General features: G+C 47.7%; 1 protein-coding gene across 1 annotated transcript; it reads left to right on the top strand.

The window, feature by feature from the left end:
- The first annotated feature begins 12579 nt into the window (after positions 1–12579).
- On the top strand, positions 12580–31125 carry MAS1 (MAS1 proto-oncogene, G protein-coupled receptor). Its single transcript, XM_025294315.2, has 2 exons — positions 12580–13011; positions 29202–31125. The coding sequence occupies exon 2, from the start codon at positions 29237–29239 to the stop codon at positions 30212–30214; it is 978 nt and encodes a 325-aa protein (XP_025150100.1). The 5' UTR covers positions 12580–13011; positions 29202–29236; the 3' UTR covers positions 30215–31125.
- Positions 31126–60948: the final 29823 nt, after the last annotated feature.

The raw sequence follows: 60948 nt of genomic DNA, 5'->3' as shown, positions 1-60948 counted from the left end.
GCTGCTTCCTCCCTGGCTGGGGGGTGGGGGGGCGGCCGCGGTGGGGCGGGTGTCACGTGGCGGCCTGGGGATGACCTCCTGCTTCCCTGTGCAAGGCGAGAACCAGCGCTGGGGGTGGAGGTGGGGTGCCGCAGGGAGACGTCCCAGAGCCAGGCCAGGAGGGGGCCCTGCGGAGCCTGCACTCGGGACGGCCATGGGGAGGGCACTGTCCAGGGCCCGGGTTCCGCCTCCATGTGCGCCCCAGGCCCGCCTCCCTGGGGCTGCTCCCACCTGAAGCTGAGCGGCTCCCCTGTCGGGGGCTCCCCTGGCAGCCAGCTGGGGCTGCAGGATGCCCCGTCCGCCCCGCCCGGTCTTCTGCCGGCGGATCGGACGCATCCGCCAGCCGTCCTCCCGCCCCTTCGCTCAGGGTGAGACTCGCCTGGGGTCTGGCGCCTCCCAGCGGCTGCTCAGTATTCCTGTATGCCCATCCTGCCTCGTTTGCCTCTCAGAGGCCAGGGAGGGGGAGCGCTCACACTCCCTCCTGACACCCCGAGGTCCCAGAGCCGCCCTTACAGGCAGCGCTGTATCCACTCTGCAGAGCGGGAGGGAGGGAAGGACTGGGTGGGCATTGAAATGGCTGAGCTGAGCATCTTAACTGCCTCTGAACGAAGCTATTTAAACCTGAAGCGATGAGTACCGTGGAGGCGCCAAAATTAAGGATGTTTCCAGAACAAAGCGGTTCCGGGAGTTCTCGCTTGGCTCTGGAAAATTCAAAAGGGATGTAGTTCTCCATATCTGAGTCAGAGGGAATCAAGCTACACCTGGTTCGTTGCTCACGGGACCCTGTCCAGGTTGCTCTTTACTTGTGAATCCGAGGCACCCCAGTGACCACTCACCTCAGTGGCTCCTTTGTGATGGGCTGGCTCTGTGTTGCTAGTGGGATGGAGCTTTGGGAGGGGAATTCCTTCTTAGAGTGTGTTGAACAGTGTCCCTCCCAAAGTCACGTCCACACAGAGCCTCGGGATGTGAACTTATTTGGAAATAAGGTCTTTGCAGATGTCACTGAGGGTCAAGCTGAGGTTACCCTGGATGAAAGTACAGCCCTGAATCCCTGAGGGTCTCCCCTAAGAGACAGACACAGAGGGGGAGGCCACGAAGACAGGGGCAGGGAACGGAGGGTGCTGGGAGCCCAGAAGCTGGAGGAGGCCTTTTCTCCTAGAGACTCCATGGGCCGCAGGCCCTGTGTACGCCTTGATCTCAAGCTTCTGGCCTCCAGGACTGTGGTGTTCTGTCGCTCTGTCCTATCCGACTCTCTGCGACCCCATGGATTGCAGCACGCCAGGCTTCCCTGTTCTTCGCTATTTCCTGGAGCTTGCTCAAACTCATCCACCCAGGAACAACTGCCAAATGGTTAAACAGCATGAGAGCTATCCATAGAATATGATTCAGCCTCGAAAAGGACCTTCTAGGGGGCAAAAGAAAAAGAAAAGGACATATAACCCGGATGGACCTGGAAAACATCAAGCTGGGACATCCGTGGTGGCCGAGTGGTTAAGAATCTGTGCTTCCACTGCAGGGGGAGCGGGTTCCATCCCTAGTCAGAGAACTCGGGTTCCACGTGCCACACAGAGTGGAAAAGCAAACAAGAACCAAGACATCATGCTAAGTGACACAAGCCAGCTCCAGACCAGTGCTGTGTGACTCGCTTATATGAGGTATCCAGAGCAGTGAAACTCAGCTGACTAGAGGTTACAGGGCCCGGAGGAGGGAGCAGCGGGGACTTGGTGTTCAGTGGGTACACAGGGTCAGTTTGGGAAGATGAAAAAGCACTGGGAATAGTGAAGTTTGCACAGTATTGTTGGTTGCAGTTAGTGCTGCCGAACTGTACGCTTAAATTCAAGTGTATGTTTTCTGTCATGCATATTTAACCACATCAAAAAAACACAAGGTACCAAACTGTTCAATATAACGTGTTCTATTGTTCGACCTTGACAAATATGGTTCAGTAACAACTGGAAGGCCGGCTGGGTTCAAGCTGAGACTTCGTGGACTCCTTGGAGTTCTGGGCTGAAACACAGCCACACTGGGGAGCTGGGCCCTGACCTGTGGTCAGCCTTCTCCTCTCTCCCTGCGTTGGGCCCCGTCCCTAACCCCGAGGGGCCTCATGCACGGCCAGCTGTGTAGATGCCCTTCGCCGCACATGAGGGCTCCTGGCAGCACGGTTGACCCTCGTGGAGGTGGGACCAGGCCCTGGAGGCAGGCTCAGAGCTGTTTGGCCCGGAGCACCAGGGTCCTGGGTGCTCAGAGTAGGCCTATGGCTTCAGGCCGGCCCAGAGCCTGTGGCTGTGAACTTTGGTGGGTGGGACTTGATGGGGCAGGTCACTGGGGCCTTTAAAATGTGGGGCTTGGGATAGGGGGCCCACTTCTCAGGCCTAGGGCAGTATAGGACAGTTGGGGACCACTGTTATCTGTGTTGAGATAGGGCGAAGGCTAGAGAAGCCATCAGCCTGACCTGGATCCCTGTTTCTTTTTGGCCCTGCAGAATCCGGGTCCCTGCCCAACCCCCCGCCCCGACCACGGGAGGGTTCCCAGCCTCCCTTCCAATGGGCTGAGGCATTTGACCTTGGAGAGCAGTCAGCCAGATTCAGCCTGCTTGGGCTTTGCCTCGGCTGCTGGTGACAAGAAGGAGGTGGGACACTGAGAGTGCCCCCTGGTGGGGGCAGGTGCCGAGGGGAGGACCCAGAGCCCAGGGCAGCAGCAGCAGGGCTGTGAGGGCAAGGGAAGAACGGAATCGACAGGGCTTGGCGGAGGCAGCGGCGCGTCTTGATGGAGCTAATTCTGCCGCACGATTTTAGCATCACGCAGTTGTTTTTGGCATCTTTAACTTAGACTGGATTTTTCTGTCCTCTCCTGGAGATTCTGTGAGTTGGCGAATGTGCTTTTAATAAATCACCGTTCTACTCAAATTAGCCAGAGTCTGTTTCTGTTGTTTGCCAGTTAAGAGCCCAGACTGATAACAGCTCCCTGGGCACACATGGAGTTTAGGAGCTAGAAGTACCTGCAGAGTAGCTTCTGTGTGGTTTTCTTTTTTGTTAAATTTATCTTTGTTTTTGGCCGTGGTGGGTCTTCGTTACTGAACGTGGGCTTTCTCTAGTTGTGGCGAGCAGGGGCTACTCGCCAGTTGTGGCCCACGGGCTTCTCTTTGTGGTGGCTTCTCCTGTTGTGGAACACGGGCCCTAGGGCTCACGGGCTCAGGAGTTGCAGCACCTGGGCTTGGTAGTTGCGGCTCCCAGGCTCTGGAGGGCTGGCTCAGTAGTTGGGGTGCATGGGCTTAGTTGTTCCACGGCATGTGGCATCTTCCCAGACCAGGGATTGAACCAGTGTCTCTTGCATTGCAAGATGGATTCTCAACCAATAGACCACCAGGGAAGGCCCCTTTCTGTGTAGTTTTAAGTGAAGCCTCCTGGGTTATTGATTGCAGAATGTGCCTGAGAACTGGGTGGGAAAAAGGGTATTTGGATTTTGATTTATAATGCAGCATTCTTAAAAAGGACATCCTCCAAAAACCCAAGTGTCCATCATTGGACGGACGGAGAAATCAAACGTGCTGCACACACCTTCCCCTCCACACACAGAACACTATGCAGCCTTTGGAAGGAGCGGAGTTCTGACACACGCGACAACATGGATGCCCCCTGAAGACCTCATGCCAGGATGGGCATTGTGCAGACCCAGAAGGACACGTATGAAAAGTAGAAGGATGGTAGCTGGGGCCTGGGGAAAAGGGCTAATGGGGAACCTTTGTGGAAGGGGCAGGGTTTCAGTTTGGGAAGATGAAGAACATTCTGGAGATGGATGGTGGCGATGGTTGCACAACAAGGTGAATGTACTTAACGCCAATGACCTGTACACTCACACATGGTTAAAATGGTACATTTCATGTTATGTATATTTTAGCATAAAAATTACCAAAAACAGAGGTCTTCCAGAGAGAAGGTTTTGTGTATCAGAGTCTGTCTGATCGTGAGACGTGAACCCACATTAGATTTCCTAAGTCTTCAAGTGGGCCCCTAGAAACTGCTTGCAAGAGGATTTTGATAGGGCTGTCTCTGTGGTAAGGACTGGCCGTGGTCCCCTCACGTGACTGCTCATTGAAACCAAAGCAGATGCTGACGGTCTGAGGTGGGGCTGTCTGTGCGCATGCTCAGTCGCGTCCGACTCTGGCCCCAGGGACTGTAGCCCACCACGCTCCTCTGTCCATGGAGTTCTCCAGGCAAGAATACTGGAGTGGGTTGCCATTTTCTTCTCCAGGGGGTCTTACCAACCCAGGGATTGATCCCAGGTCTCCTGTGTTGCCCTGGAGAAGTGAATGGCAACCCACTCTAGTATTCTTGCCTGGAGAATCCCATGGACAGGGGAGCCTGGTGGGCTACAGTCCCTGGGGCCGAAAAGAGTCGAACATGACTGAGCGACTAACACTGATGCTCCTGCATTGCAGGCAGATTCTTAACTGTCTGAGCCACCGAGGAGAGAGCCCCACTGCAAAACTGAGCCCTCCTCGGCACCAGGCAGCTCTGGCCTGCTTCAGCTGGGGCAGGAGACGGAGGAGGATGTAGGTGGGATGGTCCAGAGCTGAGGGCCTTAGGAAAGCTTGTGTCTTGGAGGAGCCTCAACATTTCACTGCAAACTAGAGTAGAATAGAAGGCGGTGTTGACCTAAGTGCTGCACAGCCCTGTTCCAGGGTGGTCTTTCTCTTGATAAATGTTCATTGTTCTGGATGCATCAGTGATGATTGCAGACTTCTGAGAAGGCACATTCTTCCAAGAAGGCAGGATGTGGTCACTCTGAACGCCTCGAGACTGCTGTATCCAGAGGGTGATATTGACTTTAGGGACACTTAGGAGTCGACTCTTCGAGACAGCAAGGCACAGGTATTGTATGTCCACGCTGGTTGTGGGAGGGACTTGGGAGCATGAGCCTGGGTATGCACTGATGTGTCTGCCCAGGCCATGTGTCCTGTGCGGGTTGGCTCCCCCTGGGCCAGAATCCTTACATTTCAGGGTATGGGCCTCCTGCTAGAAGAATCCTCTCACACAGGGGTGATGCACGCAGCGTGGTCCTCAGCCAGGGAAGGGTGGAGATCTAGAATCATCCACCAACTGCTCCCAAGGCGGCCTCGACTGGGGAGATTTAATGAAACTTCCCAAAGATGCTGGACGGTTGTGTGTCCTTAATGCCCCTGGGAAACATCTCAAGTGGGGGCAACCTCGGTTTTTCATCTCCATCTGGAAGGAGTGGAGATGCAGAATCCTAACCCAGCGGCAACTACTTTCAGGGATAAACACAAGAACTGTGTGAGGAGCTGCTGATGCGTCCTGGGGCTGCTCAGAGGTGAACAGGTGAAGGCTGGGGGCCAGAGGAAGGGCTTGGGGGCTGTTGGGACACAGGGTGTTGCTGGGGAGCCAGGGCCTGCAGGACAGGAGCAAGGTGGTCAGCTGCTGAAGCCCCCTTCCTAGAGGCCTCTCCTGCGACAGTTTACGGCCTTACCTAACTGGTCACTGTTGCGAGCTGAGTTACGTCCCCCAGATTGATGTGTCAAAGCCCCAGCACCCCAAGATGTGGCTGTATGTGAAGACAAGACCCTTTAAAGAGGTGGTTAAGTTACAGTGAGGTTCTCAGGGTGGGCCCTGATCCAGATGACTGGGGTCCTTATGGGAAGAGATTAGGACACAGACACACACAGAGTGACGTAAGGAGGCAGAGAGACGACGGCTGTCTGCATGCCAAGGAGAGAGGTCTCAGGAGGACCCGACCCTGCCAGCACCGTGACCTCAGACCTTCGGTGTAAGTTAGGCAAAATAATAAAGCCTTAATTTGTCCCAGCGTTAAGCTGGACACTTGTGTTTTTGTCTGATACAATTTTTATAACCAAGCACAGGGCAGCTGAGTAGGTCTAATGTAGCTGTGGTTGCAGGAGACATTTAACTATTGTTTTCTTTTGGGTGCAGACACCGCAGAGTGTCCTACTTGGGGGCAACATACACATATTGACTTACCAATATTGAGCTTGTCGTATAGGTTGTTTTCAAACAATGGGAGCAAGGCTAGTTGGATCCATTTTCACCTTTGTGACCTGCCACTTAGATTGCCTGGCAGTTACACAGTAGGCCATGATAAGGCACTCAGGTTTTGCAAAAGAGAGTCACAAGCCCTTACCCTCTAAAATACTGCATGCCTAACGCCCAAGGACTCCCTCAAAACCCTGAGCAAACAGAAGTCAGCAGCATGGCATCATGTTATATTCAGAAGCATTTGCTAGGTGCTAATTGTAATCAGTGGAGACAGATTAGTTCAGCAAACCATCACCCGAGGGCTTCGGAGTTTCTCTCTCGGTGACGTGAAGCCAGGTATTTGTCAAACCACCTGTCCGTGCTCAGCCCTGGTGTTCTCAGGGAATGTAGATGTGGTTCCTTCTCCAAGTGGTGTACAGTGCAGCTGGGGAAATTAAACTAACATTCAACAAAGAATTAGAAAACAAGCAGTATTTAAAATTGTGGTACCAGGCTTCCTTGGTGTGCTCAGTGGTAAAGAATCTGCCTTCAGTGCAGGACACCCGGGTTCAATCCCTGGGTCAGGAAGATCCCCTAGAGAAGGAAATGGCAACCCACTCCAGTATTCCTGCCCTGGAGAATCCCCATGGACAGAGGAGCCTGGCGGGCTACAGTCCATGGGGTCACAAAGAGTCAGACACGACTGAGTGACTTCACTATAAACTACCCGGATAACAATGAGTCTACTTAATATCTGATCATGATGCATGATCTTTTAAGAGACAATTAAGAATGACTGCCAAAACAATGGGTGTATTTGAGGAAGAGATATTTAAAGCTTCCTGATAACTTGGTAGGAACACTTATAAACATTTTATTTACAGAAAAAAAAAAAATCTGCCTCCCAGTGCAGGACACACGGGTTCGATCCCTGGTCTGGGGAGGTCTCCCATGCCTGGGAACAACAAAGCCCGTGCACCACAACTATTGAACCTGTGCTCTAGAGCCTGAGAGCTGTGACTACTGAGCCCACGTGCCCTAGAGCCCAGGCTTCACAACGAGATAAGCCACCTCAATGAGAAGCCCACACACAGCACCTAGAGAGTAGTCTCCAAGACTAGATAAAAGCCCAAGCGGCAATGAAGACCCCCCACAACCCCCAACAAGGAAATGCATACAATTATTAAAAGGTAAGTAAAAATAAAATCGTGGTACTAAGTTTATACATAATTGATTTAACTTACTCTTTCACTCAGCCTATGCCAGATGAGTAAGACTTTATCTCTGCCTTCAGGGGCTAAGTGTCTGGAGGTAAACAGACATATAAACAAGTAACTCTAGTAAAATAATAGGTGCAATCACTGAGCACCAAAGAATGGATGCTTGAACTGTGGGGTTGGAGAAGACTGTTGAGAGTCCCTGGACTTCAAGGAGATCTAACCAGTCCATCCTAAAGGAAGTCAGTCGTGAATATTCATTGGAAGGAGTGATGCTGAAGCTGAAGCTCCAGTATTTTAGCCACCTGATGCGAAGGGCCAACACATTGGAAAAGACCCTGATGCTGGGAAAGATTGAAGGTAGGCGGAGAAGGGGCCGACAGAGGATGAGATGGTTCAGTAGCATCACTGACTCAATGGACATGAGTTTGAGCAAGCTCCAGGAGAAGGTGAAGGACAGGGAAGCCTGGTGTGCTGCAGTCCATGGGGTCTCAAAGAGTTGGACATGACTTAGCGACTGAACAACAGCAACAACAAATCACAAAAGTTAGAGAACTCTTCTGCAAGGGTCCAAAGTCCCAGCTATTCACTTTAGCTACTCGTGGTACTCTCAATATGTGAATTTTTGTCATTTGAAGATGACTGATATTTTCAGTCTCCTTGAAAAAATTGTAGGTGGAAAAACATTGTTTGCCCAAACCCACAGTCATTGGCAGAAAAAGGACAATGGGTAGAAGTTTAATGTGTCCAAATTTGACCTTGGACTAAATTTGTAATTTCAGACATTCTTTTAAGTAGCCCTGTGGGACATTTGGAAAGGCAGGTCAAAAATGTGTCTTCAAGCTTCCTAGAAGGAAAAGAAAACCCCTAATTGCACACTTTATGGTGTTCTATTGACATAAACAAATTGGCTGCTGCAGTCCATCCGGATGCAGAAATCTCTGACAGGAGACTCTGGAGTTACGGTGGGAAGCCTGCTAGCCGGTTCCAACATGAACACAGTCTTCATCTTTTTATGTCTCTCTCTCTTTTTTTTAATAGAGCCTCTAAATGTTAGCTGATGAATATCTCCAAAGGATAATTGAGAAAGTACAGTTTTATGAAGGGCCGAGACAATGCTGGCCAAGAATGCAGGGCTGAACCCAGGGTAATATTTAGAACATCCAGAGGGATGGACAAACTCCATGACCCCAGGCAGTGCTCCAAAAATACTCTTTCTCACAAGTGGAGTTTTCATGATGTTTGGACAAGGGAGAGCACACGATTACAATCTAGGTAAGGAATCTAGAGGGCAAGTGTCTATGTTGCCGATACGGTGCTGACACAGAGCAGAAGGAAACAGTCCATCTGTTATCATTAAGGAAGATGCCTGATGCTTCAGCTGTGTCTACATGAGTGACCGCCACACCACGAGTGTCCCCACTGCCCCTCGGGGTCGAGAGCCATCTTGCTTGAGGACCACTGGCCTCAGTGTGGGTCACTTCACACTCTCCCTGCAAAGGCGCTTCGTGCTGGGCTGGAAGAATCTTTCTGGCAGATTCTAAATACCGAGGGGAGACCGGGGGGGAGGCTCAGGGCAGGGGACCTAGTCCCCCACAGCAGGGCCTAATCTGAGCTCCGGCTCCTCCCAGAGTCCACCTGGGAGGGCTGCTTCCACAGCCTCCGGTGGGTCTGCTTTCCCCAGCGTGGCTCCTGCCATGGGCTCCGCTCCACCATATTCTCATGGTCCCCGCCACGCCAGCCTGCCTGGTCAGAGGAAAACATAGGGCAGGGTGTCAAACGTGCATTTCTCTTTAAGATTTGATGTTTAAGAAACGTGCGCTGAAAGTAAAGATCCTTACTTGGGAGAGACCCAACTGATGCCGGGCCAGGGCAGGCGAGGAGAAGCAGGGCAAAGATTCCCCGAGCCTGATGGGATTCGGAGCAGAGTTCTGTTCTCAGGGTTTTATCTTGGGCTTTTATCTGGCCAATGGCATCTGAGGTCCCTTTTGCAGGACTGGAGGGCAGAGGGCGGGGCCAGGCCCATTCTGAGATCCTGTCAATCAAACAGATGGGATAAAACTCCACTCATCACTCCAATCAAGCTTGCGAGTCCCAATTTCTAGCAGACCTGAAGTTGCTTAGCTGACAAATGGTGAACCGAGACAACTGGGGTTAAAGGACTCACCTGCCCTCTTGAGGGGCTGCTGCTTCAGCACTGACTGGGGCCATCTCTCCCCGTGGATATGAGGGCTCACACCTGCCCCACCCGGGGCCTTTCTCTTTCTGAGCGGCCCGCCCTCTTCCTCTGCTAGCTCTCACATCTTTCTAACTCTAAAGGGGAGGGCTGGCCTTTGGGAAGTTCTAAGTTCTCTAACTTCTGTGGTTCGTTGTTGCTGTTACTCGATCGCTAAGTCATGTCCCACTCTTCATCTCCTGGAGTTTGCTCAAACTCTTGTCCATTGAGTCGGTGAGCCAACCCAACCGTCTCATCCTCTGTTGCCCCCTTATCCTCCTGCCCTTAATCTTTCCCAGCACTGTTTGGGAAGGGCTTTGGGAAGCACTGGATAGCTGTCTCCCCGTAACCCAGGGCTTGATAGCCAAGGTATGTAGAGGTCCGTCCAGATGGAGAGAACATCCTAGGATGTGACTGGAGTTCATTGGGCATCCATGGGGTTAGCACAGAGCAAAGTCCACATGGCATTCAGAGGGTTTGGAACTTAAGACTAAACTCTTGAGGCAACAGGGGTCTTCCGTGGTGGCTCAGCAGGAAAGAATCTGCCTGCAGTACCGGAGCTGCAGGAGACTCAGGTTCGGTCCCTGGGTCGGGAAGTTCCCCTGGAACAAGAAATGGCAAACTACTCCAGTGTTCTTGTCTGGAGAATCCCATGGACAGAGAAACCTGGTGGGCTACTGTCCATAGGGTTGCAAAGAGTCGGACACGACTGAAGTGACTGAGCACGCATGCACACTTGATGAAGGAAAGGGTTTCTACTGTGTGTGGCTCTATTTCTGGCTTCCACCACCTGATGGATCTACCATTCATGTGTTGCTCTACTTCTGGGTCCACTCTGTGGCCTCCTTGGTTACCAAGCTTCCTCCTCACTTGATCCCATAAAGCCCTTCCCTGGCCATGTCCGCCATGTTTCCCTGTTGTTTGATGGGATAAAGAGGGATGTTGTTTCTGTAGGCAACTTGTGGAGGTGAAAGCTAGAACTTCGTCCCACCCTGGATGTTTGGGACAATGGGTTCCTCATTTTGGGCCTCTGTTGTCTCTGTTGCCCCTTCTCTCTACACTTCCCCCACCCCAGACTCTCCCTGCCTCTCAAGAGGAGGATGATTACTCACAAAGACCAGCCGGGCACAGAAATAGCCAACCTATTTGTGGTTTAAATGCAAGCAGTTTTATTTTTACAGAGAGTTGCTGCGTTTTCTGTAAGTATAAAGCATCATCTACCACGAGTGAAACGCCTGCTCCATCTGCAAGAGTCCCTGCTTTTGTTAGTGGTGCCAATTAGTCACAAAACAATCAGCGCCTTCCCCTGCCCGCTTGATCAGGGGAGGAGAGTGCCATCTCCTCCAGGCTTCCCCCGGGGCGTCTCCTCCTACCTGGACCCCATCTGGCCACTTCAGGAACCGCTTCCTGCTGCCTTGTTTTTTTGTTTACCTGGTGACTGTTACCAGTTTCCAAATGTGGCATCTTGTTTCCTGCAGGATGGACAGATGCCTCTGCTCTGTTAGGAGCTGGGAGAAGCAAATTGGGGAGGCCCTCTGTTCTGTTGACTTAAATCATGACGTTGGAGACTTTCTTCCCGTGGGTCCCTCAGCTCAGAGTTTCACAGCCCCCGAAAGGACAGGGTGAAAGGTTCATAGATCCGGACAGTCCCTGAGCTTCTGAGGAGTGGCTGCCTTGGAGCCGAGGAGTGGAGCGCTCCCCGTCCTTCACTCCTCTTTCCCTTCTGGTTTCTTCCTTCCCGCCTGTGACCTTGGCACCTTCTCAGCCAGACTGATCCTTCTCTCCCAATCATACTTGCTTCTGTGTGTCTGGTCTCCTCTCCTCCGACCGCTCCTTTCTCTCGGCCTGGCTGGTGGCCTCAGGCAGTCCCGGTTTCCCTGCAGTTTCTGATGATCCTCGGGGGAAAGGAAAGGTCTTCAGAAGGCTGACTCTCCTTCTTTGGAGCATTGCATCCAGGTAATGAAATCGCACTGAGTCTCCCCCATCTTCTGCTCTGCTGCTCAGCACTGCCTGCCCAGTAGGTGCCCGGACCTCACCTTGTTCTGCCTGCCATTTGGAGATCTTCAGGGAGGTGCCCTGGTACCCCCCTCCTTCCACTGGAGGGCAGAGCCGTGGGTCAGGTTTCCCACCAGGCCAATTTGGCTGGCCTCTCATCTTCCTGCTTATGAAAACAGTCTGAAGAAAGCTCCATCTGTGGGCTCCTAAGGCTGCTTTCCCATAGAATCCCAATTTGCTTTCCTGCCCTTTGTTGATCGAGTCAGTCCCAGGAGTCCACAGCTACTTTGCCACAGTAACCATGAAGGAATACTTTGGGGGAAAAAAAAAGGAATAAATGCTGCCACAAATGGGTGGTGGGGGTCTTCACCACAGGGCTTGGCTACTCAGACCTTCCAGAAGCCTCTTGCTTGGTCTTGGCGCCTTCACATGGGTTCTGTTGACCAAGAAGAGGGTCTCGGGAGAAAGTAACTTGACTGCCTGGGTGAGGATCTGCATCTCACAGAAACAGCTGCTCCCAGGAATCGTCTTTGAGCCAGGCTGAGATGCAAGCTGGGCACTGGTGCTTGTCCACCCCTGGGACCCAGTTCTGGGCTCTCTCTCTCTTTCTCCCTCCTGCATTGCATCACGCTTGCACACTCACATGGGCATGAGACTCTCTGAACGTGGGTTGTAGGAAAGGAAAGTGTCAGTCACTTAGTTGTGTCCAACTCTTTGCGACCCCATGGGTTGTATCCCGCCAGGCTCCTCTGTCCTTGGGGATTCTCCAGGCAAGAACACTGGAGTGGTTTGCCATGCCCTTCTCCAGGGGATCTTCCCCACCTAGGATCAAACCCAGGTCTCCCTCATTGCAGGCAGATTCTTTACCGTCTGAGCCACCAGGGAAGCCCTGCAGGAAGGGAGGGGATGTTTAATTGTTTAACCACGTGTCCCTCACTGTGCAGGTGCGTTCCTACACCTCATGTAACCATTGCAGCTTTGGGTCATGATGAGTTCCATTCTACAGGGGACAAGACTGAGTCTTCCAGAGCTTGGCAGAGATCACTTGGCCAGTCACAGGCTGAGTCAGGAATCTGAGCTGCGGCTGTCTTTCTGCTACACACGCGATTTTGCCTTTCTGTGCAGTGTTTCTCTGGGCCGTCTTCTTCCTCAGCCCTGGCTGGCCCTGGTGGTTCGGGGTGAGGGGGTGGTCAGTCACCTCATGTGATCACCAGCCTAGTCCCACTCTGGATCGGAGTGAAGATTTTCACTTGAGTGTGTCACTGAGCGATGCCATTTGAAGCACAGCTTCTGCTGATAAGCGTGGGACCATCTGCTTGGCACATCTCGAATTTTTTCAGCAGTGGGAGAGCAGCTCTGATTTCCTCAGAGAAGGCAGGCTGCAGCCTGCCTGGAGGGGATGTAGGCACAGGGGACCCTGCAGGTCGGCAGGACAGCAGCGCCCAGGACGCGAAGGTCCAGCCTCCTGGCCGCCACCTCTGACTCTCTCTGAGCGAATGGACCGTGTGAGCCTGCACCGTGGTTTCTAATTGTTCAGCTGACCTTGACAACCAAAGTAAGATTTTTCCATCTTCCAAAAGCTATTGCCCGGGCCACTCTTTCTGTGCTGGTGGTTTTAATGGTGTCTTAGATGTCTGCTCTGTGTTGCCAAAAACCTCTCTCTCCTGCTTTTGTTTTGGAAAATTTGCTTCTATTGCTGCATTAACTGTCCCCGGACATCGGTTTTCAACTTTTGGGGTCGAAACTTCCACACTAACTTTTCCTTTCTGACTCGTGACAGGGGGCGAGAATCTTGGGGGCAAGAATCTTGGCAAGAATCTCAGTTCACAGAGTCAGTGGTGGACTTAGAGGTGGTCAAGGTTGTTTAAGGGGATATTATCAAGGATAAAGGAGTTGGGGTTTGAAAGGGTTGTTACCGTGTGTTTGATTCCTCTGGGGACATCACTTGGCTGGAGTCAGCTGGGTTGAGTCTCCTCTGCCTTCCTCAGGGGGCACGGTGTGTTAGTCGTGTTTTCTGTCGCTTCTCAAGTCAGGTGTGCAGGTTCTGCTGAAAGGATTCCCCTGTTCTTTGATATGAGCATCTTGGCAGCATTTCCCAGGCAGGGTGGGTAAGGGGAACTGGAGAGAGAACATGCAGGATTTCGTCCGATCGCTATGCAGAGAGCAGGGAGAAGGTGGTAAGAAGCCCACCGCTAGGTATCTTGACCTTGGCATCATGACATTTGGGGCTAGAAATTCTTCCCTGTGGGAAGCTCTTTCCTGTGGGAAGCTCCTAGGATGTTGAACAGCATCCCTGGTCTCAGCCCACTGGGTGCCAGTTCCCTCCTCCTCAGTGTGACCATCAAAACGCCGAATGTCCTCTCAGATATAAAATCACTCAACTCCCCCCACGTTCGAGATGAGTGGTCTAAGGTGACCTTGCTGTACCCTTGGAAAGGGAGTGAGGAGTTTCTGCTTCTCTGTGCAGACGGCTCGAGGGAACGAGGCATTTAATACAAGGACAGATGTCCCTGCCGGCACATTCCCATCAGATCCGGTGCCTGCCATGGATATTCCATCTCACGAATGGGTCTCTGTTTGTCCAGGTTACCGCACACACACACAGAGGCAGGCACGTGCCCGTCTCTCCAGAGCTGCACACCTGCACAGTCCAGCCTGGGGGCCGGTCCCTCCTTTCGGTTGCCTAGGAGCGTACGAAGTTTCAGGTGGCCTACCCTGGACACTAGTTGGCTTTTCACTCTTGTTCTTTTTCCTTTCCTTTCCTTTCTCCCTCCTTCCCTCCCTCCATCCCTCTCTTCCTTCCTTCCTAAGACGGCTATGATAGCCTGAGAATTCAGGACCGGGGCGGACCTTGGGCACCTGAGTGGAGAGGGAGCTATGGAAGAGGATGCTTTTCTTCCTAGATTTTAAGAGAAAACTTCAGCAAGCACCTGAACAGAGCCTTTAAAACTCTGCCTTCTACCTCCTTGCAGCTGGAATGCCCCCACGACTCTGCCTTCTCTCATCGCTCTTGCTTTTCTGTCACCCTCACGGCCCATCTGTTCACTGAGAAGTGAATGCAGGTAGCAGTTTCAAGTAGACCTGCCAGCCCGCTTCCTTAAACATCTATGGAAACCACCACACTTGTTTTCTCTGCTTGTTGATTTATGATCTCAGTTCGGCGTTTCCATGAGACTTGTACTGGCAAAGTGCTTTTCAGTCTCTAGCTTTTCTGACACCCCAGGCTTCCAGAAATACAGTAAACTATGTGCCAATGCTGCGAAGAACCTGGGGTTCAGAGGGGCTAAGTTGCTTTGTTCAGGACTCACACCTGTGGTCAGTTGGAGTTAAAGTGTAGCTCTCAGGCAAAGTAGGATAAGCAGACAGAATACAGTCACCCCTGCAACATAATTTGAACAATGTCCAACTTTTTTTTTCTGAACATTTATTTTGCATTCAAATGCTTTACTGACTATGATTCTTTTATGTTTGCGGGAGGGAGGTGGGTGTTATGTTCTATCATAGCCTGGTTCATCATCAGTTCAGTTCAGTTCAGTCACTCAGTCCTGTTTGACTCTTTGCGACCCCATGGACTGCAGCATGCCAGGCTTCCCTGTCCATCACCAACTCCCAGAGCTTGATCAAACTCAAGTCTATCTAGTCAGTGACACCATCCAGCCACCTCATCCTCTGTCATCCCCTTCTCCTCCTGCCTTCAATCTTTCCCAATCAGGGTCTTTTCCAATGAGTCAGGTCGCCAAAGTATTGGAGCTTCAGCTTTAGCATCAGTCCTTTCAATGAATATTCAGGACTGATTTCCTTTAGGACTGACCGGTTTGATCTCCTTGCAGTCCAAGGGACTCTCAAGAGTCTCCTTCAACACCACAGTTCAAGAGCATCAGTTCTTCAGCACTCAGCTTTCTTTTTGGTTCAACTCTCACACCATACATGACTATTGGAAAAGCCATAGCTTTGACTAGATGGACCTTTGTCAGTAAAGTAATGTCTCTGCCTTTTAATATGGTGTTAGGATTATCCTAGCTTTTCTTCCAAGGAACAAGCACCTTTTAATTTCATGGCTGCAGTCACCATCTGCAGTGATTTGGGATCCCAAGAAAATAAAGTCTCTCACTGTTTCCATTGTTTCCCCATCTATTTGCCATGAAGTGATGGGACCAGATGCCATGATCTGAATTTTTTGAATGTTGAGTTTTAAGCCAGTTTTTTTTTTTTTTTTTTTTTTTTTTTTTTTTTTTTTTTACTCTCCTCTTTAACTTTCATCAAGAGGCTCTTTCTGCCATAAGGGTGGTGTCATCTGCCTATCTGAAGTTATTGATATTTCTCACTGCAATCTTGATTCCAGCTTGTGCTTCTTCCAGCCCAGCGTTTCTCATGATGTACTCTGCATATCAGTTAAATAAGCAGGGTGACAATATACAGCCTTGATGTACTCCTTTTCCAATTTGGAATCAGTCTGTTGTTGCATGTCCAGTTCTAACTGTTGCTTCCTGACCTGCATACAGATTTCGCAGGAGGCATGTAAGGTGGTCTGGTATTCCCATCTCTTAAGAATTTTCCACAGTTTATTGTGGTCCACACAGTTAAAGGCTTTAGCATAATCAGTGAAGCAGAAGTAGATGGTTTTTTTTCTGGAATTCTCTTGCTTTTTCGATGATCCAATGGATGTTGGCAATTTGACCTCTGGTTCATCTGCCTTTTCTAAATCCAGCTTGAACATCTGGAAGTTCTCAGTTTACATACTGTTAAAGCCTGGCTTGGAGAATTTTGAGCATTACTTTGCTAGCGTGTGAGATGAGTACAATTGTGTGGTAGTTGGAACATTCTTTGGCATTGCCTTTATTTGGGATTGGAATGAAAATAGACCTTTTCCAGTCCTATGGTCACTGCTGAGTTTTCCAAATTTGCTGGCATTTTAAGTGCAGCACTTTCACAGCATCATCTTTTAGAACTTGAAATAGCTCACCTGGAATTCCATCACATCCACTAGCTTTGTTCTTAGTGATGCTTCCTAAGGCCCACTTGACTTTGCATTCCAGGATGTCTGGCTCTAGGTGAGTGATCACACCATTGTGATGATCTGTGTCATGAAGATCTTTTTTGTATAGCTCTTCTGTGTATTCTTGCCACCTCTTCTTAATATCTTCTGCTTCTGTTAGGTCCATACCATTTCTGTCCTTATCGAGCCCATCTTTGCATGAAATGTTCCCTTGGTATCTCTAATTTTCTTGAAGAGATCTCTAGTCTTTCCCGTTCTATTGTTTTCCTCTATTTTTTTTGCATTGATCACTGAGGAAGTCTTTCTTATCTCTCCTTGCTATTCTTTGGAACTCTGCATTCAGATGGATATATCTTTCCTTTTCCCCTTTGCCTTTTGCTTCTCTTCTTTTCTCAGCTATTTGTAAGGCCTCCTCAGACAATGATTTTGCCTTTTTGCATTTCTTCTTCTTGAGGATGATTTTGATCACCGCCTCCTGTACAGTGTTAGGAACCTCCATTCATAAGTTCGTCAGGCACTCTATCTATCAAATCTAACCCCTTGAATCTATTTTTCATTTCTACTGTATAATCGTAAGGGATTTGATTTAGGTCATACATGGATTGTCTAGTGGCTTTCCCCCACTCTCTTCAAGTCTGAATTTTGCAATAAGGAGTTCATGAACTGAGCCACAGTCATTTTCTGGCCTTGTTTTTGCTGACTGTATAGAGCTTCTCCATCTTCAGCTGCAAGGAATACAATCAATCTGATTTCGGTATTGACCATCTGGTGATGTCCACATGTTGAGTTGTCTCCTGTGTTGTTGGAAGAGAGTGTTTGCTATGACCAGGGCGATCTCTTGGCAAAACTCTGTTAGCCTTTTCCCTGCTTCCTTTTGTAGTCCAAGGACAAACTTGCCTGATGAGCCAAACAATATGAAAAATGACGCATCATGGCTTGTATGAAGTTGGGGAATCTGAGCAGGGGAGGAACAGCCATCGGGGAGCAGCCCAGCTAGGTGAAGAGGGTGGTGGTGATATGGCAGGGCAAGAAAGCCATCTTCACAGCAGGGGAGGAAACCTGGGGCCAGGTTCAGATCTTCTGCTGAGGGGAGAAGTGTGTCCCAGGGCAGGAGACAGTGGCAGTGTTAGACATAGGAGAGTGTTTACCAGTGGCTGGGTTGATTGAATAGGTAAATGCTTGAGGGCAATGGGAGCCAGGTTTCTTACCACCAGAGACAGGAATTACAAACGAGAGGGGGAAGAAAACTAAACTGAACTCAGTGATGCTGGATCCAAATTGGAGATACTGATGTGAATTCATTGGTATTCAATGCATATGTAGAAACTTACAAAAATATGGATGTCAGTCTCTATATGTATGTATATATGTATTCATATACATATATTCCTTGCTCTGTGCCTGGGAGCAGTGACACCTCAATAGCACTGGGTATTCACAGTATCCAGATCTTGGCTTCTATAGCCCCTTCTCTGCTAGGAGGAACCAGGGCTCCTTGAGAAAAGCCTACTTCCAGGGACTGTGCAGGGAACATACAAGGTGAGTAGTGCCTGGTAAAACATCCAGTTTTTGGTTTTTTTTTTGGCTTGGAAGGCTAAAAACACCAGAGGAGGTATGGAACAGCCTTTTCATACTGTTCATGGGGTTTTCAAGGCAAGAACACTGATATGGTTTGCCATTCCCTTCTTCAGTGGACCAATACTTTGGCCACCTGATACAAAGAACTGACTCATTGGAGAAGACCCTGACACTGGGAAAGACTGAGGGCAGGAGGAGAAGGGGACAACAGAAGATGAGATGGTTGGATGGCATCACTGACCCAATGGACATGAGTTTGAGCAAGCTCCAGGAGCTGGTGATGGACAGGACAAGCCTGGCGTGCTGCAGTCCATGGGGTCGCAAAGAGTCGGACATGACTGAGCGACTGAACTGAACTGATGGAACAGCAGGGAAGCTCTGATTTCTGTTGTGGATCAGCTGAGGTTTGTGTGCTGCTATGTGAGGCCCAGTTAAAATCTCCAGGGCTATTATTAATAGCGTCTGATAGTCTGGAGAGATGTCTGAGTTAGAACTGTCAACTTGGACTCCATCGGGATATGATAATAGTTGAAATGAGGGAATTGAATGAAACCACCCAGTGCATGTTTATAGAGTAAGAAGAGAGGAGGGCCAGGGATGGAGCCTGGTGACCCAAAGAGAGGGTGAGGACAGATCCAGGAAGCGAGACAGAGAAGAAACTACAGAGAGACGGGGGAGAGCCAGAGGGAAGAAAGCACGTCCAGCAGCAGTGCCATCTCGAGAGCACAGCGTGGAGATGCAACAGCATCTCGTAACACACGCTGTCTCGTGTCTGGGTGCGGTGGGTGTGAGAACTATATCATTCCCAATCTGTTTCGGGGGACTTGTCTAAAAGCTGTTGAATGGATCACCTTGCTTTAATTGTTTTCTAATAGAGCTGTTGATAGTGGTGATGACTGCGGTCACTCCATTTTGCAGAAGAAAGTAGTGGATGAGCAGAAACTGAAACTATTTTTATTGTTGTTCTGTGTTTGGCATTGGATAGATGGTGCTTTAATAAATAAAAATCTACCCACTGATGAGTAATAACATTTTTTGAGAAACAAAAAGTCCATTCCTTGGAACTTTAAATAAAAGTCTTTGTTACTAATCATTTTGATTGCGGTAATCACTCTGGTGACATCAAGGCCATTGTTAAATGTCCCCAGAGTTCTATTTGCCTCTTAACGTGGGTGAGTGAATTTCACACACACATGAACTATTGACAGAAGCCTGGGGTGGGGAGGAGAAATAGTGCCCACTTGAACCTGGGCAATGTAGGGTCCATTGCTGGCATGGCTGCTAACTCAGTGTGTAATCTTGCTAGTCATGAGCTAGATTCCTCACCTGTAAGATAAAGAGTGGTTTACAGTATATATAGAATCCTTTCAACTTCCAAACCTCAATTATCAGCAGAGTACAGGCAGACTTTTAACAGTTGTTATTATCCAGTTGCTCAGTCGTCTTCAATTCTTTGCAGCCCCATGGACTGCAGCACATCAGGCTTCCCTGTCCTTCACTATCTCCAGGAGTTTTCTCAAATTCATGTCCATTGAGTCAGTGATGCCATCCAACCATCTCGTCCTCTGTCATCCCCTCCTTCTCCTGCCTTCAATCTTTCCCAGCATCAGGGTCTTTGTAACAGTAAGGAAATGTTTTTAAGAAAACTTCAAGCTGTATCTTACATCTTCTACCCCAGTTTCAGAGGAAAGAATTTCTAACATATATGGCAAAGTATTATATTTACAAAGAATTATTGCAGCTCTGTAAAAGAACATGAAAAAAGAATCTGTCAAAGAAGAAATTCAAGTGACTGTTAACATGAAAAATATTCAAACTCATGAGAGACCAAATAAATGCAAATTAAAGCAAAATGCCTTTTTAATCAGCTACCAAGGTTGGGAATTTTAAAAAGTGGAGATGTTGTGGGGACAAAAAATGTATATATGCTGTGAAAAAAAAAAAATCTTATACTGTTGATATCAGTATAATTGGTACAGTTTTGGGAAGACAACTTGTTAAAATGTTTTAAAATCTTGAAAAATATTTATACTGTTTAATTCAGCAATTCCACTTTTAGAAATATGTCCTAAGGAGATGATGAAAGACGTGCACAAAATTTGTATCCAAGAAAGTTCGTTATAGTCATTTGTTATTTTGAAAAATAATGGTGGAAAGTCAGAAGCAACTGGTATGTCCACAGTTAAAGGATTATTAAAAATAAATTATGGCGCATCCACACAGTGACAATTAAAGTCATGTTCTTCTATAATATATGCTGACAGAGAAAATGTTTCCAATATGATACTGAGTGAAAAAAAAAAAAGAAAGCAGGCAACCACACAGACTATAAAATGCAGTCTCAATTTTAAAAGACAGTGTATGTGAGATGGGGGGAAAAAAGACTAAAAAGAAACATCCCCAAATGTTCAATCAGGTTAATTTTGAATAATGGTTTAATGTGTGATTTTTTTTTTCCTTACTGAATTTTCCAAATTTTTTTCAGTGAACAAAAATATTGCTTTATAATTAGAGAAAAAAGCAATGAAAAAAAGTTAAATGCCCCCCATTTTGCGTTAAGATTAAACTGGCTACAAAAATGAGCCTGTCGGGGGAGCCCTCGGGTCCTTTGGGGCTGTGTAAGCCGCAACGGCGGCTCCTTGACTTCACGTGGACTTGGAATATGGAGACCATCCCGTGGCCTCAGTCCAGCATTAGCAGAGTCATAATCAGGAATTAAATGAGAAAAAAATCCTATAACATTAGAGAATGTGATGCCTTCTGTTCCTTAAGTAGGAAGGATTAGAAGCAGGCTAGATTAGAAAATTTATAACAGAGAGGCTATAAAAGGTAAGGTCTTAAAAATAGGATTCCGCCCCAGGGCAGAGTGGGATGAGCTCAAAAAAAGAATCAGGAGCTCCCAGCTGCTGGGCCTACAGAACTGAGTTGGGATTTTATGTCTCCAGCTTCTCGTTAGTGGTCAGCAAAATGTGGGTGGCTGGTTAGAACAATGGTTTCCAGACTTTTTTTTTTTAAGTAGGAGACCGGAACTCGGGGGACCTGGATTCCTGCCCTGGCCATCAGGGGTCAGGATCCACGTGAGCTTTCAGGCCTCGATGCTCTGCAGGGCCCAGGGAGCAGCGGACTTGGAGCGGATGAGTGGTGGAGCCCCCTGGAGCTGTGTGATGCAGTAACTCTGAACCCTACCCCTGCTGAGTTTTTCCCTGTAAAATGAGGGCAATGTCTCCTTCCTTATGTTGACTGAAAAAAAAAGAAACAACCCCCCCTCAAAACCATACAACCTAAAAATGGATGGTGTTGTTCAGTTGTTAAGTCGTGTCCGACTCTGCAACCCCATGGACCACAGCACACCAGGCCTCCCTGTCCATCACCAACTCCTGGAGCTTGCTCAGACTCATGTCCATCGAGTCGGTGATGCTATCCAACCATCTCACCCTCTGTCGTCCCCTTCTCCTCCCGCCTTCAATCTTCTCCAGCATCAGGGTCTTTTCAAATGACTCAGTTCTTCCTATCAGGTGGCCAAAGTATTGGAGTTTCAGCTTCAGCATCAGTCCTTCCAATGAATATTCAGGACTGATTTCCTTTAGGATGGATTGGTTGGATCTCCTTGCAGTCCAAGGGATTCTCAAGAGTCTTCTCCAACACCACATTTCTAAAGCATCGATTCTTCAGTGCTCAGCCTTCTTTTTGACCCAAGTCTCACATCCATACATGACTATTGGAAAAACCTGGATTTTTCCTACTGGAAAAATCTACACATCCATACACAGCTACTGGAAAATAATAGTTATGCTTTATTTGGTGGAAAAATGGAGGACTAAAGCTTGGGACACCACGTCTCAGATCACTCTGAGGGACTGCTTCAGAGGATAAGAGTGGAACCAGGATATATAGGAGCTTTTGCAGCAAAGCCAGGTAGATGGTACACCAAAAGATTACTATTAATTAGAGAAAACCAGGCATCTCAAATTACGGGATTTAGTGCATATCTGTGTATGAGAAGATGTAAGGCTGCGCTCACTGAAATGACTCCTTTGATGTGTATCTCAGCTATCTGGGCCCAGATCCCATGCTTTTTCACCCGAGTCTCCTCAGGTGCACCTTTGGGGTGGCTGCAGCATCTGACTGCCTGATGGTGGGCATCAGGCCTCCATCCTGAGTTCCCTCAGGTCTTACCATCAACGGGGTGGCTGTAACGTTGGCACTGGACGGTTACAACATCCTTTGTTTACTGATAATGGCAGGCGATGTCAGTATTTTCATTCACACTTCTCAGCCTCCCAAGCCGATTGAAGGACCCAGAGCCGACCCGAAGGGAAGTCGCTTTGAACCCTGAAGTCCTATGTGACGGCATTCTCGTGCTCCACCTGACGGCTGTCTCCCGGGGACTTGCAGGGAATAAGAGGGAAGAGAGGCTGGGATAGCGCTTCCCAGAATCATGCTCCACTCATATCTGTTCTCAAGCACATGGTGGGGTTTCCACCTACCGCTGTGTTGCTGTGTTACCGACCACGTTGCGGGCACAGAGGGCCGTCAAGACGCTCTTCCTCCATCCAGGACTGTCAGTTCAGTTCAGTCACTCAGTCGTGTCCAACTTTTTGCGACCCCATGGACGCCATCCAGGACATTCCCTGCCGACTAAACATTGTTGTGTTGTATTAGTTGCTCAGTCGTGTCTGACTCTTTGCGACCCCACGGACTGAAGCCTGCCAGGCTCCTCTGTCCATGGAATTCTCCAGGCGAGAACACTGGAGTGGGTTGCCATTCCCTTTTCCAGGGGATCTTCCCGACCCAGGGATGGAACCCGGGTGTCCTGCATTGCAGGCGGATTCTTTACTGTCTGAGCCACCACGGCAGGTATGCTTGCCACCTAGAAACAGACGTACATAAAGAAGATGCTGTGTGTGTTGAACAGAGGAGCCCACGGGACCAGGACTGGGTTGACCTGGAGACAAGTTACCCACGGTGGTTAACACTGCAGCGCTATTGCTCCCTCCCATCTTCCCTGCTACTAGACGGTCTTGTCAGCGAGTCACACCCACCCTTCTATTCTCCTTATTCTTCCCGACCTCAAACACCCTAGTCATCCAGCCTCGGAGATGAATGGTATCCAAAATGACCAAGGTGCCCAGAGGAAGAAAGATTTGGGGGGCTGGTGAGCAGATAGGACCAGCTGTGTTCAAGGCGCTTCTTACTACCCTCTGCTATTTCACTTGAGGGACTGAAATTCAGTTTGGTCTGGTAAGTCTGGGAATGTCATTTTTAGTAATGTGTTCATTTAAGTAAAACTGTGCTGCAGCAGATCAATTTGAAGGGTTATTGTTAGTTTTTAGTGAGAATTAGTTTTAATGGGATTTTTTATTTGCTTTCCAACCACATCATGACCAAAGTCTGCCCAGGTATGGGATTCATGAGTTATATTAATCATTAGAGAACCTTTTATTAACTGTGGCTGTCTAGGCTCAAGACGGCGGTTTTCTTTCTTAGGTAACCAGGGTACATTCTCAGGGCCATTGTGATGGGCTTTATTTCTTGGAATAATTCAATAAATATTTATTGAATGGCTATGCCAAGTCCTGGAGAGTCAGACGTGAATAATACAGTTTTGCCTTGGAGGAGTTTGTGGTTTAACAACAGAGATGCAATTTTAACTCTATGGGGAGGAATGTCATGGCTATGGAGGTAATTAATGGGTAACACCGGAGTAGTGGAGGGAATATTAGAACAGGAAGGGATGGCAGCATGAGGGTCTGGGAGGGGCAGATTGGTGCAGGGAGCAAGGAGAACAGGAAATGAGGGGAGTGATCCCAGGAGGCTAGGCCAGAGACCTGAGACTAGAAGAGGAACACGTGGTCTCAGGTGACTTCTGCATCTGAAATTTACTTTTTCATTTTCATTTTTAAAACAATTTTATTGGAGTATAGTTGATTTGCAATGTTGTGTTAGTTTCAGGTGTATACCAAAGTGAATCAGTTATACACACTGCATTTGGCAAATGCACAGTAACGATGTTCTAAAGGTCTCGTATGTGTGTCTATTATTAGTATTTTTTAAATGCAGTTCTACTAATTAAAGGATGTAGGCCCTCAGAAGGGAGAACATACAGGTAAGCAGATCTGGAACCCACCCTTCTGCGTGTCCACCGATGCTTCATTCTCAACACATCGTGAACCCAGTTGCTGGTTCCCCCGGCCACTGTCCCTCCTGCTCCCGATCTCAGCCACTAAGCATTTGTCTACACAGCCTCTTCAGATGGGAGGCTCAGTCCACTCACTGCCCTGTCTCTCTCCCCCTTGGTGGACACAGGAATCTGACTGGCCTGCTCTGAAATGTCTCTGGAATCCGTTCGTTCCTCTAGCCACTATCCTAGTTCTCATTTCTCACTGGGGCTATTTCAACAACACCTTACTGGCTTTCTTGCTCCGTCTGTAATTCCCTTCCATTCAGGCTGTAGACTGTGACCAGGGTAACCTTTCTAAAACATGGTTCAGGCCACCTCCCAGGCCTGCACTGAAACTTTAATGGCTCCAGAGCTTTGCAAAGGATTGTGTTTTTCAAACCATGGCCTAGGACCCACCTGCATCAGAATCCCCTGGGTTATGAAAATTCAGATTCCAAGGCCCCAGCCCAGGCTTCTTGAAATAGTGGGGCCCTGGAATTTGCATTTTTAATAAGGAACCCTATGTAATTTTTAAGCACTACTGTTGGATAAGTATAACCTATAAAATAAGTCTGATATTTAAAGAAGCATCATAGCCAGGCCGTCATGCTTCAGTCCAGTTGTTTCTTTGTAAAGCCATACATCCACCCAGGGCCCACCAGTTTCCTCAAACTCCACCACCAACTTCCTGTGCCTCCTGCCACCACACCCCTGTCCATCTGTTCTCTTTTCTTAAAATGCCTTTCTTTCTCTTCCTCAGCTAACAAACTCTTACTGACCTTTCAAGGCCCAGCCCTGTGAAGCCTTCCTAGAAAGCCTGAGACGTGGCTTCCTGGTGTATGCTTGCTCTGATGCGAGCAGTCTCCTTTATTCCATTTCCCATACTGAATTAGTTTCGGTTCTGCCTGCCTCCCCTGCCAAACTGTGCATGAGGTTGTATCTTGCTTATTTCTGCATCTTTGACTCTTAGTATGGTAACTGAAACCTACATGTTGGTTGGGAAATGAAAAGATCACCTATCTTCAGAGAGAGATTTGGTCACTTGGGTTTGACTGTAATAGAAAAATGCAGTTTGGTCTTGTGGGTTGAAACATCTTTCCTAACTGATTTTCACGAGTACATGAGAGCTCTCGTGCACACAATGAGAAACTAAAGGCTGAATGATGCTGTGGTCCACATGAGATTCCAGCTTCTGAACCTGAGTCAGAAAGATTGTTCTTGTCCCTTTTCTTAGAAATTTTGATTAGGTCCTGATTTTACTTTCTAGTCTTTGATTTTGGTTTAAGTTCTTTTGGCTTTGATAGCCCTGCTAGACCTGCACCATCCAATATGGTGGCCACTGGCCCCATGTGGCCCACGTACGTGTGAGATGTGGCTGGTCTGAGGCAAGATGTTCCATTAGAGTAAGATACACACTGGGTTCTGGAGACTTAATGTGAAAAAAGAAACTGAAGTAGCTCATTAATCATTATAAATCAATTACATGTTCAAATGAGATTTTGAGTACACTGGGTTAAATAAAATATTGAAATTGATTTTGCTTGTTTCTCCTTATATTTTATGGCTCTCAGAAAACCTTACATTACGCATATGGCTCACATTGCATTTCTGTTGGACAGTGCTGATCGAGACCCTTCCTCCCTCTACCATTTTTGTGTCTCAGGTTATTCTGTTTGCTTCTTCTCTCCCCCCAAAACACTGTTACCACCACCACCACCACCAAAGCACCCAGCTCTGAAGTGCACACCATCCAACCGTCTCACTTACCACCCCCTTACTGTGACCGTCTACAGACCCCCGGGCAGCTCTCTCAAATTCCTTGAAGATTTAACACCTGGCTCACAGCCAGTTTTTCTCTAATGATGTCCTGTACTCCAGCCCTATTTCCCAGTGATTTCAATGTCTATGTAGACAATTCTTCTAACACCCAGGTCTCGATCTCATGTCAGAAGATACTGTCTTCCCCTCTCCTCTAGCTGTTCACTCCCATGGTCATGGGCTACATTTATCAATACCAATAACCACATTTATCAATACCAATAATCAATACCCAAACCACGCCACCGCAGGCTCGGCTTTGGGCATCCCGCTCTTCAACCTCTGCCTCCGATTTTCCAGTTCTCTGCCTTCAGGACTCGGGCCTCAGCAGTTAGTTCTCTGACACCGATGGGATCTACAAAGGCTCCTATTTCCTGTTCACCAACTCTCACCTCTCTCCTGGCCTCAACTCTCTCCTAATCTTGTTGAATTCCATAGTCTCTGTGCTTCAGTTCCTTTGGTCTCCAGTTTCCTTTGCACCAGCCTGGTAGAACCCCAATCCTGGTTAAATCCAACTCTCCTCTTTCTGCACATTCACACCTGGACAGCTGAGCCATAGCTGGAGAAAAACAAGTGTTAATCATCTCACTCAAGATTCCTGAGCCCCAGTCCAGGCAGGCTCTGTTTGCCTAGAAATGTTGCTCTCTTTCCTGCTTTCACTTAATTACATCTTGCCCTCTCTCCTTAAACTCATAACACCTCCTCATTCTTAGCAGATGACCTTGCTCTTGACTTTGCTGAAAACAGAGATACTATACATCCAAAAGAGAACTTCTTGTAACTTCTAACACCCCCTCTTCACTCTACCTAGCTGTCTGTACTTTAAACTGCACACTCGGCCTTCCCTCCTGCTCTCATGAATAAATTATGCTCCTAGCCTCCCAGATTCTTTTGCTTCCTTCTCCTCATCCCCCAACCCCTAAGCTTTGTAATGCCCCGAGGCTCAGTCCTTGGACCTCTTCTCCTTTTTAATGACCCAGGTTTCATAAGCAATCTCATCTAGCCTCATGATTTTATACTTCACCTGTTCTCGCTGCTTCTGCCCCATCCCCAGCTCCCAACATGCTCCAAGACAGCTACATGTGGCAGCTGCATACGATTCCCAAGCTCCATATGACCCCTCCCAACCCACTCCCCCTGCGCCTTGTCCAGACAACAGATAGCTAAAAGCCATTCTCTTTTCCTACAATAACTCCTGTCTCACCTAGTAGCAACTCAGATTGCATCTAGACCCTAACCACGTCTCACTGCCTCCACAATTACACTCTGGTCCCACCATGGTCCAGGCTTTTCTTTTCTCTGTGGCGCTTATTCCAATCGAACATCCATTGGTCTGTTGCTGCTGTTATTGGGTATTGACTGCCTCCCACTGAAATATAAACTCCCAGAGGTTGGTACTTTGTCTGTTTCATTCACTGCTGTAGCCCCATTCCTGGAACAGTGCCTGACCTGAAGTTGGCATTGAATAAATCTTTGATGGACGAACTTGGGGAACACGGCTATCTCACACCTACAAACTTTTAACGAAGCCTGGCCTGTACAGCAGTGCCGTGGGATTGTGAATTCTGGGCCTTGTGTTGGGCTCCTGAGAGCTTTGGAGTCTCTCCCGCTATGGTCTGATTATGAAACGAAAAGAGAATCTGCTCCAGGAAAAATAATTTCCAGCATCTCAGCAGAGCAACTGAGGGGAGTGTTGGTAAGGAGAGGAGAGCTAGCTGTGTGGGCTCCAGGGTCTCATCACCTGGAATGTGACCACCACTCCTGCACCTGCTCACAAAATAGCACGTCTAGGTTCTGTTCTGCCTCCGGTGAGGTCATGAGGAAAGGCAGCGGTCTACGAACTAACTTTCTTTTTCTTTATTTTTGGCTGTGCTGAGTCCTTATTGCTGTTTGGGCTTTCCTCTAGTTGTGGCGATCGGGGCCTGCTCCCTTGGTTGCTGTGTGCTCACTTCTTATTGCAGTGACTTCTCTTGTTGCAGAGCCTGGGTTTAAGGGCAGGTGGGCTCGGGAACTGCGGGCTCTAGAGCACAGGTCAGTAGTTGGGGCACACAGGCTCAGCTGCCCCGTGGCATGTGAGAGCTTCCCAGATCTGAGATTGAACTGGTGTTCCTTGCATTGCAAGGCAGAGGCTTTACCACTGAGCCACCTGGGGAGCCCCTAGTAAGTAACTTTCTAAAGGTCGATTATTTTGCACACATAGGGCCCTGGTCTGCAAGGACCAAAAGCAGAGAACAATATTTTACCACCACCATCAAAAATAAAAAGCCAAGGACTCCGTGAATAGAAGCAAAGAAGATGACCTCTGTGGGCACCTGCCTTTTCTGTTCCCCAGCAGTGGAAGTGGCTTATGTACATTTGTTACATAACAGGAAAGGGGAGGGGGGCGTGCATACATTTATTTAGCAGTTCCTGAAGTGTGAGGGGAAATTGCTGATAATTGGTGTTTTGCAGGCTCAGATAGTTAGCATTTTACTGGGCTTGGGTCAGTGCTTTGTTTACTATTGATCGGTAGTGTTTTCCAGAGTGGTCTGGCCCATGGAGCTCGGGAATGTGAATACATCTTGTTGAAATGTGCCATCTGTTCCCCAGGGATGGTTTGCACTGCACACCTGGTCTGAGTAGGTACACAGCTTCATCACAGATATTGAGACTATAGAAAACACATACCTTCTAATTGGTCACACTTCTGAAAATATTGGTGCCCTGTCGAACCTATTTTCTTCTACTCGTCCCTTCTCAATCACCCATCATTTACGGCACTTTGTGCATTAAAAGGTGACAGCAATAGTGTGGCCCCAACATGTACTTTGTCATCGAATTTTAATGCGGTTAACCTGGTCTCTCAGGCCAGGAGATGAAGGAACAGAAGATGAGATGATTTTCAAAACGCCGTTCAGAAAGCTTGGGCCAGACCAGAAATGGACACCAGAAACCTGATCCTCTTGCTCTGATGGACCCCCTTTGGTGCTGAACCACAAGCAACAGTACAGAGCCAAAGGCTGCTGGGGGGGCTTCCAAAAGGCCATTAGATCAGTTCTCTCTTGGTGAAGTGCCTCATTTTCACCTTCGTTGGAAAGAGAATTGTACAGTCCAGTAGACATGTTCTCCTGTATGACATGAAGGTTACAAGCCATAGCTGAAATCTTTTACTGCAATTCATCAACCTTGATTTTCTTTCTAAACTTATTTACAGAAAACTACCCGAAGAACCCAGACCGAGGCCCCCTCATGGATGAGGCAAACGGGACATCATTTGTTGCTGAGGAGCCCTCCAACGCCTCAACCAGCGGGAACACGTCCGTCAAGGACCCGCGCCGGGAAATTCCCATCGTGCACTGGGTGATCATGAGCATCTCCCCGCTGGGCTTTGTTGAGAACGGAATCCTCCTCTGGTTCCTCTGCTTCCGGATGAGAAGAAACCCCTTCACCGTCTACATCACCCACTTGTCCATCGCGGACATCTCGTTGCTCTTTTGCATCTTTATTCTGTCTGTTGATTATGCTTTAGATTACGAGCTGTCTTCTGGCTATTACTACACAATTGTCACGTTATCGGTGACGTTTCTCTTTGGCTACAACACAGGTCTGTACCTGCTGACGGCCATCAGCGTGGAGAGGTGCCTGTCTGTCCTGTACCCCATCTGGTACCGGTGCCACCGCCCCAAGCACCAGTCGGCATTCGTCTGTGCCCTCCTGTGGGCACTCTCCTGCTTGGTGACCACCATGGAATACGTCATGTGCATTGACAGCGAGGGACAGACCCACTCCCGAGGTGACTGCAGGGCCGTGATCATCTTCATAGCCATTCTGAGCTTCCTGGTCTTTACTCCCCTCATGGTGGTGTCCAGCACCATCTTAGTGGTGAAGATCCGGAAGAACTCGTGGGGGTCCCACTCCTCGAAGCTGTACCTGGTCATCACCGTCACCATCATCATATTCTTCATCTTCGCCATGCCCATGAGGCTCCTCTACCTGCTCTATTACGAGTACTGGTCGACATTCAAGAACTTGCACCACGTTTCTCTTCTCTTCTCTACCATCAATAGCAGCGCCAACCCTTTTATTTACTTCTTTGTGGGCAGCAGCAGGAAGAAGCGGTTCAAGGAGTCCTTGAAAGTGGTTCTGACCAGGGCTTTCAAAGATGAAATGCAGCCCAGGCATCCAGAAGACCACACGGCCACCACAGCAACCGAGACTGTTGTCTGACCAGCGCAAGGAGATCGTATAGACCAAAACAGTGGGACGAGGATGAGCCGCAGTTTGTACTTGGGAATGCAAATGAATACCCCCTAAAATATGATATGGAAGGACACCCTACCCCACATGCATGAGATACAAATTAATGCTGAGATTGTACTCTTGTGCTGTACCTTCTGGAAATGCCTGAATACGTGTCGAAATTTCATCCTTTCTGTAACTTCCAAAAAATTCCTTCTGTTCCTCTTCAGCTCTCCTGGAAGCATTTCCCCATGAACTATAAAAATTACACCAGCAGGAAGGTTTACAGGTATGTAAAGGCACAAGTATTTGATGAACCTTGAAAAAGTAAAGCCATATTGTAGGAAGAACATGAGTTTCGGAATCAGACTGACTCTGTCCTTTGCCGCTAGTTTGACCTGTTTTAACCCCCAGGGACCTCATTTCCTCAGTATAAAATGGTAGCAGTAGTAGTCCATACCTCCTGGACTTGTGGTGAAGATGACACCGGAAGATGAGGTATGCGAAGGGTCTGGCACACGTCAGTGTTAAGAAACATCAGTCTCCGTGACTCTTTGAAGTGGAAGAAGAAATACACATTTCTGTTTTGTAAAGCACACACACACTCCCACACACACAGCTCTGTTATGTACAAATAATTGTTACATGTTTTTAAATGATGACTGTAATTTACAAAGGTCTTCTGTCCCTTTGCTGCACGGGACTCTTTGTGGGACACCGCCATCTGGGATGTCAGGACCCCACTGCCGTGTGCTGGGCATCATTTCGGGTTGAGAGGGGAAGCATTTGGCCACCAGCACAGGAGTTCCTTGCGGCTTCCCTTCCCTCGGTGGGAATGCTTCATGTAATGAAAGTCTGTTTTGAAATCCTTCGCTTGATATAAATGTTCATGAATGAAATCATGAGGGTGATTGTGTTTTTGGAACCCCACTCCCTTCATGCAGAAGGTTATGTATTTATAGTCACAAAGTTCCCATTGGCACGACAGGCCAATAAATCGGCGGACAATTTGTTGGAACAAGGAATAACGACTTTAATGGGAAAGCTAGCAGACTGAGAAGATGGCAAACTAGCATCTAAAAAAAAAAAAATACCCATCTTCCCTCCCTGGGTTCCTTTTATTTGCAAGAGGGAGAGGGGCCCACTGTGGCACCAACTGGCACCTGGACCGCTTGCTCGAACTGGTGCCTGCCTCGCTGCCACTGCGTCCTGCTCATCTCCTTGCCTTGCTCTGGAAGGAGGCTCAGCAGCAGGGCTGAGGAGAGCATGGCCTCATCTCAGAGTGAAACAGGACGTTTCTCCCCAGACAGACCTCAGCAGGATTTCCCCACATCTCAGTGAGCTGCTGCTTACCTGTTGGGACCTGTGTCTGCACCTTCAGGCGGCACGTCCTGGCCTGGAGACTATGCTTGCTTTCCTGCTCTCCCTTCTGGGCGTCCCATGAAAAATGGCAACGCTTCATGTAGCTCTGTGGGGAGTAAAATGTTCACACCCATAAATGAGCCCATTACTATTTATGGACTTCCCAGGTGGTTCAGTGGTAAAGAATCCACCTGCCACTGTGGGAGACATGGGTTCAGTCCCTGGGTCAGGAAGATCCCCTGGAGAAGGAAATGGCAACCCACTCCAGTACTCTTGCCTGGGAAATCCCTGGGACAGAGGAGCCTGGCGGGCTACAGTCACAAAAGAGTCGGACACGACTGAACAAGTATTTCTGTAACTGTTGGGCTCTGAAGGGTCAGAGAAGCTGTGATAACCTGGGTCTCAGTTGCCACCTGTTTCTGCTCCATCCCCTTTCTTTAGCAGGAAATGGTAACCTGTAACCAAGGGGGCAGCTTCGCTGGAAGAGATGTAGGAGGCTTTCCCACCCAGCCCAGTTTGGAGGCAGGAGGCTTTTCAGTGGGTGATGACATCTGATCAGAAACAAGGCAGCTTGCTTTCAGGAGTCCAGATGGGTGTTGAGTGGTGACATTTAGGATGATCTTGTTTTTGATTGAAAACAGAGAATCTTCACTGGGAAGAACAGAAAACGGGAGATCAGAGTCACTCTGCTTTGTTTACTGTCCTCTCCCCTAATGCCTCTGGGTCAGTGAAAAATGGAGCAACTTCATCTCGTCTCAAATGGATCTTGGTCTCAAAGAGGAACTCAGATACTCTTGGAAACAAGGAATTTTCACCCAAGGAGAATATGATGAACTAAATGGGAAGCCCCCCACTTAATGCCTTCCTGCAGATAAAGCGGGGAAATTTAATGTAATAATGAATATAAAAATTCTTCTAACATTTTAAAGAGTAATGCCTTGCAAAGAAGTAAGAGTCAGAATTGGACAGGGTTGCCAGGACAAATTTCTCTCTCTTCAGCTAAAACCTGATCCAAGAAATGATCTATAAGGTTAAAACTAAAACAAGAAGAGTTAAAGTAATATGCAAATATGAAGAGGAGACCAGATCATCATTTATATCCACTGGTTATTTAGAAAATCTGCTTAAGTCATCATGGATTACTAGGTGCCATTCTGAGAATTCCTGGGGCACAGGGATGAGGCTGCTAGAATAGAATGCTTGGTCTTGATGAAGGGGAAGGATTTGAAGCACTTGAGCTGCAAATATTCATGCATGGCTTTCTCTGCCAAACTCCAGGATGAGAACAAGGCCAAGATGAGCAAGTAGAAGCCACGGTCTTCTAGAATAGGAGAGGAAGGTACACACAGGCATCTACAGCTCCAAGCTGCACACAGTCAGTGTCAGGAGGGTGTTATAAACAAAGCTGGGTGGCAGTCAGGAGGAAGGGGAATCCAATCTTTTGTAGTAAAAGGGGAATGTTCCATGGAGGTACCCTTTGGTTGCTGGAAGGGAGGTGGGATTTCAAAAAACTAAGGAGCGAGAGGATTCCAGGCAGAGGGCAGGCAGGAGTGAAGGCCAGGACACGCCACATGGGGTGGGGGTGGGAGGGGTGCTGGGGAGCAAGGCCAGCCACTCTCAGTCTGCAGACTGGCTGGGGAAGTGGTCCTTGGAGACCCATCTGGTCCTGCCCACCACCCCCTCCTGTCTCTTTGTCGCTATTATTTTTGGCTTCCTGGCACCACATTCTTTAAGTTCCTTGGAATATGGCTCCCAGGCCTCTTTCTCTTCCCACTCACATTGTCGTCCAGCCTGGCCAGGGTGGCATTCTAATGTCTTAGAATTTCTCCGCAAGTCCTCCACTGGCCTGCTTCCCTGTGTCAATTCAAGGGACCCGCAGCTCCTCTCCTTTCTGGGCTGCACCCTGAGTCTCACTGCAACTCAAGCCAGTCTCCTGGAAACCAAAACCCCATGGCGCAACTGTCTGATCACAATCACCTGCTTTCTCCCTCACCACCCCTGGATTTCAACACCACAGAGACCCTTACCTCTGACCGTGGGCCCACCCCCTCTTGAGTCCCCTCTGTGTCATCTCTCTCCCAGTCTGCAAGACCTTTGGTGGCCCGGGTCCAGCCACTCTCATCTCACATGTCTCTTGATTCTCTCACCCCGTCATTCTCTGTCCCACCCAGACTGCTGAGTGGAGCAGAGAACCCTCCCTTTGGTCTTATTAGGTAGGTAGAATAGGAAAAAAGGAGTCCAGAATGGCCGAGTCACAGCACCATAGATGTCGGGGGAGTTTGTAATTTCCTCGGTTCTGTCTCATTGCAACAAAAATATGAAGCGACGGACGGACCAGTATTACAGCTCTGTGTTACAGCTCAGTTTTATTTAGAAAGTAAAGGAAAATAAATCTTTGAGGCATGTGGGCATGCTGACCCAAAAGACTCGAAGAGAAGAGAGGCCCCCAGCCCAATTTTGGCTCCTCTTTTTATACGTGCTTTCTCCTCCCACTGGGCCTGCCCTATGTAAATTGGGCTAGCCAGGAGTCCTGCTTGTTTTACCTGAGGTCCTAACTCCAACATTTGGACCTTCCTTTGTTCTGTTTTTGTGGGCTTTTCCCTTCCTTGTCTTTTAGCCACCACCATTCTGGACTCCTTTTTGCTATTCTACCTAACCACCTGATCAGGGCTCCTGCCCAGGGGGTGGAGTCCTAGCAGGCTGGCCTCTCACCAGGTTCCCTTTAACTCCTCCTCCGTCCACTGGGCAGCTCTTCCGAACTCCCTCTGTCTCCACACTCTGCCTGGCACTTTCCCCTCACCCTTCTTCTCTCCTCACTACCCTGCTTGATCGATCCCTGAAAAAAGAAAAGCTGTTAGGCAAGAACTCTCAGATTCCCCCACCTAGGAGGACCCCAGCCCCCATAAACCTATTCATTCCACATTTGTTTAATCAGTTGTGACAGATCCAGTATATCCTGCTGAAAATAAGACTATTTCCCTGAGTACAACATTTTTACAAAGCCGTCTGATTGAGGTTAGATTCTCTGTGAGCAATCTCAGTTGAGGCCATTTGTTCCCCAGGGCACTCCCTGTAAGGAAGAGAGTTCTAGGCTAACACTCCCTTTCTAATCTCTCTCAGCCAAGACCAGACTAAATGCTTGGGGCAGAGACCTCATCTTACAAGGAGGGGAGAAGCGAGCGGACACTGCACTTGGAATGAGAAGAGGAGGGCTAAGGTGTACAGGTGTGCACGGGTCAGCATGTTACCCTCTGACTCTGTTATCTATACTCTGTAGTATAGATATGTAGACAGTTATCTATACTGTCCAAAGCAGAGCCCGAGGCAAGGATTTTGTGTCTGTAGTCTCTATGGAAGTTTGTCTCAGGGAATACAAGAGGGAGTGAGGAATTCAGACTGAAGCGAGGAAGTCAAAATAGGGTGACTCAGGGAGTACAGGGGCCCAGGACAGTGGAGACCCTCTAAGGGATGCAAGTAACTCACCTCAGAACTGTCCTCCCTGGGGATAAAAGTGGTGCCACCTCCCACCCCTCATAGGCATGAGCCACTCTCAGAGTGACAACCTCCAGCTCTTCTGGGCCTGCCCTGTGTCCAGGTGCAGCGTGGCTCGAGGTGAGAACACTGTTTGCAGGTGACCTCAGGGTAGCCCCAGAGTTGCCTGACAGATTCTGTTCTAACGCAGTAAGATAACCTGCCCCACAAAGTAGCTATGCCAAGTCAGAGAGATAATGTGTGTGAAACTCCGTGTAAACTGGGAAAGTGCAGTAAGTGTCAGTCGCTCAGTCATGTCTGACTTTCTGTGACCCTGTGGACTATAGCCCGTCAGGCTCCTCTGTCCATGGGATTCTCCAGGCAAGAATACTGGAGTGGGTTGCCATTGATCGTCCCAACCCAGGGATCAAACCTGGGTCTCCTGCATTACAGGCAGATTCTTTACCATCTGAGCCACCAGGGAAGCCTAAACAGCCACCAAAAGTTAGTTGTTCCTTGAAGACATCATTCTAAGCAATGGACCAATCGCAGAAGGACAAACACTATATGATTCCACGTAAGTGAGGTGCCCAAAGAAAGCAAATTCCTAGAGACAGAAAGTGGAGGGGTGGGTGCTAGGGGCTGGAGGAGGGGGAGCAGGGAGCTATTGTCTAGTGGGGACTGAGTTTGGGTTTGGGAAGATGAAAAAGCTCTGGAGACGTGGTGATGGCTGCACATCACTGTGAAAGTCCTTAATGCCACTGAAATGTATACTCAAAAATTAACATGGTGAATTTCATGTGACATCTATTTTAGGAAAATAAAACAATCAGTGCTCACACTTCTGAGGCAGTAGGTGTGCTTCTCAGCTCTCCTGATGGTGTGTAGCCCGTGCTGAGCACCAAGCTCATAGCATTGATGACAAGGAAAGGAGACAGACTTCCTCTGTCACCCAGAGCTGCGTGGCCCTGGTGCTGTCCCCAGGGCCAGCGCAGAGACAGGAGGTAATCAACAATATAGCTCAGAGTCGGTATTTTCAGATGAATGTGGTCTCCTCTGAAGCAGACCCACTCGACCTCAGCAAAACCATGCAGAGGTCACAGAGGAAGCCTTTGGGGCTTGGGGGGCCTTGCAATCTATGTTTCAAGAACTCAGCTCTGCCATTTTTTATTTGAAAGCAGCTGGAAACCATAGTAAATGAATGAGCATGGCTGTGTGCCAATTGTACTTTATTTACAGATACTAAAAATTAAATCTCATATAATTTATGTGTGTCATAAAAATTCTTTCTTTTTTCTTAAACCATTAAAAAATGTGAAACATCACTCTTAATTTGTAGAAAAACAAGAAGTGGTGGCCAGTTTTGGTGGCAGCTGTCCCATGCTACTCCTGACCTAGAGAATTTAGGGAATCCCTCTTCTGGAATTGCCTTCGGGTTGACAGCCCATCTACTTGAGATCCTGACCTCGCTGTTTCCTGGAAACTGGACTTTGGAAAAGGACCAGCAGACATCCGGACTCGAACCTGAGAGATGAGACTGGTGTAAAGCTGAGAAATGTCATTTTTCAAAAATCATAAGGTGGTACTATTAGTAGAAAATGAAGGAGAAATAATCTATCATCGAAATACTCTTGGTTGTAAATATAATTTCAATTCTATTCTCAGAGACTGTTTTATTCAGCCACACCAAACTGTATACTGAATCCAGAGGCACTTATTGGAATTTTTCAGGAACTAGGAATGAAATATTCGTGAATAAGAATTCTTGTTAGGGTTTTAGAAGGATAAAGCTCTCACATATGGCTCTTGGGTACAGCATGAATAAACTCTAATTGCTAACAAATTTAAAAAACAGAACATTCTTAATATTGGATTGATTAGTACTTGCAAGCTTTGTACCATCACCATCCTCATGTAAGAACATAAGCCTTGTCCCTAGTTGTGGGATAAATATTTCAGGATATTACTAATGCAAATGTCATGATCACACTGACGTACTGATGTAGGCTTTTCATCAAAGCATCCCCTTTAGAATGACTCGCTCTTAGTCAAACACAGAAAGCTAACAATATTCCTTAGAACACAAGTAAAATAACGGCACAATGAACCACCATTAAAAATCCTTCGGCATCCTTACAGCTTGAGTAGGCATGAATATTCACGGGAAATCCAAGTGGGCTCCCAAGCCTTCCTACCTTCCTTCTTCCAAGGAGAGAGGAGATAGATGTGGCCAAGAGAAACCAAGGGGTCCTTTTCCTCCTGCGTCTGACTGAGTTAAAGACTCACTACCCCACTGAGGGCACGATAGCTCAGATTGCATTTTTGGAGGGCTTACCCCCACCCCCACCCCCATCTTGCCTTTTATCTCTGCAGACCAAGAACAAGGGTGTTTATCATTGAGTGTCAGATTTGAAGGGCCTTCTGTTAGACACATTAAGTAAGGAGATCAATGTTAGTCTCACTGGCATGGAGCATGTCCATCAGCTGGGTGGCTCTGCCCCGTCCTCCCTGTCCTCTGTGTTCTCTGGGCCCGACCTCAGGGAGGCAGGTACAGAGCCCTCTCCAAACCCACCTGCTGGTGTTAATCATCACTCTTAGACCACTGCTGCTCACTTTGACGTTTTCTCACAGAATGTATCAGAGAAGGTAATGGCAAGCCTCTCCAGTGTTCTTGCCTGGAGAATCCCAGGGATGGGGGAGCCTGGCGGGCTGCCGTCTATGGGGTCGCACAGAGTCGGACAAGACTGAAGCAGCTTAGCAGCAGCAGCACCAACACAGAATGTATTCCTCACTTTCATTTTCCTTATTTGTCTTAAAATCTGATGAACTGAGATGAGAGAAGATGATGCCAGAGATGGCCAAGCATCACTGAAGATACAGACGTCAGAGACTCTGGGTTCTCATGTGTCTCCTCCCTGCTCTCGTGTGTGACTCTCTGCAATCCCATGGACTGTAGCTTACCAGGCCCCTCCGTCCATGGAATTTTCCAGGCAACAGTACTAGAGTGGGTTGCCATTTCCTTCTCCAGGGGATCTTCCTGACCCGGGGATCGAACCTGGGTCTCCCACATTGCAGGCAGATGCTCTATCCTCTGAGCCACCAGGGAAGCCCGAAGGCAGCACAAAGGAGAACAAAACAAAACTGTAATGCTGGGCGAGTGGCCCGGAAGATGGAGTGACCCGGTCCCCTCTCTGAGTGACCGGAGGTGCTCATTAAAGCTGGTCCGAGTTTGGTGACGGCAGTATCAGGGAGGACAAGGCTGGACACTGGGGTCTTAGGAGTTGAGTGGTGTTTGTTAGATGCTGGAGAACTAACTGCAGGTTAAGGTTATCTCAGGAGGTGTTCCCAAAGAGACGCCAGCTCCCTCCTTGGTCTGCAGCCTGGGACGAGACCAGGGGACGACTCCTGTTCTCAGAGAAAGGCCTTCTTCCAGCCCGAGTGACTCTTGGACTGGTTCCTGGTCCACAGGGAGATCACACTGAGAGGAAGCTTTGAGAAAGTTGATAGTCATTAGGGAGAAGAGTTTCACGTCTGGGTGGAGTCTGATAATGAAGACACTGGACTAGTACTTTGCATGACTTTGTTTCCCACTTCATTTTTCCCGTCGTTTTCTTTTGTCACATTTTGCAAAAGAAACAGTCTGCGATGGGTCGTTAATAAAAGTAAGAAGATAATGTCCGTGGTGATGGATTGTTGGGAAGCACAGCTCTGAGGCTCTGTGGACTTAGGCCGTCCCTGCTTCTTGTCCTCTCTCCCTCGGGGGAGTCGTTCTCACGAAGTCCTGCTGTTGTGTCCTGTCGTGCTGTACGTGTCGCCCTGGACACAGGGGAGCAGGCATCGGTGTGACCTCATCAACAGAAAGCGCTTGGGCTGCTGCCCAGCGGGCTGAGTGGCGGCGTCACGCAGAGCTGGCCTGGCTACTGCTGTTGACACTGGCCGCGTCCCCATCGCCTGGAGCCTGGGCTGGGCCGCCCGTCGCCGCTGCCTGCCACAGGCTTACTGTGCTGGGCAGAGTCAGGACCCGGCTGCCGCGGGGCAGGTGGAAGGGGCTCCTCCCTCCAGAGACCTGGACCTCTGCAGTCCACAGACGCTCCGCGTCCTCGGACCCTCTGAAACGGCAAATGCCTGGTCCGAGTCCTGGTTGGCCCACCGTCTTTGCGGCCCTGCGGTCCACACAGGCCCCTCCCCCATTTCTGAGGACCACCCCCCACCTACCTCCTTCTCCAGCACAAGGCATCTCCAGTTACCGCATCAGCTCCAAGTCCAGAATGTCCGGAGGTTGCCTTTTCTTACTCTTTTTTTCTTTTTGACTATGCTAGGTCTTTGTTGCTGCTCGGGCTTCTCACTGCGGCGGCTTCACTTGTTACAGAGCACAGGCCCCAGGGCGCATGGGCTCAGAAGTTGTGACTCCCAGGCTCTAGAACACAGACTCAATGGTTGTGGGGCACCGGCTTAGTGCTCCTCGGCACGTGGGATCTTCCCGGTCCAGGGATCGAACCCATGTCTCCTACATCGGCAGGCAGATTCTTTACCACTGAGCCATCAGGGAAGCCCCTCTCCCATTTTCTTGCCCTGAAATCCTGTTCTGGATTTAGAGGGAAGCAACGAAATAGGAAATTCTAAACATAAAGGCACAGGGTCGCAAATATCCATCATTTCAGTAATTAGCCTCTGAAAAATTAAGATATTTTTCATTCCGTTTACATCCTGTTGAGTTTCAATTTGAGCATCTAAATGATGCATCTTATGGTGCAGTTTTCACACGATCTACATGTGGTGAGTGGAGGATAATAAAAAGTTATATAATGACCAGCAGCATGAGTTTTCCTTCAATTCTATGATTTTTCATAAGAAGCTATAGGACAAACTTTCTCACTGTTTCTAGAAACTTAGGCAACTTTAAGTTTGGGTATGTGTGGGACTCGTGTTTTAAACAGAAGGGGGAAGAGTTGATTTTGTGCCGCAAATTTTTCATGTCTCTTAGAGCAATGTTCTTTGGTAAACAAGATTCATTTCGTTGAAGCAGAGTTGATTTACAACAGTGTGTTCATTTCTGCTGTACGGCAAAGTGATTCAGTTATACATGTATGTTCTTTTTCCTAGTCTTTCCCACTGTGGTTTATTACAGGATATTGAATATTCCCTGCGCTATTTAATGGGACTTTGCTGTTTGCTCATTCTATATTTAATAGTTTGCATCTGCTAATCCCAAACTCCCAATCCAGCCTTCCCCTGCCCCCACCCCTTGGCAATCACAAGTCTCTGTGTCTGTGAGTCTGTTTCTGTTTGAAGATAAGTTCATTTGTGTCATATTTTAGATTCCACATGTAAGTGATGTCATATGGTATTTATCTTTCTCTTTTCGACTCCCTTCATTTAGTATGATAATCTCTAGGTCCATTCATGTTGCTGAAAATGGCATTAGTTCATTCTTTATGGCTGAGTAGTATTCCATCGTATATATACACCACACCTTCTGTATCTGTTGATGGACATTTAGATTGGTTCCATGTCTTGGTTATTGTGAATAGTGCTGCTATGAACATAGGGGTGCGTCTATCTTTCTGAATTACACTTGTCTGGGTATATTCCTAGGAGTGAGATTTAGACCAATGCTCTTTTCTGGAGTTTGCGTGAGTTCAGAAGTAAGACCAATTGGCCACTCTTATGAGACTTTGCGTAAAGAATGACACCTACCTCGTGAGAAGTAGAAATTTAATACTACAAGCTTGAATGGATATCTGCTAGTTGACAGGCACTTTTCTTAGATTTAGTGAGATGTCTATCTCAATTAATGCAGACTTATGAAAGTGTTAGTCACTCAGTGGTGTCTGACTCTTGGAGACCCTATGGACTATACCAGGCTCCTCTGCCCATGGAATTCTCCAGGCCAAGAATACTGGAGTGGGTGGCCATTTCCTTCTCCAGGGGATCTTCCCGACCCAAAGATCAAACCCAGGTCTCCTGCATTGTAGGCAAATTCTTACTGTCTCAGCCACCAGGGAAGCCTATTATCATCCCTATTTTTCCGACCTACGTCCTCACGCCAGTTGATGGTAGCTGTGAGTACAAGAATCCGAGCCGACAGTCTGACTCCAGACCTTCTCCTCCTCTTACTTCTGTATTAGAATCTTTTTCATGGTGACCAAAGATGGCTTTCAGTGTGAGCTCTGAAAAGGAAGTGGAGAGATCTATATCGTGTAGATGACACGAGGAATCACTGGGGAGAGTTTAAGACTTCCTTCCAGCTCGACATCTTTTGCAGAGATAAGCATGGCAGAGTTTCGCTGGTAGGAAAACGAAATCTTGCTGTTCTGGCTTCTCAGTTTTGTCCCCTGTCTTCCTCCCCCAAGGCAGCAGCTAATAGCACTATTAAGCTCTAAGAAGAAACAAAGCCGGGGCCTCTCCAAGGTTCTTATCTCAGGTTTCCAAGCAAGGTTCTGTAGGATGCTAAGCTGCCACTCCCTACCCAGCAGAAGGCAAGAACCCGGGAGTGGAGGATTAGAGCGGCCTCTAGGGAGTGTCTCAAATTCCTGCTTCATGGGCCATTTTTATTGACACTTTGTGGTGGTTCTTTGGGAAATGGATCTGGTGGCCCCATGCCTTGTAGATGTTCCTGTGCAGAACGTGGCAACTTGCAGGGTACAGAATGAAAATGTAAGACAGATGGAGCTGGAAGCACGAAGGGCTAAAGCGTCTTCAGGGGAATCAGAGGGAAATTAGTCAATGTCACATGAGGCTAAAGGACATGACCAAACACTCAAGCAATGAGCAAAGAAGGCTGGAATTAGCTTGAGAAAGATAAGAATGAACAGTACACAAGATTATGAATAAAACATGAATTGTGTCATGGTTACAGGAGTCGAAATCTTTCATCAAGGAGCTTAATGTTTCAAAATAAAATTTAAGCTCTTTATGTACCCTGTCTCCCTCCCCCCTTTTGAAGCCCCTTCCTTTCCCAGATTGAGCCAGGGCTGACCCACCCACCCTTTTAGCCTCCAGAGAAGACCCCTCTCTGACAGCTCTTGTCTCAATAGCTGTTGAATGAATGAAGGAAGGAAGCTTTCACAGCAAAAACTGACAATGAATAAGTGATTTGTCCTCTTTCGCCTTCTGTGTGCCAGGCTCAGATTCTGCTTTTGGAAATTCCTTCAGGGCAGCCAAGACATCCACGTTGAATCCATTCCACTCCCACTGATCACTGTCTTTCAGTTAACATTTCGTCATGCATGTTACATAACATGTCATTTACCTTTGTGTGTTTTGTAAAAAATGGTATCATGTTCTATGTAGTTTTTGTATAAAAATGATATCACGTTCTATGTAGTTTTTGTATAAAAATGCTATCATATTCTATGTTGTTTTCTGCAAATTGCTTTTTTCCCCACACCCAACATTGTGTTGAGAAATTCCCCTATGCTCTTGTGTGTGGTGTAGTCCATTTGCTTTGACGGCTTAAAGACCACAGTTGATTTATTCTCTTGTAAGTGAATTGTTTTCAGGTGTCTTTTTTTTTTTAACCAGAAATGCTGCTATTTAGAAGTTTTACTATATATGTCTTTTGATGCTCTTGGGCGAGAATTCTCCTCGGGCACATGCCTGGAAGCGAGCTTGCTGAGGCAGATTGACGACATCATAGCGGAGTGTTTTCTGAAGTGTGATGGGTTAGGTGGCATGAACCACCTCTTGCTTCCCCACATGTGAGTCCACCTGATCCACTCACTGGTCTGGAGGATCTGGCGGATCCTCTCTGCACATCTCAATGCTCCCAGTCGAGAGGAATGAAAACCAGTGTACCGTGGTAGACCTAATTAGCATCTACCAGAGTCTGAAAGGGCTGGACTCTTTCTGTGGTGATTAGCCATTTATGACTTGAATAGTGTCCTCTCCTCCCCCCCAAATTCACGTCCACTCCAAATAAACAAATAAAAACAGAAAAATATTCATGTCCACTCAGAATCTCGGACTGTAACCTTATTTGGAAACAGAGTCTTTGCAACTTATGCAGTTAAGTTATGATGGGGTCATTTTAGATGAGAGCAAGCCTTGAATCCAATGACTGGTGTGCTAGGAAGGGTGCCACGTGAAGACACAAGTGGAGATTGGAGATGCATCTACACGCTGAGGAACGCTAAGGACGGCCAGCAGCCACCAGGAGGCAAGAAAGACTTCCTCTCTCGAGCCCGTAGAGATAGCATGGCCCTGCCGGCACCTTGAAATTTTTTCCACTGGTCAAATTATTTAAAAAATCTCTCTGACAAGACCATACTGCCTTAATTACCAATAGCTTTAGATAAGTCTCGATATCCATTAGCGACCATTCCTCACATGATTTAATTTTTGTAGGAGCAATGTAGCAGATGCTGCCATGTCTTCCTTGAATTCCTTTACTTGGCCCATTTCACCATTAGTTTCTCAGGAACATTTCCTAATAATCCATTTTCCAATGGACCCCTCTCTCACGGTCTTTTGGGGAATGATTTTAACATTCTGATGTTACACGTACATTTTAGAATATCTTTTCGGGTTACATAAAATCCTATGGAGATTGTGTTTGGAATTGTTTGGAAAACGTATATCAGTTTAGGTAGAGAATTATGCATTTATGATATGAAATATTTTTTACACATGAATATGAAATATTTTTCTATTTGCAAGTCATTTGAGCGAATTTCAATGAAGGTTTCATTTTCTGAGTAATCATCTTGCACATATCTTATCAGATTCATTTCTATGGTTTTCATGGCTGTTGTAAATGGTGAGGGTTTTGTTTTGTTTTAATTTTGCTTCCTAACTGCTGCTAGTGTGTAGAAATACAGTTGATTTTATGCTTGGTCCTATGTCTTTGATATGCCTGGTCATTTTTGATTGAGCTCTGGACTTTGTATATGAGAAATATGTATCAGGATCTCCTTGTCAACCTAGTGATTCCTTTTTTATTTTTGTAAATTAATTTTTACTGGAGTATAGTTGCTTTACAATGTTGTGTTAGTTCCTACTGTACAGCAAAGTGAACCAGTTATACATATACACATGACTCCTCTCTTTTGGATTTCCATCCCATTTAGGTCACCATAGACCACTGAGTAGGGTTTCCTGAGGTATACAGTAGGTTCTCATTAGTGATCTATTTTATACACAATATCAATAGAGTATATGTGCCTATTCCAGTCTCCCAATTCATCCCACCCAATTCCCTCCTTGATGTCTGTATATTTGTTCTCTATGTGTCTCTATTTCTGTTTTGCAAATAAGATCTTCTATACCATTTCTCTAGATTCCACATATATGTGTTAATATATGTTATTTTTCTCTTTCTGATTTACTTCTAGTGATTCTTCCTTAGAAGTGAAGTGACAGTCACTCAGTTGTGTTCGACTCTTTGTGACCCCATGGACTATAGCCCTCTGTCTATGGGATTCTTCAGGCAAGAATACTGGAGTGGGTTGCCATTTCCTTCTCCACTTCCTTAGAAGAATATTTTTAAATGCAAAGAATAAAATGCACGAGATTACAAAGAAACCAGTTATATTGAACTGTAGCTCAAAGGACCTGGGCGCCCACAGATCCTAGTTTAAGAACAGTGCAGAGGTTCTGGGTGATGTTGCTGTCCACCAGAGAAGGTTCACTGCAAGCTTTGGGGAAGCAGATGGAGTGGAGTTTGAGGACTTCAGCCCAGTCATGAGCTCAGCTGATTTGAGACTCAACTGCAGTTTTGGAAGACTTTGTCTGTTTCAGGTTTGCACTCCCCTGCCTGGGGTGCACCCTCCATGGGTCCCAGTAGGAGCTTAGTTTACTTCTGCTGATTTCGAACAAAGAGAAAATCTCAAGCATCCCATGTCTTAGGGTATAATATATCTGGCAGAAGCAGCTATCTTTCTACAGATAATAAGCTCCGACAGATTGTAGATCTCAAGACACTTAATCACGGGGTTCTGACATTTAAGAACTCAGGAGTTTGGAGTTTTGCTGGCTTTCAAAGATAAGCAGAACATAATAAGCCAAATAAATTAATCTTCAGTTTTCTGCTGAAAATGCTATAAATAACATTTTACAAGTTCTGTCTCATCTTTTTATGAGGAACATTAATTCTTCCTCTAGCATAATATTTTTGTGAAGGAAAGGACATTTCTAAATATATTTATTAATTACTGAATAACAAGACAAATCAAAGGTTGGGGTCAGTTGTCTCCTATATTTTCTTTCAATGATCCAAAAAATTGCATGTTTTTAGTGTACAGTTCTGAACTTTTAGTTAATTTACATCAGGCTTTGGCAACAGAAAGGGTTATATAATTGTGCAACTTACTTCTACCACATAGAGATCTGAGTTTTGAAAAAATAATCTCACTATTTAAATTTAGGAAATAATGAATGCTTGGTTAAGAAGGAAATTTTTTAAGACTTAATTTTTTTAGCGTTGTTTCAAGTTCACAACAAAATTTAGAGAAAGATGCAGAGATTCCATATATGCCCCCAGCCCCACATATGTACAGCCCCCTCTGTTATCAACAGTCTCCACCAGAGGCTATATTGTGTACCGCTGATGGACCTATACTGGCACATCGTGATCACTCGAGTCCATGGTTTACGGGCAGTTCAGCATGTGCTATGGGTTTGAATGCATAGTGATATATATCCATCACTACAGTATCTATCAACGGAGTAGTCTTATTGCTCTAGAAATCCTCTGTGCTCTAACTAGTCATCTCTCCCCCAAACCCCTGGCAACCACGGACCTTTTTTTTTTAACCGTCTCTATAGTTTTTCCTTTTCCAGAATGTTATTTACTAATAGTTGAAACCATACAGTAAGTAGCCAGTTCAGATTGACTTCTTTCATTTAGTAATTTGTATTTGAAGTGTCTTTTTGTGGCTTGACAGCTCATTTCTTTTTAACCCAGAATAATATTCTATAGTCTGGAGAAGGCAATGGCAACCCACTCCAGTACTCTTGCCTGGAAAATCCCATGGACGGAGGAGCCTGGTAGGCTGCAGTCCATGGGGTCGCTAAGAGTCAGGCACGACTGAGTGACTTCACTTTCACTTTTCACTTCCCTGTATTGGAGAAGGAAATGGCAACCGACTCCAGTGTTCTTGCCTGGAGAATCCCAGGGACAGAGGAGCCTAGTGGGCTGCCGTCTATGGGGACCCACAGAGTTGGACATGACTGAAGTGACTTAGCAGCAGCAGTATGTACCATAGATTATTTATCTACTCACCTATTAAGGCACCTTGTTGGTTCCAAGTTTTGGCAATTTTGTATAAAGCCACTGTAAACACTCATGCAAAGGTTTTTGTGTGGACCTAGCTGACTCATTTGAAAAGACCCTGATGCTGGGAAAGATTGAGGGCAGGAGGAGAAGGGGACGACAGAGGATAAGATGGTTGGATGGCATCACTGACTCAATGGACATGAGTTTGGGTGAACTCCAGGAGTTGGTGATGGACAGGGAGGCCTGGTGTGCTGCGGCTCATGGGGTTGCAAAGAGTCGGACACAACTGAGCGACTGAACTGAACTGAACTGAGGTTTTCAACAGGCTTCCCTGGTGTCTCAGCAGTAAAGAATCCACCTGCCAGTACAGGAGACTCAGGTTCAACCCCTGGGTTGGGAAGATCCCCTGGAGAAGGAAATGGCAACCCACTCTGGTATTATTGCCTGGAGAATTCCATGGACAGAGGAGCCTGGTGGGCTACAGTCCACAGGGTCACAAAGGATCGGACTTGACTGAGCGACTAAACAACAACCACGTTTTCAGTGCCTCTGGGTAAATACCAAGGAGCAGGACTGCCGGGTTGTATGGTTGGTTTAGGATGTTTAGTTTTTTAAGGAACTTTACAAAACTGCCCAACTGTCTTCTACAGAGACGGTAACATTTTGCCTTCCCACCAGCATGAATGAGCCTTCCTGTTGTTCCGCATCCTCACCAGTAGTTGGCATTGTCGGACTTCTGGATTCTGCCATTCTACTCGTTGTGCAGTGGTATCCCATGGTCATTTTAGATTGAACCAGTCAATCCTAAAGGAAATCAGTCCTGAATATTCATTGGAAGGACTGATGCTGAAGCTGAAACTCTACTTTGGCCACCTGATGAGAAGAAATGACTCATTGGAAAAGACCCTGATTCTGGGAAAGATTGAAGGCAGGAAAAGAAGGGGATGACAGAGGATGAGATGTTTGGATGGCATCACTGACTCGATGGACATGAGTTTGAGCAAGCTCTGGGAGTTGGTGATGGACAGGGAGGCCTGGAGTGCTGCAGTCCACGGGTCGCTGAATCAGACACAACTGAGCGACTGAACTGAAGTGTTCTTTGTATATTTTGAATGACAGTTCTTTATCAGATGTGTCCTTTGCAAATGTTTTTTCCCATCCTGTGGCCTGTCTTCTCATTCTCTTGACATTGTCTTTTGCAGAGCAGAAGTTTTAAAATTTTGATGAAGTTCAGTTTACCAAAATTTTTTTTGACTGCACCATCAGCTTTTGAGGACCTAGTTCCCCAGCCAGGGATCAAACGTGGGCCCCTGTCAGTGAAACTGAATCCTTACCACTGGAATGCCAGGGAATTCCTTATCAGCTATTTTCTTCACAGATCATGCAAGAAGAATTTTTCCCTTTTGATTTTTTAAACAAATTTTCTCTTAGTAATAAAGAATACAAAAATAAATATATTACAGTATTCTCGATATTATATTATTTCAATTACTTGAGAGCCACTAGAAGAAAAAGACAGTTCTGCATAGTATATAGATTTAAAATTGTTATAATTCTCCAACTTATCTGTTCAAATCAGTTCAAACATTTATGGAGCATCTTCTACATGCCATATACTATGCTAAGCATCAGCTTGTGGTCCTGGCTTAAAGAGCCTATGTTCTGTACCAGGCTTGAGTATAAGCAGTGGAGGACTGTTCCATAGGCTGAGTGTACCAACAAGCCAGGGTCACAACCAAAGCAAAACAAAGCGTTTTTTGAACATGATATATTTGTTTTCCATAAACTTACTTAGCATTTTGCAGAAAAATCTAGAAGTGATTGTTAATTTCAGCACACATGTAAGCTTGGAATGTTATAGTTTAGTGTTCTTGTTTTGAAGTTCATCGAGGGCAGCTGATGGACATCAGGACCTTTTCAGTGCTGGGCGCCACTAAAGGTCTCAGTGTAGTTTAAGTTTTGACTTTGCAATTCTTGGTTGAGATTAGCTTAGAGGATGGGGATGGGATACTGCATTCACCCTACCTGCTTATCCTCCCCAGCACACCCTCAAGAATTCTTTGGGCTGTGGACAAGAAATTAAAGGAGGATGGGGACAAATCTGATGCGAAGAGCACGGGGATTTCAACGTTACCCTTCTTCCGAGAGTTCAGACAGGGCAGGAAGGGTCAGACAGGGCAGGAAGGGTCATACAGAAGTTCTTCGAGGAGATGCTGTTGAGGCCGATCAAGGAGGAGACAGGACCACAAGGTGGCAGTGTTGCACAACCAGCTTTATTGGGTGACGCTTGAGAGGCGGCCTATGAGAAGGTCCCTCTCGACAGGAGACGCTCCGGGGACAGGGGGCACAGCGCCACCACCTTATGGAGGAAGAGGACAGGGAACTCCCAGGGCAGAGGGGGCTTACATGTCCAGCTGGTGTCACTCAGCAGCAGGGTAAGTTGGAGTGTGCCCAAGAGCAGCAGGGCTCTAGGGTGGTTAATTTAATGTATCAACTTGACTGGACCATGGGGTGCTCAGATTTTTGGCTAAACATGACTCTGGGTGTTTCAGGATGAGATTAACATTTGAACTGATAGACTCCCCCCTGCCCAACATGGATGGGCCTCATCCAACCCACTGGAGACTTGAACAAAAGAGGCTGAGTGAGGGAGAATGGGCCTCCTTTGCCTGCCTGCCTCCAGGGGGCGACCTCGCTTTGGACTTGGACTTGACCTGGAATCTACACCATCAGCTCTCCTGGATATCCAGTTGCCAGCTGCAAATCTAAGGAAGTCTCAGCCTCCGAATCACATGAGCCAATTCCTTATAACTAACCATTTGTATCGATATCCATATCTTCTGTATCTATCTATCTTACCTATTGATTCTGTTCCCTGGAGAATCTAGAAGGGTCTTGTATCACCATTGGGCTCGTCTTCTCCATGGCTCGCGGATACGTTATGTCTATGTGGGTTATTTCTGATCTGACAATATGTCAGCTTACGTGGCTCTGAACATTCTGGAGCAAGTCTTCTGGTGAACATATGTGTGCACTTGCGTTTGGTGTTTACTGGAGAGTGGGGTGGCTGGGTCATGAGTGTGTCCGTGTCCCTCTTTAGGAGATAGGACTTGCAGTAATGCCTAACGCGGCTCCCGACAGTCCAGCTCCGGCAAGGACCTACACGTTTTCTGGAGTAGTTTTAACTGTTGGCCCCGACAGCCGTGCACGAGGGTTCCTATGGCTCCACACCCTCAGCAGCACTTGGTGTTGTCAGGGTTTATTTTAATGATTCTGGTGCATGTGTAGTGGTATCTCATTGTGGTTTTATTTTGCATTTTCTTAATAAGTAAAAGGGTTTCCCAGGTGGCACTAGTGGTAAAGAACCTTCCAAACACTGCCAGAGCAAGAGATGTAGAGACGTGAGTTTGATCCCTGGATTGGGAAGATCCCCTGCAGAAGGGCATGGCAACCCACTCCAGTATTCTTGCCTGGAGAATCCCATGGACAGAGGAGACTGTCGGGCTACAGTCCATGGGGTTGCAGACAGCACAGCGCAGCGGGTGTGTTGGTTGCTGTTTCATTGGGTGTGTAAAGTAGGTAGGCTCCAAATGGCTAAAAATATATTTATTTAGACTATCCATGGAACAACTGAATGTATGAGAACCTGAGGTTGAGTGCCAGTGGGCTCTGAGCTAACAGTCCTAGTTTGTGTGAAGAAGAAAATGACATGGGGACCATTTTAGGCAATGCACTGGAACCTTCTCTGGCCCATTTATGTAACAACTCTGGAGGGAAAAGAGGAGAGTCCTTCATTAGTGAAAGTCTTGGTAGCTAATGGTGCTTTCCCTGATTCTTGAGTCCTCTGTTTTGGGATGGCAATGAGCTGGGGGGATCTTACATTTCATGTGAACTCTCTGTCACTCCAGTTTGTCCATACCACACCAGCGTGGAAAGGAGGGGCAAGGGCTCAGGTAACCATAGCAACAGTAACAAAAATAGCTGCATCCTCTCAGCCACCGTCTATGCCCTTACTTTCCCCTGGCAGAGTGCCATGCAGCTCTCCTTGGCTGGCAGCCACTTCAGGGCACCTACTGCAGCTACTGTGTTTGCTTAATAATGCTTATCTTGTTTCAATAATTGAAATATATTAAATGCTTATTACAGAGGATCTGGGAAGTAGAAAAATACAGAGGACTAATAGTGATCAATATGAGAGATAACTCTTAACACTTTTATATACTTCCTCTTAGTAAACAGAGGAGCCTGGTAGGCTGCAGTCCATGGGGTCGCCCAGAGTCGGACACGACTGAGCGACTTCACTTTCACTTTTCACTTTTCACTTTCATGCATTGGAGAAGGAAATGGCAAGCCACTCCAGTATTCTTCCCTGCAGAATCCCAGGGACGGGGGAGCCTGGTGGGCTGCCGTCTATGGGGTCGCACAGAGTCGGACACAACTGAAGCGACTTAGCAGCAGCAGCAGTAGTTTTTTGAGCTTTTTATTGTGTATTGGGATATAGCCAATTAACAGTGTTGTGATAATTTCAGGTGAACATTGAAGAACTCTGCCATACATACACATGTGTCCATTCTCCCCCAAACTCCCCTTTCATCCAGGCTGCCACATAACGTTGAGCAGAGTTCCATGTGCTATAAAGTAATTCCTTGTTGGCTGTCCATTTTAAATATGGCAGAGTGTACATGTCCATCCCAAACTCTCTAACTACCCCTTCTTCTCATCCTTCCTCTTACTAGTTTTAAAGGGGTATTTATAAATGCTGAACATCATTACTGTTTTGTATTCATTTTTTTGCACCTTACATTAAACCATATGATTTTCCTGTGTCATGAAATACGCTTTAGAAACAATTCTTTTCGACCATGCTACGTGGTGTGAGGGACGCTAGTTCTGATACATGTTGCAACACGGGTGAACTTTGAAGACATCATGCAAGTGAAATAAGCCAGACAGAAAAGGATTCCACGTAAGTGAGGTACTTAGGGTAACGAGATTCATGGGACAGAAAGTCAAATGTTATTTGCTAGAGGTTGGGGAGAGGGCCCAATGAGGGGTTGTTGTTTAATGGACATGGTTTCAGTTTTACAAGATAAAAAAGCCCTGGAGATGGATGGTGGTGATGGCTGTACACTGCAAGCGCTTAGAACCCCTGAACTGTACACTTCAGCGTGAGTCACGTGGTCCAATGTTGTTATGTTTACTTTCCACCAAGAATACACATGCAGGCAATAGTCAGCAGCAGGGACAGAGCCTGATGCTAGAATCTAGCAGAAGAGTGAAAGACTGTAATGTATTTAGCCTTTTAACTTTATTAATCTTTTTATATTTATAAGTTTACAAACTTCTTGATGTTTTCTTTAATGGTTCCATAGTTTAAAAAAATTTATTTTATTTTTGGCCATGCCACGCAGCATGTGGGATCTGACCAGAGGTCAAACTCACACCGCCTGCATTTGAAGCTGAGTCTTAACCACTGGACCACCAGGGAATTCCTTCCAAGTTTTTATTTTATATTGCAGTGTTGATGTTTGATTTACAAAGTTGTGTGAGTTTCAGGTAAAGCAAAGTGATTTAGTTACATACATATATATATTTTTCCTTTTTCAGATTCTTTTCCTATGTAGGTTATTACAGATTATTGAGTTGAGTTCCCTGTGCTATAATCAACAGTATGTCCTTGTTGATTACTACTATATATTATACTATATATATTATATATATATATAATCTGTTAATTACACTACTATATATCTGTTATATTATATTTATATGTTATCTGTTCTATTACACTGTATATATCTGTTTGGGGCTTCCCTGTGGCTCAGCTGGTAAAGAATCTGCCTGCAATGCAGGAGACCCGGGTTCAATCCCTGGGTCGGGAAAATCCCCTGGAGAAAGGAATGGCAACCCACTCCAGTTTTCTTGCCTGGAGAATTCCATGGACAGAAGAGCCTTGCGGGCTACAGTCCACAGGGTTGCAAAGAGTCAGACACGGCTGAGTAACTAACACACACGTGTATCTGTTATATTATATCTGTACGTATATATATATGTTATCCGTTATATTGCATTACTATATCTGTTTTATATACAGTGGTGTGTATACATTTGAGAAGATTGTATGGCATTACCAACTCATTGGACATGAGTCTGAGCAAAAGCCCAGGATATGGTGATAGACAGGGAAGACTGGTATGCTGCAGTCCATGGGGGTGACAAAGAGTTGGACACAATTTAGTGACTGAACAATAACAAAAGTACATTAATCCCCACCTTCTAATTTACCGTTCCCCCCAACCTTCCCCCTTTGGTAATCATAAGTTGCTTTCTAAATCTACGAGTCTTTTTCATTTTGTAAATAAATTCATTTGTGTCACTTGTTAGCTTCCACATAAGCAATATCATACCTTATTTGTCTTTAGGTCTGACTTACTTCACTTAGTGTGATAATCTCTAGGTCTATCCATGTTGCTGTAAATGGCATTATTTCATTCTTTTTATGGCTGCGTGATATTCCATTGTATACATGTGCCACATCTTCTTTACCCATCCTCTGTAGATGGACATTGTGGTGGCTTCCACGTCTGGGCTGTGGTTGCAAAGCAGCAGAGGTGGAGCTCGATGCTAGAACCTGGTAGAAGAGTAAAAGATTTTTTAAAAAAAGAGTCCAGGTTGACTGCCAAGTCCACCAGGGCAGGAGCAGTACCTACCTTGCTGATATTATATGCTTTGCATGGAGAACGGGGCTGACTTCGAGGTGGTGCTCAAAGCTTGTTGTAGGGATACAGCTCGGTTGGAAACGCTGAGCACAAGCAGGGGTCAGAGGGGGCCCTCTGGGCCAGACATCAACCAACTCATCTGATTACTCTCACCAACTAGCCCCTGCACTCTCTGGGTAATGCGCGGGCTCTGCAGACCAGGCCTTCCCTTGTGGCTCAGCTGGTAAGGAATCCGCCTGCAATGCAGGAAACCTGGATTGGGAAGATCCCTTGGAGAAGGGAAGGGCTACCCACTCCAGTATTCTGGCCTGGAGAATTCCATGGACTGTATAGTCCATGGGGGGTCACAAAGGGTCAGACATGACTGAGTGACTTGCACACTGTCAAGGTCTGATTTGCAGTGGCTCCTCCCAGGTTCTGCCAGCTGGGGGCGCCACAGGGAAGGTTGAAGGGGGGCAGCTCCTTCCTGCTCGCTTCCTATGGGCTCCGTGCCTGCTTCTGTGCTGAGACGCCAGCTGGTGTATTGAATCAGGAATATGCACATTGTGACCCGCTGAATGGGGAGGAGGGGAGGGCACAAGACCCCCCCACAAGACCCCACCCCACACAGAGGTGGCAGGGAGCTCCCTCCATATCCGAGCTCCGCTTTGGGGAAGTGAAAACCCCGGGGGTCATTTCGATTGAAGGTGCAGTTTCAATAAACCCACACGAAGGAAGTGGAGTCACGAGATGTATTGTTACTGACAGATCCCAGAAGGGAGGGGGCCTAGTGAGCCAAGGAGAGGGCCAGCCCCCAACCCAGGTCACTGGGGAGCAAACATCCACTGCGCATTAGATGGTTGGGGCTGGCTTTTCACAGGCTTAACTCTTAAGTGGTCTTTTTTTTCTAAAGTGGTCATTTTTACAAGGCGCCCCGGGAAGAATAAAGCAGGAACTGGTGGCAGGCGTCTCAAACTCTTATCTCCAGGCTCTGGGTGTGAGCAGGGTTATCAGACAGTAAAATGCCTAAGTGGCAGCTCAGAAAAACAGAGTTGTTTTCCTTAAAGACTTTTTCTCAAGAGTTGTTTTTCCCATCACAGCTTGTGATCCCATGACCACCAGCACCCCCGGCATCACCGAGCCCACTTTAGAGACTCCAGTGCCTCAGAGACCTGGATTCCAGGGTCTTGGGGGCCTCCTCCAGGCTCACAGGCTTAGTAACACCAGCCTTGTCTCTTCTCTTTGCTCCCCAGTCTCAGGGTACATCTCCTGCACTTCTGTAAAAAGTGTCATGCGTCCTTAAAGGTGGTTTATAGCTTCCTCTTGTCTTTCAGTTCCTAGTTTACAACTTTAAATGTAAAGACAGTTTCCCTGATAGTTCAGTTGGTAAAGAATCCGTCTGCAGTGCAGGAGACCCCTGTTTGATTCCTGGGTCGGGAAGATCTGCTGGAGAAGGGCTAGGCTACCCACTGCAGGATTCTTGGGCTTCAGGATTGGGCTTCACTCCAGGATTCTTGTAGCTCAGCTGGTAAAGAAACTGCTTGCAATGCAGGAGACCTGGGTTTAATCCCTGGGTTGGGAAGATCCCTGGAGAAGGGAAAGGCTATCCACTCCAGTATTCTTGCTGGAGAATTCCATGGACTGTATAGACCATGGGGTCGCAAAGAGTCAGACATAACTGAGTGACTTTCACTTTCACACTTTTCCCTTTCATAATTATATTTATTGATTTTTGGCTGTGCAGGGTCTTCCTTGCTGCACAGGCTTTTCTCTAGTTGCGGTATGAGGGTTTCTCATCGCGGTGGCCTCTCTTGTCGTGGAATATGAGCTCTAGGGCTCGCACGCCTCAGTACTTGTGGCTCCCGAGCTCTCGAGCACAGGCTCAGTAGTGCCTGGGTTTAGTTGCCCCCACGGCATGTGCGATCCTCCCGGACCAGAGATTGAACCTGTGTCTCCTGCATCGGCAAGCCGACTCTTTACCACCCAGCCATCATCAGGGAAGCCCCTGTAAATGACAGTTACGAAATTCTTTCTGCTCACATAGCTGATGTGGGCCCTGTCTCCTGCCCAGGTGCTGAATGAGGAGTTTTGCAGGAGGAGGGGGTGTGTGAGGGTTCCCTGGTGGGGAAGACCCAGCCATCCTTCTTATCTTTAACCTTGTGTTGAGCTTACAGATGGCTATTGCCACCCTCGGGGGCTTCCTACAGCTTCTGTTAGGAGAGGACAGGAGGGGGTACAGCCGGCTGACTGTCCCTCAGGGCCACACTCAAATACCAGGCAGGAGATGGAAAAGACGGGCCTGGCCAGGAACACGGCCGGGAACGCTGGGGACAGCAAGGAACCAAAGGGCCCATGTCGGGGAGCAGACGCAGGCAGCCCACCGCTGCCCTGAGAGATGCGGGCTCCGCGGGGCCCAATCTTCTTAGGTTTTAAGAGAAGCCGCAAATCTGGATTTTCACGTGATAGAACCCCCTCCCCCCATTTCAAAACCTTGCTAAGTAGTTGAAAAACTGTTTGTGAATCAGACACGGAGTGACCAGGAACTGTCATCCGCCAGCGTGTGGTGTCTGCCCGGACAATCCACCCCCAGAAGGCCCTCACCATGCGTGGCCCTGGCAGGCCTGGGGTGTTCGCCTTGGTCTTTCTCTGAGAGCTTCAATGTCAAGGTCATGAGGTTCCACGGGTGCCTTTACTTCCTTCCCCAGGAGGCCAACTGACCCGGAAAAATCCCAGAGGCGTCCCTCCCAGGTTCTGCTAGCAGGGCGTGCAGATGGGGATCCCGCAGGACCCTGGCTCCTTTCGGTATTTCTGACTCTACATAGATGCAATGGGAGACCCAGTTTTAACCTGGCCAGGGCTACCTTGCTGAGCTTGGAAAATCAGGGCAGCATCTCCTTGAAGCAAGGAAGTGGGGTGACTGTTAATCTGATTAGTACCTAAGGAAATGTTTACTTGAAAACCAAAGAAAGGGCAAGATAGCCTGTTTTCATTTGTAGAGTTTTGAAGGAGAAGATGAGACCAGGATATCTGGGGCTTGGGAGGCCTACCTGACATGCAGTGTTTCGCTCCCTGGAAATACACCAAGTCATTCTGCTCAGGATCTGGCTCGAGGAGGGTCCCTCTGCTCAGGATGTCTTGAGGAGGCTCCTGCAGGTGGGGTGGCGTTAGGAGTGGGTGGGGCCGGAGGAGGAGGAACCAGGAGGTGATAGTGAGGTGCATGAAGGCCAATGGTTCCCTGTCTTTGCTCTGAGGTCACCCATTCACACCCCCACCCCGTGACCTGTTCACCCAGTGCCCCAAGTCCACCCACACTTATCCTTTGTTAGCAGACAATTTCCACAATTTTTGCTTCTACACGGAAACTCACAAGCGGTCCCTAATTTTTCTCATGGTAAAGGAAAAAATAATATTGTCTCTGTGGATGAAAGAGTCAACACAGGCACTAACCAGGTGCAGGTTCCACGTGTTCATCAAACACACTGGAGGTGGCGGCACAGTCACCGGTGACCGTGAACCATGGGCCACGCGTGTGTAAACATCCTTCAGCCCCGGGGGTCTTGTCGTAACTCAGACCACAGGGCTCACTGATGAGGGGAAGACCCCTAATACACATGGGGATTCTTTTAATTTTTTTGGCCATGCCGCACAGCACGCGGCATCCTAGTTCCCAATCAGGGACTGAGTCTGTGCCCCTGCAGTGGAAGCACTGAGCCTTAACCGCTGACCTCCAGGGAAGGCCCTGGGGACACTTTTTTGCACAAAATAAAGATAATAATCAACATGGGACTTGAGGGCACACAGCTGAGCTTGGCCTTAAAAGGACAGTTGCTCAGGCGTGTCTGACTCTTTGTGACCACTTGGACGGTAGCCCGCCAGGTTCCTCTGTCCATGGGGTACTCCAGGCAAGAATACTGGAGCTGGTTGCCATTTCCTACTCCAGGGGATCTTTCTGACCCAGGGACTGAATGCTTGTCTCTTATGTCTCCTGCATTGGCAGGTGGATTCTTTACTGCTAGAGCCTAGGAAGCCCTAAGGGGACTCTGAGTGAGTGAGGGAAAGTTGCTCAGTCGTGTCTGACTCTTTGCGACCCCATGGACTGTACAGTCCACGGAATTCTCCAGGCCAGAATACTGGAGTGGGTAGCCTTTCCCTCCTGCAGGGCATCTTCCCAACCCAGGGATTGAACCCAGCTCTCCCGCATTGCAGGCAGATTCTTTACCAGCTGAGTCACAAGGGGACTCTAGGAGCAAAGTAAGGGCACTTTGAGCTTCCCAGAAGCTCCTCCACTGCAGCATCAGCTTGGAGTTCACGCTGAGCTCAAGGGAGGCCAAATTCACCGCCTGCTGCACTTGGAGGAGAGCGCTGCCCACCCACCCCCCGTGCAGGGCTGTGCTGGGGCCTCGCCCTGGTGCCCAGTTAAGCAGGCTTCTCTCTCTGTTTCCAGCAGGCCAGTGGCCAGGAGGTCTTGCTCACGGTGTGTTTCTGTCTGAACTGACCCCTGGGAGATAGTCTCTCTGCAGGGACAGAATTAATTATAACACCAGTGGACTTTAACATACAAATTTTCCTTTGCAGTAAGGCTTTGTTCCCAAACAATAAGCCCATAAGAAGTGACCTGTTCAGCTTGGACGCAGGGCAGCCCTGAGCCCCACTCGCCCACCAGCCGATCGCCGGCAGCACCAATGCTACCGTTGCCTCGAGTCCTCTGGGACACCTCGTTCTCCCAGATCGCACGTCCAATGTGGCAGAAAACCCTCCTCCCTCTCCTCCAAGATCTTGCCTTCCCTCTCATCTCCCCACTCAGCCACCTGCTCCAGGCCCCCTTCACCTCGAACTTGGATCAGTGCAGGGGCCTTAGCGGGTTTCCCTGCTGCTTCCCTTGCCCACCTGCTGAAGTGCCTTTGCAGGTAACAGCCAAGTCACATCGTCTTACTGCTCAAAGCTGACAGTGTCCCTGGCGGGACAGTGATTGAGACTCTGTGCTTCCAATGCAGAGGGCACAGGGAAAGAAATGCACCAACTCTTTCAGTCAGTTCAGTCGCTCAGTTGTGTCTGACTCTTTGCAACCCTGTGGACTGCAGCACGCCAGGCCTCCCTGTCCATCACCAACTCCCAGAGTTTACTCAAACTCATGTTCATTGAGTCAGTGATGCTATCCAACCATCTCATCCTCTGTCATCCCCTTTTCCTCCTGCCTTCAATCTTTCCCAGCATCAGGGTCTTTTCCAATGAGTCAGTTCTTCGAATGAGGTGGCCAAAGTATTGGAATTTCAACTTCAACATCAGTCCTTCCAATGAATATTCAGGACCAACTCTTTATCTGATTGAAAACTGTGGGGGAAAAAGAGATTATCATGAACTTGAAAGACCTTTTTGACAAGAAGTGGGACTTGGAGGCAGTATGTTACAGCTCTATGACACACCCCACTGCTTGGCCGAAGAATTGATGCTTTTGGACTCTGGTATTGGCTCTTGAGAGTCCCTTGGACTGCAAGGAGATCCATCTTAAAGGAAATCAGTCCTGAATATTCACTGGAAGGACTGATGCTGAAGCTCCAATACTCTGGCCACCTGATGTGAAAAACTGACTCACTGGTAAAGACCAGACCCTGATGCTGGGAAAGGTTGAAGGCAAGAGGAGAAGGGGATGACAGAGGATGAGATGGTTGGATGGCATCATTGACTCAAAGGACATGACTTTGGGTAAATTCTGGGAGTTGGTAATGGACAGGGAGGCCTGGCATGCTGCGGTCCATGGGGTTGCAAAGAGTCGGACACAACCGAGTGACTGAACTGAACTGAAGTGCTTGGTCTGATGCCAAAGAGCCTGGTTGCACTGATGCTGGAAAGGGAGCACTCAGCTCCTCAGCTCCCCCTCCCCCAGGTCTCACTGGAACATCTACAATTAGGCATCAGAACCCAAGTGTGATCTCCTCTGACGCCATGTCTCTTTCCTCCTACAGCTTACCTGAAAGGAAAGTCACCACCAGCCTCCAGATCTACTTGTGACTGACTGGTATCATTGCTACATGAGCATCATCAGGGGCTTCATGTCTGATCACTGATCATTCTAGATTGGCTTTGACGGGCCCCCTTTGACGGGCCCCCAAGAAGCCTTTGCCAAATGGTCAACAACTGCAGTCTTCCTACCTCCTTATTTTTAGATCCTGGTTTATGTGGAATGTCTCCAGCCTGCAAAGAAAGCCAAAGGGCTCAGTGGACACCAAAGAGGCAGGTGATCCAACGGAGGCTGTGATGTGGATGGGCCCAGAGAGGGATCTTGGAGTAAGACAGAAGAATCCTAGACACAAAGAGGGTTGAAAGAGTGGGTGGTGGAGAATAGAGAGGAGGATGGGCCCCTGGGCTGCGTGACCCCTTCTTTGAGGTCTTTGCGTTTATCCAAGAGGAGGCAGAATGTGTTAACGAGGAACCCGATATTGGGTCCCTTTGCCTGAATTCTGTGTTCAAGCTGTGCCAGTTCCCTAGGTGGCTCCTCCAAACCTCACCCTCCCCGTGACCCAGTTTCTTTATCTGCACAACTGGAATGAGTGTAATAGTGTTCATCTCATGCCTGGTTGTGAGCATTAAGTGCTACTCTATGTGCAGCACTCGGAGTGTGGTGCGAGGTCAGCTGCAGGGCATCAATCGCAGTGACTTCTCAGCCCTCGGGGACTTAGCTGTGGATGAGACATGGTTGCGGATGTGGAATCAGCTCAGACCAGCCGGGTACATTGATTAAACACCTTGGACGTGGCTCTGGACCATGTCAGTTCACTCGCTCCCCCACAGAGAGCTTGCAGGGCGGCAGTCAGCCCCTCTATGCTATTAATACACGAGAGAAGTCAAGGCTCAGAGAGGGTGTCTTCCTTGGAGTCACACAGCAGGACGTGGCTTCACACTTACCTCCTCTCCTCTGTCTGAACCTCCCTCCTCCCCTGCCCCTCGCTCTTGGGGAGGGTGGCCATCCCTAAGAGCATGCCTGCTGAAATTAAAGTAGGAGGCGAGGGCCCCGGCTATTCTTCAGAAGCCTGACCAGTGACATTCCTGGAAGGGCCTCGCTCCGTGATGCTGTTCTGGGGCTACCAGGGCCACTGTGGGGCCATGAGCAGCTGTGTTCCCACCTCTGGAAGCCTCTTTCACAGCTACTGTTGCCTTCGGAAGCTCCTGGTGCTCCTGGATCACAGCTTGACCACAGCTTGAAACCGCATGGTGAAGGAAGGAAGCCTGCTGGGGACCTCAGTCCGAGTTCCAGCCACCGAGCCCTGCAGAATCCCACCAATGGACTGGCCCTGCAGAGGCTCGTTCATTTCTGTGAAAGGACGGCGTTTGGCTCTATGATCTCCAATAAGAGGGCCTCCATGTCCATCTCTTTATATGAAAAGACCCACAAGATTTTACAGAACTTCCACAAGACCAGAGGATGATGCCACCCTTATGAAAGCGAAGAGGAACTAAAGAGCCTCTTGATGAAGGTGAAAGAGGAGAGTGAAAAAGCTGATTTAAAACTCAACATTCAGAAAATCAAGATCATGGCATCAGGTCCCATCACTTCATGGCAAATAGATGTGAAAAAATGGAAACAGTGGCAGATTTTACTTTCTTGGGCTCCAAAATGAGGGTGACTGCAGTCATGAAATTAAAAGGCACTTGCTCGTTGGAAAAAAAGCTATGACAAATTTAGACAGTTTATTAAAAAGCAGAGACATCACTTTGCCAACAGAAGTCCGTCTAGTCAAAGCTGTGGTTTTTCCAGTAGTCTTCCAATGTGAGAGTTGGACCATAAAGAAGTCTGAGAACCAAAGAAATGATGCTTTCAAACTGTGCTGCTGGAGAAGACTCTTGAGAGTTCCTTGGACTGCAAGGAGATCCAACCAGTCAATCCTAAAGGAAATCAGTCCTGAATATTCATTGGAGGGACTGATGCTGAAGCGGAAGCTCCGGTACTTTGGCCACCTTATGCGAAGAGCCAACTCATT

The sequence above is a fragment of the Bubalus bubalis genome, chromosome 10 (assembly GCF_019923935.1).
Source record: "Bubalus bubalis isolate 160015118507 breed Murrah chromosome 10, NDDB_SH_1, whole genome shotgun sequence".
NCBI classification, from domain to species: domain Eukaryota; kingdom Metazoa; phylum Chordata; class Mammalia; order Artiodactyla; family Bovidae; genus Bubalus; species Bubalus bubalis.
This window is presented reverse-complemented; position numbering and strand designations above follow the sequence as displayed.

Coding starts and splice junctions, on each gene's coding strand:
- MAS1 (XM_025294315.2), top strand. CDS start 29,237: ATGGATGAGGCAAACGGGACATCATTTGTTGCTGAGGAGCCCTCCAAC.